This window comes from Cavia porcellus, unplaced genomic scaffold (assembly GCF_034190915.1).
Source record: "Cavia porcellus strain 051 isolate PalLab524CR breed Dunkin Hartley unplaced genomic scaffold, mCavPor4.1 scaffold_18, whole genome shotgun sequence".
Lineage (NCBI taxonomy): Eukaryota > Metazoa > Chordata > Mammalia > Rodentia > Caviidae > Cavia > Cavia porcellus.
The window spans coordinates 8,086,544-8,158,632 of NW_026947501.1; the positions used below are offsets into that span (position 1 = coordinate 8,086,544).

Genomic DNA, 72,089 nt, shown 5'->3' on the forward strand with positions numbered 1-72,089 from the left:
TGTCATCTGTGGGCCTCTACAGTCCCTTCTGTCCACACCTGCACCAGAGCAGGCACTTATTGTGGGTCCCAGAGTCTGGTGCAGTGAAATGGCCCACAGGGCCCAGGGATTAACATCACAAAGATAGATATCCTTTGTGTAGCTCTGTTGGAGTGGAGCCCAGCAACTGGCAGGAAACCTGAGGCTCTGAGACACCACAGGTTTCACTTTGTGAACCCAGATAACATTATGTTCCTCAAGACAGTGCTGTCCCAGAATCCTACCTCAGAAGACAGGAGCTGATTGGACATTGTGGATAAACATGGGCACTGCCCTTACCCTCCTGCTAGTCCTGTCCTGGTTGGGATCCTGACATTAGCCCAGTCTCAAAGCTTCCCAGTGCCTGTTCCTGCCCAGAAGGATCTGCCCTCAGTACCTGTCCTCAGACCCCCTCATACTGATGACCAAAGGTGGGAGTTGTATACAGGGACACACAGTGGTGGCCAGGCCTTAATGTACCTGTGCTTGACTTGATTGGCTGGTGGCTGGTGGCTGAGTCTAGTGAAACCTGTCCTAGGCTCCCTTTGTCTCTGGGTACAAGGGTTCTGGTGCCAGTGAGCACTGGCCTTTGCTGCCCTTGTTGATTGGGTGGTTCCTAGTAAGCTTCTTGAAGCATCTGGGGTGATCAGTTGTTCCCAATGGATTCCCTCATGCAGGGTCCTCGACGCTAGGCCCTTGAGGCCTGGGAAAGCAGCACAGCATGTTCCCTGTTCCCTCTACTGAGCCAACTGTCTGTAAAGGCCTACTGTCACCAGACTAAGGTGCCTGGTTACCAGAGCCTTCAGAGTTCTGTTTGTACCTGTTGCCAAGGAAGTGAGGTCATGCACTGGGGTCCACAGGAGGGGCTTCCCCTATGATGCCCCTTTTCTTTGTACTATGGAACAAATCTGTGTTCTCCCTAAAAATAGCAAGTTAAAAAACTAGAAAATTGTGGGTTCTTAGACTTTCCTGTACTTTGACGATTTTAATGCATCAAACATGTAGATGCTTCAGACGTGGTAGGCTGGGTGCCAAGCACACATTTCCATGCAAAAGGGCCATTTCCCTTCGTGATGAGATGCTCAATGTCTTCTCTTAGGGATCTGTCAAATTTTAGGATGACTTTCTTTTCAGGGCTTATATTAGTCTCATTTCAATTCCAACAGGCAGTAAGGAGCTGTTCCCAGAATGCCCATAATAAATTTCCTAAAGGATATGAGTGTTTCTTATTATGACGCCCATATGTCCAGAGGAGGAGGATTCTTAGCATGTTTTACTCTCACCTGCCTATGAATGATTACTTATTCATCCTTAGATGTTTAACTCAGCCACACACTGTAGTGCTCAGCACTCTGATCACCAGTGGTGGGGGACAGCAGTTGGTGAGTGCAAGGGGTGGCTTTGAAAGGCCATGGACATCATCACTCTGTGCTTATGAGGGACACATGCACATCTCTCCTCAGAAACTTATCTCTTAGCCACTGCTATCACTTCCTGTCCTCCCATTACCATCAGACCATGGGCTTTGTGTCCCTGCTGGGGAGGGTTGCCTTTCCTAGAGGTGATGGTGCTCTGAGCCTGTTCAGTCTCAATGCTCTTTGTTTGGTCTCCTTCATGTGGCATCTCTGTGCTGGGCTCCCCCTGTGCTGCTTCTGATTGGTGGCAGAGCCACCACCCACTCTTATGGGGCTGAGTCACCCAACCATGACTTGTTCATGCAGCTGTTACCCATCTGCTGGTGGTCATTTGCTCTGATTCTGGGTTCAGCCCTTGAAAGGCAGCTGTCCACATCAGTTTTATACACAGCCTTGAGTGGATATAGAGTTTATTACAAAGAAAAAGTGCTTAGGTGTGAAATTACTGGATCGTATTGCTGCTGTAGGCCTAACTAAAACTTGTTAAAGTATCTTTGGAATCAGTTATTTAAAGTAGAGTTATGTACTTATTTTTTGTTTTGTTATTCTATGCTATGCTGTGTTACATTATGTTTATGTGTTGGTGAGGATTTAGAGTCTCCTTCGTGTATTTTCTGTGTTTTCTGATTTCATTTTTTAATATCAACCTGACAAAATATAAGAATATTACATAACCCTGAGTAGTTTTGCTTTGTAGAATATTTATAAAGAGACGGACAGTCATGTTGGTGCACCCCTATAATCCCAGTACTCAGGAAGCTGAAGCAGGAGGATTGATGTAATGGAGAGCATCTTAGGCACAGTTTGTGTTCCAGTCTAGCTAGATGTGCATAGAACAACCCTGACCAAACAAAGAGATAAAAATAAAAGACAGACATTACCTATATAATCAAATATCAAATCTTTGTGTGTTTGTCTTGTTGTGTACTTTAGTCAGCACACTTATCATGAGGTTTACCATCATGGACACATTGATCTACTGTCAAGTATTTTCATAGTCTGAATGTTTTTTAACCTTTTCACTGAGATCTGTGCAGACTGCTACTGAATATATCCTCATAGGATTTGGAGAGCTCACTAATGAAGAGAAGTTGATCATTCTTTTTCTTTGCTGTTGTCCTAAATTTATATTTTAAATGAGGATTTGAACAATGGATTTCTATTTTATTTGAGACACCTTCTTGTTTTATTTTGTTTTGGTGCTTTTTTTTTCATGTTTTATTTTAATGTAACTCAAGTGCATGTTAATAAGGAAAATAAAAAGATTCTCTTTTTAAGTCTATAAAAGATAAAGAAATTCCACAAAATTTACAGAATAACAGTGATTAATATGCTGTGCACAGTGATTTATATGATTTCTTAAGGATCTATAATTTCATATATTTGTAAAATTTGCTGTTTTTAAAGAATTTTAAGACATGGTCTCACTAATTTTCTGAGGTTTCCAGGCCAGATTTCAAACTTTCATCATTCTTCCTTACCCTACAAGGGTCCCAGAATTACAGTTACGCATTATCCTTAGGTAATCATTGGCAGTAATTTTGTGCATTCATAGAAAACTTTGATCTATAGACACTTTATAGAAAGAGTCAAACTAGGTAAGCTGTCTATCACCTTATTAACCTGTAGTTTCTCTCACAGAGTGTAGGACTCAAAATCCCTAAAACAAATTTGATAGAACCATTGTTTTTTATTTATTTTTATTTCATTATTTTTAAAAAGCAAAACAAAAGAATAGAAGTGACTCAGAATTTCAAAAAAGAAAAAAATGGAGGGAATTAACCCCAGTTAATATATTGCAGTGTCATCTCAGAACTAGTTGTTCAGGTGACAGAGTCTGGAAACAAAAGTGATGAATCCAACTTTGACAGCACACACTGTTCTTTTTGATGAACAAAGGGAGATTAGTAGTATAGTTATTTATTTAGTGAACATATATATGCATAAATTGATAGATCTTCACTAACATACACATAATCTTTTCCTTTCTTCCTTTCTGCTATTCTGGTAGTTCTATTGTTTTGAGCACATTCTCTTTCATTATTGCAATATCTATTTTACATTTCAGATCTTATTACTCTTTCAGTTTGCTTTTTAACTGTGGTCAGCACACACTTCAGAAGATGACTCCAAATTCCTCGTGCACTCCGACTGAGGCTTGTAGTCCTTGAAACACATTCTCTTTTTCTCTGATCCCTCATGGAATCTGATGATTGTTTGAAATCAAATCCCAAGAAAGATGTGAAGGTGAAAGCTACTGGTGGCACACTGCCCTCCAGAAGGCCAGGCTGATGTAAAACCCTCTTGTCCTGCTTTCTAAGGATTTGTTTTTGTTTTTCATTCAATTTCAAGGGACTGAACAGAACTTTGCACTTAGTTATATGATCTTTCACTTTTAAAATTCTTTTATTTTGATCCAGGTTCTTGATTAGTGGCTAAACTGCTGAGTCTATCCTTGAATTTGTGATATTCCTGTGTCAGCCTTCCAGACTGCTGGCATTACAAGCCACAACACCAAACCTGGTCTTATGACAATGTTATTAAAAACTCATTGGTTTAGCAAGGAATTGTGAAAATTCCAGCAATGTCTACATTCAGGCCTCTGAGCCTGAAGACAACCTGGTATTATAGACAAGCCTGCAACATATTCTGAGTTCTGTTAAGGTCAGAATGACACAAGGAGACCACGACGAGAAAAAGCAAAAGAAAAAGGAAAAGGAATAGAAAAAGGAAAAGGAATAGAAAAAGAAAAAGGAAAGAAAAGATCAAAGAAAACAAAATTCCTAGTCTCTCTATGAGATGGTTTGTGTCTGAGCTATCTGTCTTAATTTGCAATCCTGTTCTTGAAGTATGAGACCCTTTTGACTGCTGTCAATTTATAATATACCAGATAATCAGGTATTTTGATACCTCTACATTTAATGTTCTTTCCATGGCTATAGAATGGCTCTTTGTACTTCCCTCTTAATTTTCTAACTGTTTTTTTATATTTCTAGGAGAATGGCGCTGATATTTTGACAGGAATGGCATTGAAACACCTTGTTGCTCTGGGTAGCACATACATTATAACAACATGAGTACTTCACATCCCTCATCACTGTCTTTGTTTTCTTCCGTTAGTATTGTTCCACTTATTGCACTAATTTCTACAACTTTCAAAAAACAAGTGAGTTTGATTAAACTTTAACTAAGCATTAACTATTTCTGTGAAGTTATGAATTGAACTGTATTCCTTGCATTTGGGGCTGCAGTTTGTTTGAAACACATAGAAATGAATTGATTAGGACATGTGGTTTTGTACCCTGAAACTTAACTGATTTGTTAATTTGTTCTAAAATGTTTCTAATGGAGTTTTAAGTTTCTTACATGCAAGGATGTGTCCTCAGGAAATGGAGATAATCTAATTCTTCCTTTCTGATTTAGAAACCTTTAATTTCTTATTGTTGACTAAATTCTAGGGATAGAACTTAAAGAACTGTGTTGAAGAGAGTTGCAAAACTTGTCTTTTTCCTGATCCCAGAAGCAAAGCTTACAGCTTGTCAGCCTCTGAGCATGATGTAAAGGATGGGCTTCTCATGCATGGTCTTTGCTATGCTGAGGTTTGTTCCTCCAACACATGGTAGGAGATTGGTTTTTATCCTGAAAGAATTGTGAACTTTAGGAATTTCTCAATGTGATTTTTCCAAATGTATTGTGGGGTTAGCTGTGCCTCTCTGTAAATGTACCAAGTGACACTGAGTGGTTTGTGTAAGTTGAACTATTCTTACACCAATGAGATTGGGCCCAGTGTTGATCACAGTGCTTATCTTTTGCATGTACTGGTGAATTTAGCTGGTGAACATTTAGCTGAAAATTTTTGTGTATTTTTTTTAGGACTACTGGACCAAAGGTTGTCACTATTCTTAAAACTTTTATTTAATTTTTCTACTACCTTATTGTGTGGCCTTATTCTCAGGGTAACTTTTATATCTAAAAGAATTTGATGGGGTTTCGTGCCCTTCAATTTCTTGAAAGAACTGAAAAATGATCAAATGATCTTTATTATTCACTTGATGCAATTCACCAGGGCATTTATCTTCTCCTGACATTCATTGCTGTTATTAAGCAGTTTTGATTGTTGATCCATTGCCTGTGTTCATTATTGCTCTGTGGCTCATTGTGTTTGCTCTTGATGCATGTGAGTCAGTGACACCAAAGCACACCACATATCTATTAAAAGGCATATCTCATTTTAATTAGGGATGACACCATTTATTTTATATCTTCAAATTATCCCTAAATAATGTATTTTTGAGAGTAACTCATTTCAGTTACTCAAGCTTTTAATGCACTCTTTTGTGGGGTGTGGATACTACTGGGGCCTGTCAGGAGCCCATATCTTATTTCAGGCTTTGCACCCTGGCCTGCCTGCAGTGTCCCCATCTCCTGACATGCTCCTTGTAAACACCTGTCCAGCTTCACAGCTGTGCTGAGTCCACATGCAGCAGTTGAGATCTTCACCTGAATGGAAGACATTTAGCCAAGATGGGCTCTGTAACAGGCTGACCTTCTCAAGCAGAGCTCCTCTGAGTGAGACAGGGGGCCTCAGACCTACAAGGAGGAGCTCTGGCAGGAGGGCCATCAGAGTCCTCTCCTGTCCAGCGTGCAGTGTGTGCTGCTTTGCTGAGAAACTGTCTTGTGGAACAGGAGCCCTGGACCTGAGCCTTTCTTGCCCATGTTTCCATATTAGCTGGCATGCTGTCATCCACCTCTGCATGGTCAGTCTTCCTCTGTCCTCAGATCTCCACAGATATCTGAGCAGCTTTGGGTTTCTCCTTCCAGCCTCCAAATCTTTTTGCAGACTTCAGCTGTGAAATCTGTGACCATAAAATATAATTTGTACACATTTACCTGGAAATTCCACTTCTAAGGCTTCATTATAAAAAATGAGATTGACAAACACCCATATTCTCTTCTTACTCAGTTAAGGTGTGAAAAGTTAGAAAACATGAATGTGTCATGGAAGAGATGCTAAGTAAATTGTAAAATTACAGCCACTGAAAATGCTGATAGAAGGCCATGTCCTGGATCCTAGCTGACAGGACAGAAAAGCTTGCAGCCTGACTCTCTGTCCACCCAGCAGTGAAGAGACACCAGAACATATAGCATGGGAGCCAGGAAAGAGGAGCTGGTCAAGGGCAGACCACTGATCCTGGGAGGTAAGCTTTTGTGTGTTTTTCCATTTTCCAATTCCATTCTATAATTTACAGTGCTGCATTCAATATTACTTCTTTTCTATTCAATTCAGTTAAGAATAAATAGTGGCTAATTTCTTAAATAGGTGATTAAAATGGATGATTTAATTTTGAGTTATATATAATGAATGATATGCACAGGATAGAAAGTTCAGACACCACTTTATAAATATATGAAATAAGAAGTGTTGGTATTCAGAAAGATAACACATCATTTCTGACTAACTTTTAAAAATCCCAGTATATAAATCCATGTGGAGCCTCTCTGTTATCGATGGAACTGTCTTGTCTGCCTTGTACTCTCAGAGGACAGCAACAGTTTTCTGCAGAGTGTTTTTCCAGTGCAGAAGTCCTGAATCTTCCTGCTGCTAGGCACTTCAGGGAAGGTGCAACGTGCAGAGGTTCCCAGCACTGCCTGCCTTACACCTCTTTCCGCTTTAACCCTTTCCCATCCCTGCATCCTTGTTGCAGCCCTGCAGGAACAGGAAAGCAGAGCCTCTGGGATGTGGCAAAGACTCTGTCACTTCAGCCCCAGGGTCCTCAGCTCCTGGGTCCTGGCCTCAGCCTCCACAAAGCATGAGATTCTGCCCTGTGTGAGTCACACATGGGACCAGGCATACACTCAGCCCCTTGGTGGCCAAATCCATTGTTTCCAGTGCAAATTTATCCCTCTACTTTCTGTCTGAGGCTGTGGCATTGAAACAAAACACAGCAGTATCATTACTTTTTCTTCTTCTTTTTTCTTTTTGATTTCTTTAAGCATATGTTTAGAGCTGCACTTTGCCAAAAAACTTTTCTTCTTTTTTAATCCCAGTTAACTGAGGTTGTTATAGTTTTCTACTGGAGTTTAAGTGCTTGGATGCTCAGAATCCACTTTGCAGCTTGGTAGAAGGAGGGAATCAAAGCAGAAACTAAACTTGGGGACATTTCTGTGCCTTCTAGTATGTTGTACAGCAAATTCTGACTTATGTCTTTTCCCCCCGAAAAATGGGCAGGGCGCCCAGGTTCTTTGTGCTTCTAATAGTACATGAGTAACATTCTTTGTCTTAGTTATATTTTACTAGTCCCTGAGACATAAGACCTGATGCCCAAAGTAGGGAAAGGAAAGGTTTATTTCTTGCATTTTTTGGAGGTTTCCATCCATACTCAGTTGGCTCCAAGGCAGGGTGGCATGGCTGGACCACAGTTCATGGCTGTAAACAGCAAAGCAGAAACAGGCACGAGAGAGACACACACACACCTTCTTCATGCTATTACATTGTATGCTAGCTCCACCCCTAGGCTGATTTAGCACTCACACCCCCAATCCAAGCCCTAGACAATGAACCAATAACTAATGCAAAGGCATGACACTTGGAGGCCACTGGCATAAACCATGACATTCCACCCCTGGCCCCCAAAGACTCACGCACATCCTTTATATAAAAGACATTTAGTCCATCTCCAACTGTTGCCAAAGTCCTAACATTTTGAGCATTGCTGCGAAGTCCAATTCCCAAGCATTCTCATATCTATGGCAAACTCTTTATTGTAACCCCCATACAAAGGAAACATGGTTAAACATTTCTGAAATGCAAAGGCATAAGATAAACGTTATCATTCCAAAAGTTACAAACAGGGGAAATATAAAGCACTGGAAACAAAGGAAAAAAATCATACAGCAAGGAAAACATTAAGTTCTAGGGTTTCATGCTCAGCATTTGAAGCTTCAAAAGGTTTGGATGATTCCACCCCCATGACATTTCCAGGGATTTAAGATCCCCCAGCTTTTCTCTTAAATCATCTCTGCTCATTTCTTGCAGCTTTCCTTGGATGATCCACTTTCCTGGATTTTCCTAACTTCTGGAATCTCCATTGCACCTTTGGATTCACCTTTACATCTTTACAAATTGGCCTCTCAGGGACACACTGCTTGCTCTCCCACACACTTTGCAATTGAGGAGGAAGCAGTCTTACCCTCAGAATTTGTGCGTTTTCCTTGCACCTAAAATCAGTGTCATCTGAATGTCACCAAGGTTTGCTGCCAACTGGAGTAGTTGCCAGGTTTTTATCTTTCTTGGCTGTAAGCGTTGATTGTCTGGATCACTGGGCTCTGTGAACTTGATTGTGAAGAAAAGCTTCATTACCATTCTGGAACCTCATGTGGCCTCTGTCACCATTGTGGAGCATGAGGTTCTGCAGCTTTCTCCTCTGAGCAAATTCTTTCACTTTTGCAGGTTTGAGGCTGCAAAGGGTGGAGGCTGTTAATTCTGGGATGCCCTGAAGCCATCTTTCTTACCACTCTGTTTCTTCTCACCAATCAAAGTTTCAGTTCTATCTTTCCAATCCACAGCTTTACTGGAGTTTTCCTTTTGGTCAAACTCACAGCATTTAAAATTATCCTGCTTGGCTCTTTGCTCTTGATTTGCAACAAATATCTGGCTAAAAGCCCCCAACAATAGCCATGCCACAGACTCAACTTCCACTGCCTTGTAATTTTTGCCAGATTAATCAGTCCATTGTCCTAACCTCAGTCTCAGGCAAAGTCTCTGGGCATGAGCAAAATGCAAACAAACTTTCTTCCAAGCCATAACACACATCATTGGGAGTCCAAAAATGATTACAGTCCTTCTCAGCAGAAACCTCTGAAGCCTGGTCTTTACCAGAAGGCTTTCTATCAGCCTTCTGGTCTCCTAAATTCTGACCAGAATCTCCTATACAGTACAGCCTAAGATACTCCAGCTATACGCATTCAGGTGACATGTCTGGAACTATCCAACATCTGCCCAGGAGCAATATCCAAAGACTCGCAAAAAACATGATCAGACATAGTCACAGCAAATGACCCTACTCCTCGGTACCAAAATCTGTGTTAGTCAGGGTTTTACTAGAGACAACAGATATGACACAAGATATACAGATGTAAAAGAAACAACAACATTGGCTTATGATTTTCAGCCACAGTAAGATGATGAACGCTGAAGAAGGTGTCTACACACTGGAGGCTGAAGGGTTTAATCCAATGTCTGAAGTTCACCCCAGTGTTTTGGACAAGTCCACACATGCAGGGTGATGGATCTGTGACAGAAGAACAAGTCTCTAAGTTGAAAGGCTGAAGAGTCTAGGCTGGAAAGCTGAAGAGTCTACACCTGAAGTTAGGAGACAACCTCGAACCAAAGGTGAAGATGAGAGCTTCTCCCAAGAATGGAATGCATTTGTCCTTCCTCCTTCCCTTTAATACCTCCAGGTGATGAGCCACACCAGGGTGGCTTCTAAATGTCTCAAGTTGACACAATCTTCTAAAATGTCTCAGAAGCTTCTAAATGTATCAAGTTGACACAATCAACCAACCACTACAGTCTTGAAAAGAAATCTTGAAAAGCTATGCAGCTCTCTGTTGTGGGATAAACCTCTATTCTTAGTTCTACTAGGTCCAGGGACCCCTGTTTAGAGATCTGATGGGAGCTGAGGGACAAGGCTCTGCTCTCCCACCTTGCTCTCTGCAGTGCTGTTCAGCATCTGCTTTAAACCTGCCATGGGGTGGTAACTAGAATGCCCATGTGTTGTGTGCCTGCATAAATCAGCATTAGAAAGCTGAGTGTTTTTGCATTTGTTGGTCATGTGTGGTGATTCCCTTCTGAATTACATGAATGTGTCATAAGTCTCCCAAAATGGACACATGAGATCTCTTTTATACCTGTAATACAAACCATCCATCTGAATATTTCTTGTAGGGAATGATTTCCTGTTGTGGTTTCTACATTATTCTTGTTTCTGTTTTTAAAACATGAAGAATTAGCCTCTCCTATCTCCCTTCTATCACTGAAATCATGGAAAAGCTTTTCCAACATGGAAGGATGAGTAGATACACAATGATCTCTAAATTTTCCCTGTAGACTTGTCTATCTGGGATTTTCTCTTCTAACAAGGGGTAATAGCAGCCTGTCTCCTTCAGTAAAGTTTGGTCAAACAGAATCTGATGAACAGATATGAAAGACTCATAGTATCAATTCACAGAGAGAGAAATGTCAGAGGTGGGTGGGGACTAGCAGGAGAGTACAGGGGTATGGATGGATTTAACATGAGCAGAAAGCTGGAACTCAACAGATGTGAAGGTTGCACAAATTGATGATGTGCTTAGGTGATACTGAATTGAACATGTTGAAATATGGAAATCTTAAATTTTAATTAATATTATCTTAGAATTTTGTGTTAGAGTTGGAGCACAGAATATCTCCTGTGAAACCAGCAGCAGCCCCAGCTCTAGAATTCCTGAAGACATGGTATCTGGCCATAGTTTTCACATTGATCCTAGAGCTGATGAGGTCACTGGAGGTGGAGCTCACACAAGTTTTACAAGTGGGACTTGAGCTCAGCCAGGAACCATCCCTGCATCAGCAGAAGGAGAAAAAAAATATCACCAGGTTGCTTGCAGGCCCTAGAAATTCACAGGGCCTGTCAGAGACAACTGTGTGCACAAATTCACCCCAGCAAAGCTTCCCATTTTGTCTCACCTTACTAACTTCTGCATGCTTCAGTGTTGCAGGAGGCCCCAAGTATGCAAATCTTTCTCTGTGTAAAGTCTCCTGAGCCCTCCTCAGAGACACATGAACCCAGGGCAGGGCACTGTAGTTCTCAGCTTCAGTAAGCTAAAGTTGGTCTGACACAGCCAGGTTAGGTTGAGCTGGGTGTCCCATCTCTCTCAACAGCACCTGCCAGGAGCTGATAAGAGAGGGACTTGTCTGGGGAGGACAGCAGTAAGCAGCAGTGGAGGTCTGGCCTCCCTCCCAACTGCCCACCAGGGGCATCATGTGGAGTTGGACACCAGCCTCCTACTCCAACTGCAGAGAGCCCCGCTGCAGCCTTTTCTTTGCCTTCTTTAATACAGTCTTGGTCCAGGCAGCCCTCACCTGTTGTCAGAAGTCTCTGGATAGTCCTCCACTCTTCGAGGAAGCCTGAAACACATCTGCCTTTTTCACCCTCATGGAATGTTGCCTGTGAGAAACACAGTGATGTCTGCAGGGTTACTCTACTCATGGGTGCTCTACAGGGTGCTGTTTTATAACTGTCTGAAAAGTGAGTAGATAGAGGGAGTGCATCCTGCCTGCCTTTCCTCCAATTTCAGTTCATATACTGATGTGTCACTCCATGCTGTGTGCCTTCTGGGGACTCCCCTTTCCCTATTATGTATAGAGGCCAGGAAGTTAGGCACATTCACTGTAATGTGGATAGTACTGTTCTGCTCTCCAGGGTGACTGTGTGGCATAAATAACATGAAATCACAAGAGAGCAGTGGTCATTTCTGCACTGATCATTGCATCATGGTCAGTGCCTGCAACATTTATGATTAAAGGCCACAATCAGCTCCGTCCATGATGTCTGTGTGGACCTGGGTCCTTTGGTATCCCCCAGAGGTTCCTTCTCTGAATATCATGGAAGACCATGGAATGACTCTCCAGTGTCCTTCAAAATAAACAGGAAAGCTTCATCCAAGTGAGGGGTTCTTTGCAGGAGGCAGAACTTCACCATGAGGAAGAAAAACATCAGTGCATCCAGGGTCCATCTCTGAAGAGAAAGACCTGGCTTTAGACCTCACTTTTCACTCTGACTTCGTATATAAGCCTAGACAAAATACTGTGCTTCTCAGCAAATTCTGAGGCTGTCCCTGCACTACACAAGTCATCTTGGCATCCGTTTGCTGAGGACATCATCAGTGATGTGAGATGATCAAAAAGCCTGTGGGCTGTTATCACGTGAACATAGTGTACAGAATTAGAGGTGAAATCCAGGAAGAGGTGGGATGGAGGTGAATACAGTGCACACAGGCCTGGCTCCTATGTGTGGTGATGGAAATGACACTCACCTCCTGGACATGTCTTCCTGGAGGCATCATGAGGGGGCGGAAGTTCATAATTTCAGTCATCCTATGTTCCCTAAGCATTGCAATTTCTTTTCTGTATTCTTGCTTTGGCCTTGAGTCATGACCTCACACAGGCTAAGCAAGCAAGGTATATGGAATTGCACCCCCAAATCTACTGGCTTTGTTTCTAGATCCATACTTGTATTAGTCATGACCTGAGCTGCTGCTCAGTACCTAATAATTCACCTTCTGATGGCCACATCTTGAATAACATGTTTCTCTGAGTATGGATCTCAGTTAATTACTTATTGTAATTACTATTATTGTTTTGCATTAGCAGTGGTGAAACTGAGCCCAGGGCCTCATGCATGATAGGCAAGTGCTGTACCTCAAACTCTCTCCCCAACCCTTCACTCAGGCTTCACTGACAGAATATGGCAGACATCATGTGATGTGACTACTAAGGTCCACACATAAAATAACTCTCACCAAGGTCCTAATTTTCCCTCTAATGTTCTGTCCTGCATTCTGGCTTTTTGTTTTATTTGATTTTGTTTGTTTGTTTTTTTGTCAATCTCTGGATTTCTGGCATTGGGAATGTCACTGCTATCTCTGCAGGTTTCCTGATGAGAGACTGAAGAGCCTTGAGGGAGAAAAAAAAAAAACAGAGAGAGGAGACATCAGACTTTTGTCCTAATTCTTGCCTATAAGCAAGGGACAGAGCCTAAGAGCACATTCTGCCACAGTGATGTCTCCACTAAGTCTGTAGCTGAGTTTACTAAGATGTTAAGGTAGCAGCCCCAGCAAAGCCTCCTGGATTCCTGTTACACAGCAGATCTTTACTTTGTTCTTTCAGCTGATATTTGATATTTACATTCCAATTTTCAGTTATTGGGAACAAGGTTGAAGTGACTTTTTGTAAAACTCTACGTACTAAGTAGAGAGGATTGGAAGCACAGAATCCTAAGCTATTCAGATTTGTTAGTCTTAAATTAACTGCCAAAATGATTTCTGAAGTGAATGTACCACTAGCGAGGCAGACGAAGTCTCCTTCCTGCACTTCCTCACCAATACCAGTGTGTTTTAACCTAAAAGATAAAGTCTGCTCTTCAATGCTCTTCAAAGATAGTCACTGGTATCTCTTTGTGGGATGAATATGCACTTACCTGGTAACTGAGAGTGACAAGAAACATGTTTGAGTTTATTTTCAGTCTAGTTGTCCTCCTGGCTGAAATATTTTCTCCAATTCTCTTGCCTGTGTTTCCTACATTTTGAAATTGATCACTGTTATGTTTTGTATTTCTTTTATGGCATAGAAAGAAGTGTTTCTCAGATACAAGACTTACAAATATTTTATGTCTATGTATCACTTGCCCTTTTATTTTATTTTATTCTGGTAACAGGAATCAAACTGAAGGTTAGGGTTAGGGTTAGGGTTAGGGTTAGGCACTTGTCAGGCAAGTGCTTCTGCCACTGAGCTATATCTCTGGCTATCCTTTTATTCTTGTAACAAGTCTTTATAAGACAGTTCATAATTTCAATGAAACTGAGTTTATTATTTTAGTTTTGTTGTGGATCATGTTTACAATGTTGTTCACTGGAATTTTCTACCTAACCCTGGAGAAGCCCATTGTGTCCCAGAGAGTGTATACTTGTTACGTACACATTGCTGGGATACAATACTCAATTCTACAACTAAAATGTGGGAAGGCTTGTACTGGCTTTCAGTGGTGTTATTCCAGGGTCAATTCCAGTGCAGGCACCATGTAGTAGAAGTGGTAGAGACTGAGAGCTGTTGACCTAATGGAACAGAGGCAAGGTAGGAAATGAGACACCAAGAGGAAGAATGATACTCATTTTCCCTCCTCAGCCCATGACCCACCTCCCACAAGAGCCCACCTTGTGTTAACATCTCCAGCTTTGGAAATCATTAGTGGATAAACCCATGGAGAACCATGGTATCCTTATGAGAAATTCACCCTCCAAACACAAGAACCTTTGAGTGAAAATTTACATCTAAACCATAAACATTACCATGGATTTATGTTTTGATTCTGTTCCTTGATCCTTTCTGATTTTTCAGTTAATCCTGATAAGGTGAGACGTAAGGGCTAAGATCTTCCTTTTTATGTGGCTCTCTGTGGACTATACACACATTTGAGACATGTACAGATACACTTATCATGGAAGTTGCTCTTCTTCCACTGAAATGCTGTGGAATTTTTTGGAAAGTCAATTTCCATGTATGTATAGTTCTATGGAATCTCTATTCTTGTTTTGTCACCTAACAGAACTGTTTCCTTTTAAAAATATTTAAATTTTTTATTGTGAAGAGAATGAAACCAAGCAAGATAAAACAGAATAAAGCCAATCAAAACAAACTAGTGTAAGTGACACTGGACTTTAAAACAATAGGAAACCAATAGTTTTTGTATAATGCCTCTTGTCTTCCAAATATCCACAGATACCTTCAGGCATGGTAAAAATCAAACAAAACAGAATAGAACAAATAAAAACAAAGAATGCAATAAAGGACTTCAAAACAAGACAGGAGTAAATCCAAAATGGCTACCATAATATATCTTGTTATCTTTGAAATAGCTGCCCATGCCTTCGAATATAAGAAAATCAAACAAAACTAAACAAAACAAATAAAACCCAACCCAACAAAACAATGGAAATGATACAGAGATTCAAAACAAGAGAATAGGGACGTTAACAATGGCTACCTCTTTCACAAGGAGAGCATCATAGATGCCACACTGCGTACTATTATCCTCTGAGTAGATAACCATAACACCGGTCCTACACCTACAAAGTCAGTAAAACACCAAACACCATAGACATCCAATCGCATTTCACCTTAATAACTCTCATCACAGCCTGTGTTTCTGAAGATGGGACAGTCGCTTAGTGGTGGTAGTGGTGATGGTGGTGGTGGTGGTGGTGGTGGTGGTGGTGGTGGTGCTGGTGGTGGTAGTGGTAGTGGTGGAAGGGCTGGCTCTTCTTGTTTCCCAGCCCACATGCCAGAAGGGATTGGGGTTTGGCTGTCTACTCATTGGTGGCAAAAACCTGCACAAGGAGAGGTTTGTCTGGAGGGCTTGCTTCTTGGTAAATTCTTGTTCTCTTCTCCCACAGTCCATGAATGGCACTGACTCATGGGAAAGCCCTCGGATCTGAATGTTCCCTACCTTACCTTCACTGGTGGCAGTGGCCTGTGCATGGCAATGGTTCACAGGGAAGGTTTACTTCCTGGTGAGTTCTTGTTCTCTTCCCCCACCATCTGCAAATGGTGCTGACTCATGGTCTGGCTGTCCCCCTAGTGGTGGTGTCCCACACATAGTGCTGGTTCACCAGAAGGGCTTGCTTCCTGGACTGGAACATGGTTCTCCAGGCAGCATATGTGTGGTTTCCCAGCTTGCTCCTCTGATCACCATCTGAGGGGAGTCATTCCCAGGCTGAAAGCCCAGGAAAATAGCATCTCCTGGCCACACTTTCACACATGGCATCCCATTAAATGGAAATGTGGACTCCCTTACTCCCTGAGCCTGAGGGAGGTCCCTTGAACTGGTACCATGGCCCACAGCCAGCTGAAGCACAGGATCAGTGCTGGACAGCATGGAAAAATCTAGTTCCCCATGTGTGGTGCCATGTGGTAGCTGAGCACCTTGAGCAGTGATTTGGAGACTTCTATGTAGCATCCCAGAGGTGACATAAGGTGTGGTCCTTGTGTGATGCATGTGAATGTGGATACATAGGGAGACAAATGCAGATGCTCTTGTCTGGAAGAATCGAGGTAGAAACAGTACTTTTGAAATGACTCAGCGCATGGACAGAATGGAATCTGGCCAAGGACAAACCTCAGGTGTACCAGATCATGAAGCGGGCTCTCAGATCTGGACCACACATTGGAAAGAAGGCAAGTAAGGGTACCCCAGCCCAATTGTGTCTGGGGACAAATTCCTCCTCACTGGGGCCATGCATCCATTTCCTGTCCCAAGAGCAGCTGACTGTGTTATAAGGCCTGGCAGTATAGTCAGACTGTTAGTGGCATGTCTTTGTACCCCTGAGGAGCTGGACAGCCCCTGGGATGGAGAGGGGCTCAAGGCCCACCTGTATAAAATGCACACATGGACTGCCTCTGTCCCATTGGCTGTCCTGTAGGTGTGTGCTGGTCAAGAACAAAGCGATCAGTTCCTTTGGGCTGGCCAGCTTTTAGCCAGACTGCTGCTGTGTTCTCATCTTCCTTCCCTCTGGCTGCAGAGTCATAGCACCTAGGACCTCGCTCCTGGTGTCCAGTGAGGCTTAAGATGAGTGTGGTGTGTAAGGAAGCATCCATGCAATCAGCAATGAGCCTGCTGAGTTTTGAGAGGCTGCAGAGTGTGGAGAGAACCCTACCACATTGATTCTGGGGTCATAAAGTAGAGATCAGGGTTGCTTCCAGTTGGCTGTCACTTTTTACTACTTCTTTCAATCCCATGACCACTAACTGGGAGGATGGGTAGATGTGACACTGCCATTGAAGGCCTTGTTAAGTATCTCCACCCAGACCTCCTGGTAGCAACTCAAGCATGAAAGCTCAATGGGAGAGAACTGGGGAGGGAAGTGTAGGAAGACCAAGGGCTTTCTCCTGGACACAGCAGTTACAGAGGGGCAGTGGTCTCCTTTGGATGTCTCTGTCAGAGCCACTTTTGAGGCTGTATCCTGAGACCAGACTGGAGTCAGCAGTTTTGATCACTTTGTTAGAAATCAGGGGTATGAACAGAGCTACAAAGTTAGAGCTTGGGGGCCAGACTGAGGGCTCCTCCAGAAGATTTGGCTGCATTTGGTTTTCGCTTTCTGTTTCATGATTGTGTCATCACCATCTATTGTCAGTGTGGGTTCACTTGTCTCCTCAAGAATGAGCTGCTTCTGGGGAACTCAGGCAGTCAGCACACAGTGAAATATCTATGTGTCTCTTTTAGGTTGTGCATAGAGCAAAGTATAAAAGTGTGTGTTCCTGGGATATGAAGATGGGCCCCAGAAACTCCATTGGTGAGGGCTTAGCTTGAGGAGAGCTGGTGCTTGTTCTCATTCTTGCTTTTGCCTGAAAGACTCCTTGCCAGCTAAGTAGAAGGTCTCTTTCCTGTATGAGATTTTTCATTAGTTGCTCTTTTTCTCCCAACATGTCAGAAGTTGATTTCTTTTCTGTGTATTTTGTTCATAGTTTATTATATATATTTTAGTACCTATATATAGTACAAACTGATTACATTGATGATGGACACATGGTACATTTAATGTGCCAAATGAAAATGAAGTCCTTCCTGGTGCATTATGGTACAACCCATGAACCAGTGACTGTTCTTAAATTTGCTTGCATTGAGCACCCATTTTCCGCCACCAGCCATTGCCAGCACAAGCCCCTGCTCCATCTGGATTGTCCTTCTTTATGGCCAATGCAGTGGGTAGTGATGCACAATTTGTGATCTTAGCAGCATTTGGCATGTTGCGAGGTTTGTGCAGGGTGATGTAAGGAACCCAGGACAGACTGGGGGAGGTCATGAGTTCAGACTGTCATGGACACTGATCAGATGGTTCCTGAAGTTTTGATGGGCACAGACTCAGCACAGGGAGCAGTCTGCAACTCCTACCCATCGTGTATGCTATTTGGGAATGAACAGGGACAAGGCTCACTGTGACGGGTTTATTATGCCTCAGTTTTCCTGCTCACATTGATGAAAGGTGGCAGAGTGTGTGTAGTGTCTGACTCTTATGGTACAGTGTGTCAGGGAGCTCAGTGCTTACACCCAGTTTGGGTGGCCCTGAAAGAAATTCACTCAATTGACAGAAGTGCAAAAAGTTACTGACATCTCATAAAATGATCCCTGGGTACAGCCTGGAGACAGAGATCAATCAACTATGTTCTAAAGGTGGTCAGCCAAATGATAATTATAGATTTGGAGTTGGTTTTTTAAAAGTTCCTAGTGAAATTGGTTGAGGTTTGGAGTCTCTGTAATCCCCATACTCTATCAGACTAGGACAAGAGGGTCACAAACCGGAGCTCAGACTCAGCAATTTAGCTGCAGGGGGAGACCTAGTGTCAAATTTAAAAATCAAAAAGTAAAAAAGACTGGGGATGTAGGTCTGTGAGAAGACTCTAGATGCACCCTTCTGTAAAAATATGAAATTTACACAATTGTAAAGAAGCTGAGTCAAAAGGATTCTACAACTTCCATTAGGCAATATTGAACCAATTTTCCCCCAGTGTCCAGAATGTTAGGAGGCCTAGTATTTGTAAAAGAAACTCAATAAAGATGTAGAGAATGTTCATCCATTTTCAAGAAGCAGAGATTGGGCACTGCCATGCTTTTCAGTTGTCTGCTGGGATGTCATGGGAATGCACTGTCCCCATGGCAACACAGGAGCTTGTAGAGCTACATTTGCCAGAGTTCACCATGGAGCTCTGTGCCCTGACACTGTATCTTCAGATCCCATGGACACAAAAAGGTCTTACCGCAGCTCCTATGACTGTGATGGAACTACTCCACTGCCAGGAAGCTAACTCAAAAAATGACATTTAAAAAGTTGACTCTTATGGGATAGAGGATAACAATACTGTATCCCCAGGTCCTACATGCAATCCCTGAGGAGATGTTCCCTGACACACACTCCCCACCTACTGGCTTAAATCCCCATGCTGACCCTAAAATGAGACAGGAGGAAGAGCACCTGGGGGGGGGGACACTGTTCCTGGATGGAACAACAGTCACTATGTCGTTTCTTTTATTATTCACTCATCGTATTCTATATTTAATTGTAAGATGTATTTCTGGACCAAGTAAATCCTGATTAATTAAATGAATATGTGAAAGAGTGATCAAGGGCATTTATCTAACATTATGCTTTTCAACAAAAAAATACTAAACAGTCACATCCAGCATCTTCTGATTGAAGAGAAACTGGATTGCATTAATGTGGAAAATGTAGCAGAGGTAAATTAAGAGGACGTACAACCAGTTGTGGCTTGGATGAAGCAGGAGGGGAAACAAAACACAACTTCTTTGTGTACAAAATAGAGGAAAATGTGGTGGAATTGGACAGTGTTTACCTTTGCTCAACACTGAGCATGCACTGAATGCCACCAAGATGATTATTTGAAACAAGACTAAAATCTTAAACTTTATTTATATTGGTTCCATCACTGGCATATCTCTGGAAATATGTGTAGCAGTGAATACAATGATAAGCAAATCTGGAGGAGAGAGGGGATGGCCGGTATGGGTCAAGAGCTGCCTTTAGGTACAGCTCAAGAGATGAATTCTTCTGTGGAGCCACCAGAAGGTCCAGTTCTGCAGCTGGTGGGCAACGGAATTCGGGTGTTTGCTCTTACTGTGGGGTCAGAGCAGGTGTGGGAGCTTCAGGTGGAGCTGCCACGAGCTATGTATCTGCAACTTCTGCATGGGCTGAGACTGGCCCTGTAATTGCAGGAGGAGAAAATTTCACCAACTGTCCATGGACTTCTCGGGGCAAAACCTTTCCACTGCCTGTCATTGGCAGCCCTGTGCATCAATACAGCCCCACCATGGCCTCCCAGACTACATACCCACATTGAGGTGCTGAGAGTCTCATGATCCTGGGTTACCCAGCATCTGAGTGCTTTGCTGAGTTCTAAGGTTCATCCCCTCCCCAGAAGCTGACAGGCCACACCACAGTGCCCCTTACACATGGACTCAGGCTTGGTGGCCTAAGCAGGCTCCAGCTGGTCCAGGAGAAGCTCATCCTGGTGATCCCCATGAGAATATATCTGCAATGCAGTGTCAAGCACAGAAGAGGTAAACCTGGCACAGATAGGGAGGGTGCAGAGTGAGAGGCCTGGCCTTTCCTCTCATACTACATGTGCAGCTCACCTGTAGGGAGAGTTGCAGGGCCTTGTGTGCAGTCTATACAGCGTCCACACCATCCTCTCCCACCCACAATATGGCAGCGTGGGCCCAAGGAGACATGAGAGGCTGAAAAAGTCTCCATGGGAGGCAGACAGTGCTTAATTGTATCAAACCCCTGCTTTCTTCAAAGTAGAGTGACACAGTGTCTCTCTGATTCTCCCCATTACAGGTCAGCTTGGTGAAGGCAGAGACTGGTATGTGCCATGCCTTTGCATACGAGGGCTCAGGGCTGCTGCTTCCTTTACATCTGAGAAGCAAGCCATCAGTTGGTGTCTGTCCTGCCTCTCTGCAGTCTCTAGCTCAGGCAGCGTTGTGTTGCCCAGTTCTCTTTATGTCTATAGACCTTCTAGTCATGGTCTGTACCCACATCTAGGGAAGCTAGAACCTGAAACAGTTCCTTTGAGGTGATTCATATCTGTTCCACTGCCAATCGCACCTTTGTGGCCTACAAAGAACATGGGGACTTCCGGGAGAACATGGCGGACAGACAGCAGATACTGTGGAGGCTCTCTGAAAGGCTTGGTTCAGAAGTCAGGAATGGTGCAGACTAAGGAGACATAAGCCGGTAGAGATATGCTCTGCTGACTCAGGAACGAACTGGGCTGAGAGAAACCAACTTGGAATGCAGTCCTGGTGCTAAAACAGGAACAGAAAAGTCTCGGTGTGGAGGCTGGACCCCGCGCCATTGGAAGCCGCGATTTGGATTTCCCACCGCGCGGCAGCTGGCTGCCTCTACATCGGTTCGGCAAGGAGAGAGACGCGCAGAAGCTCTGAGAATGGGAGTCTGCAAACGGAGTCAAAAACAGGACGGGCAGAGAGGCGTACACCGAATTGTGGTGAGGTGAGTGAGAGAAACTGACACTCTACCACAGTTTGACTCCAGTGGAGGACTTTCTGGGCTCGGGCAGTCCTGCGGGAGCAGGGCATGGTGGCGACTCCAGCCACACATTCCCCTCTATGACGGGATTGGTGAAAAGTGCCTGGCCTGCGTGATGCTGCTGGCGGACTCGGTAGGCTGGCCCAACCCAGATCCCAGAGCCTGACGGTGGCCTGGAGGGGTGACTCCCACATAGGCTGACTAGTCTGCAACTCCCTGGTGCACTGTGGTGGGCGGGAACACCTAGCCAGGGCAATTCGATCAGGCTCTGGCTGACAGGGAGGGAAGCTGGGCCTCCTATGTAAGCTTGCATATATAAGGAACAGAGAATATGGGAAAAGGCAGCAACAAGAAAGGCTCCTCGGCCCCCAATTCTGAGAAACAGGCAATAGCGGACACTGCACCAACAGACATAAAGCACCATATAGAGAGCCTCATAGACCAATTCAGGAATGAAGTTATCAACGACCTGAAGCTAGAAGTATGCAGAATAGTTAGAGAAATGGTAAGCACCACCAAGGAAAAAACAGATGGTGGAATGGAAGAACAGAAAAAGAAGGGAGAATTGTTTGATGGAGAAAACAGTGAAAGCATAGAGTACGTGAAGCAGGTGCAAAAAGACTACCAAGAAATTAAGAAGTCTATCCAAGACTGGCATAACAGCTTGAAAGAAACTAAGGACAGACTATATGAACTGGAGGGAAGACTTGTAATATGGGAGAATGAAATGAAAACCTTCTTAAAAATAACAAAGAAACAAACAGCAATAATACAAAGACAAGAAGATGATAAAAGGAGCCATAACTTAAGGATTAAGAACATAAAAGAAGAAGTAGGGACACAAACAAGTGAACTACAAAAGCTACTCACAGAAATAATCCAGGAGAATTTTCCTAATTTAGTAAAAGGTAAAGATACTCAGATCTATGAGGCATACAGGACCCCAGCTACCTACAACCCAAACAGAGCGACACCCAGGCATATAATAATAAAAATTCCAGAAATTCAATACAAGAACAGAATATTAAAAGCTGTCAGAGACAAGAAACAGACCACCTACAAGGGAATACCCATCAGAATTACAGCAGATTTCTCTGCACAAACCATCAAATCACAAACAGCATGGGGGGAAATAATTCAAGCTTTGAAAGATAATAATCTCCAGCCAAGATTGAGATATCCTGCACAACTGTCCCTGGAAATTGATGGAAAAACGAGGTGCTTCCAGGATAAAGAGGAACTGGGGGAATTTGCAACCACCAATTCAACCCTACAGAAAGTATTGCAGGATATTCTAAAAAAAGAAAAATACAAAGAACCCAGAAATAGTGGCAGGGAGGCCACAATGAATGGAGCAGAGAACAAAATGAAGAAGACAAACTGACAGCTACTGACAGAAAAAGAGCTCAACAGAAATGAGACAGAGAAGATTGGATGATAGGAACAGCCATTTTGGAGAAAATGACATCTTAATAGGTAATACTGATTTAGTATCATCTTGTTTTGAAGTCTCATCTAGCTTTTGTTCTTCTGTCTCCAATGGTCTAAATAGGTTGTATCTCATTGGATTTTATTATGTACGATAGTATAAGCAAAAACCTTTTAAAGACAAGGAGATTATACAGAAACCATTGTTCATTTTCTGTTAGTCGATTCTAAATACTCTGTAATGCTGTCATTCTCTTAAAAGGTTTTACATTGTTTTGATATAATTAATGCTACAGTATACAAAGTTGTACTCAAGGACTTCAAGGAAAGGGTCAATATGGTAACTACTTTTGGGTCAGAATTATCTGGTGGTGAAACACTATTCTGCTTAAATGGTTATGTTTTGATCTGTGCTGTTTCGCTGTTATGCCCTCTTTTATCTCAATCTCCACTCCATTATTTACTTTTTTATTTTTATCCATTTGAATTAAAGGGAAAAAATAGCAGGATATATTATAGTAACCCACTTTGACTTTCTATTATCTCGATTTGAAACCCTGTATTACTCTCACCATCTTGTTTTTGACTGATGTTCCCCTATTCTGTTTTGCTGGATAGTATCAGTTTTGAAAGTTTAGGCATCAGCTGTTAAGATAATGAGATGCATTATAACGCCCATTCTTGTTGACTTTTATCTACTTTTTTTTTATTTCAGTGGAAAAAGAGAAAAACACAAAACAAAACAAAGCAGTGTAAGGTTACTTGAACACCTACAATGTCTCCAATGGTTTGGTTTTGTCGGTTTTGTTCTTTACTGTTTTGTTCAATTGTATGATAACTAATGATATAGGCAATTCTATTAGAGATAGCGGGAGGCATTATGGTAACCATTGTTGATCACCTTGTATTATATTTTTACATTATCTATTATGTCCACCCTTTTGACTTGACCGATTCTGGTCTGTTATGTCACACTTGGTTTTACTCTCTTCTAAAAAAGCAATAAGAACCGTGGGAGCAATGAAACCCAAAATGTGTAATAGTCATTGTACAAAAGAGAGGAAAAGAAAGTGTTCTAAACTATATAACTGCATGTATATTTAAGTGTATAAGATAGAAAATGATATCACAGAGTTTTATTGGATCATTGAACAGAACTGTTTGCAGTATCATTGTTGGAAGGTCCACTCTACAAGCTTTAATTTTGTGACTTGAACAACTATTTCTAAGATGGCAATATGTAATCCATTAACTAGTGATTTCCTACTGTTCATTTTTTTCTTCTGTAAATCTGTATAACTTGTACTGTTTCACTGTTTTTTTTTCTTTTCTCCTTAAATAAAATTTAAAAAAAAAGAACATGGAAACTCAAAAGTGCAGTGGTTGCACTGGCTCTTCTTACATGATCATGGTTAACACCCAGAAAAGTGTCTGCAAACAGTGTGTCTTCATGTACATTTGAGTGTTGATGACACCTATCTCCTCTTCCATGACATCTGACAGCCATGGACGCTTTGCCATACCCAAGATTTCCTGCCTTGAACACACCCTGAACCTGTAGAGTAACTCTCCAATCTCCTTTCCAATGAACAGAGCAGCTTCCTCCAAGTGGGGTCAGTGAGAGGTTTGAAAGTCATCCTCGGGCATCAGCACTGCCTCTGAAGCAGGTCTTTACAGGGCCAAGGCCACAGGTAACCACTTGCTGTTAAGCTCCATTTCACCTTCATTGACCCTGCAGTCTTGATCCAATTAGCACTCCAATGTTCTGCAGTGTATGCTGGCGCTGAGAGAGGCACTTGCACATGGCCAGGACCTGAATCTGCAGGTGGCCAAGTCTCACAGGATTGCTAAGGTAAGAACTCACCTTCCCAGCACCTGGGCCTGTGAGGTGGAGATGTTGGCCTTGAAAGAATCCAGGGAGGAGGGTCCAGTCTTGGGATAGCTGCCCAGGAAAGCCTATTCCAGAGGGTTTTCAGGCAGTGAGGCCCATCTGCCTGCATTGTTCTTGGTGTAATGACATCTGCCAGGTTCTCTTCTTGCTGACTTCTGATCTGTGATGAGACAGTGGGGAGACATGGAATTGGTGTCTTGCACATGGCTTCTCAGAAGGGTTTGGGGCTGAAGAAAAGCCCACAATCAAAATGGTTCACTGCACCTCGTGGTATGGGGGTCACAGGGGGCCAAGCAGAAAAGGGATTCTCATATTAAAAGTTACATTTCACAGAGGACTCTTAAAATACTAGCATGGTAAGAAGAGCTCAAACTAGGAGAGGCGGAATAAAACTCTAGTTGGAATAACAACTATGAGTCCTAAGATAGCCACCCATTTTGGAGATGAGAATAGGAGGCTCATTCCAGATATTCAGGTCCATTAATGGGGCCCCACAAAATGTTGCCCAGGTTTCTGATGAAAAGTCCCCAGGAAGGAATTAAGTTCCTCTTCCATAGCCATGGAAGGCTGAGCAGCTGTGTTCACTGCCCTCTTCTGGAATTCATTTAGCCCATAGAGTCCTGCAATAGGAACTGAGACACATGGAAAATTTCTGTGAGTCAAGTGCCAGAGAATGGACAGAATAGCATGGGCCTGACACTTGAGGTGAGAACATCTCTGGTGAGGTCACAATGTGTAATAGTGGAAAGATACAAGCTAATGGTCCATGGAAACCAGCCCCAGAATTGACAATGAAGTGCAGTGGCATAATTAAATCATGACAGGAAATGAAGTCACCTTGTGTCTATGTCCCCATTCTCCTCCTCTCAGCGATTTGTGAACAGTGACTTTGCCTGTAACAAGGTAGAGGCTGAGTAGAGAAAATATTGCGGTTCAGGACTACAGTCCAGGTACCTTGAGAGCAGGATCATGGGCCCAGTGTTTGCCCACCCTGGAAGGAGGTGCTGAAAGGGTAATCTGACCTGAAGATCCTCTCTGTCATCTATGAATCTCTGCAGTTCTTTGTTCCCACATGCCTTGCACCTGAGCCAGCACCTTCCATGGATCACAGAGTCTGGAACATGGACGTGGCACACTGGGCTCAGCAACCTGCTCCAGATCTGTGTCCTCTATGGCAGGAAGCCAGAGGCTCTGAGACACCACAAATTTCACTTTGTGAACCCAAGTAACCTTATATTCCTCTAAGACACAAAGCTTTGTTCCCTATTTCTACCAAGGAGGACAGGAGATGACTCTGGAGGCTGTAGGTAAATGTGGGCACTGCCCTTTTCCTCCTGTCAGCTTTGTCCTAGGTGGGACTATGACGGTGCCCCTGGCTCACAGCTTCCCAGCACCTACTCCTGCCCAGGAGGATCTGCCCTCAGTGCCTGTTCTCAGACACCCTCACACTCATGACCTAGGGCAGGTGTTGTGTAGGGGGACTGACAGTGGTGGCCAGGCCTTAATGTACCTGTCCTAGACTCGATGTCTCTGAGAGGATGGTAGCTGAGCTAGTGACATCTGTCCTGTGGTCTCTCTTGTCTCTGGGCACCTGAGGGCTTGGGACAGTGAGCCCTGTCCTTTGCTGCCCTTGTAATTTGGATGTTTGCCAGCATTCATCCTGAAGCATCTGGGATGAGTGAACCATCTCTTTAGCAATTCTCACTTGGTTCCCCAATGTGGGGTCCTGAGGCTGGGGCCTTGAGTCCTGCAAAAGCAGCATGACATCTTCTTACCTGTTCACTCACTCAGGCCAACTGTCTGTGAGGGCCAACTGTAGCCAGAACAAGGTTTCTGGTGACCTCAGCCTTCAGAGTTCTGTTTGGACCTATTTCCAAGAAAGAGAGGTCATGTGCTGGGGTCCACAATTGGGCTGCCCTCTCTGATTCCCCCTTTCTTTTTATTGTGGAACTAATACATGTCCTCATTAATAACAGCAAGTTAAAAAAAACTAGAAATCTCAATATGGTTTTAGACTTTGCTGAACTTTGAAGATTTTAATTGAACAAACATGTAGATGCTTCAGACGTGGCAGGATTTGTGCCAAGCATACATTTCTATTCAAAGGGTCCATTGTCACTGAGGATGAGGGACTCAGTGTATTCATTTAGAGATCTGTCACATTTTATGGTGGCTTTGTTTCCTGGTCTCATGTTAGTTTCATTTCAATTCCATTAGGGAGGAGAATAGAGAAGTTCCCAAATATCCATAATAATATTCCTTGAATGTTTCATGTTATAACACCCCTATGTCCAGGGGATCAGGATTCCTAGAAAGTTTTACTCTCACGTGCCTATGAATGATTACTTATAGATCCTTAGGTGTTTAACTCAGCCATACACTCTAGAGCTCCATACTGTGACATTCTGTAAGGGGGGACATCAAGTGGTGAGTGCAAGGAGAGACTTTGCAAGGCCTTGGAAATCATCACCCTGTGCTGAAGGAGGATATGTGCATCACCCTCGCAAACATCTCTACTAGCCACAGCTATCACTTCCTGTGCTCCCATCCCAAACAGGCCATGGGCTTTGTGTCCCTGATAAGTTGTTTGTCTTTCCTAGAGCTGATGATGCTGAACCTGTTCTGTAGTGATGCTCTTTGGTCTCCTTCAAGCAGTGTCTCCATGCTGGGCTCTTTATGTGCTGCCAATACAGGCTATCATGGGGCTGATCCAATCAGGCATGACTTGTTCATGCACCTGTCACTCATCTGCTTATGGCCATTTGTTCTGTTTCCGGGGTTGACCTTTGAAAGCAAGCTGTCACAGCCATTCTTATGCATGTGTATGAAGGTATAATGTATTTTATTTCAAAGAAATAGTACTTAGATGTGAAATTCCTGGATCAAATTTCTGGTTTATGGCTAACATAGAAATTCTTAAATTTTATTTGGAAGCAGTTGCTTTTTATTATTATTATGCTATACTATGCTATGCTATGTTTGTTACCTTATGTTATGTGTCAGTGAGGGTTTTGAAGCTCCTTCAATGTGTTCTCAGTGATTTCTGATTTGATTTTGTATAATCTGCCTGAGAAAATATAAGAATATCACGCAACTCTGAGTAGTTTTGTTTTGGAGAAAATTTAAAAAGGAAAACACAGTCAGGCATGTTGGTGCACACATGTCATTCCAGTACTCAGAAGGGTGAGGCAGGAGGATTGTTGTGAGTTTGAGGTCATCCTGGATACAAGGTAAGATCAAAGCCAGCTTGAATTGCATAGCAGAACCCTGTCTGAAAAGAAGAACAAAAGAAAGAAAAAGAAAAGGAATAAGATAAAAATGAAAAGTCAGAAATCGCCTGTCAATTGTGAAATAGAATGTTCATGAGGTTTTGTTGCACATATACTTAAGTCAACACAACTAATCTAAGGTTTACAATCATGTAGACATTGATCTACTGCCAGGTTTGCATTGTTTCAATTTTTTAAATGTTTTACTGAAATGACTGCAGATATGCTACTGAGAATACCCTCTTAGGATCTGAGTAGCTCAGTATGAGAATAATTTGATCATTGTGGTTTTTTTCTGTCCTCAATATTTAGAACAGAACTTAATTAAGGAATTACTACTTTTGAAATAAACCACATAAACGTACTATTTTTAAATCTATAAAAAGGTGAAAATAATTATAAATTAATAGTAGTTAATATATCTTGCATAGTGATTTCTGGGATCTCTTACTGATCAATATTTTCATTCATTTGTAGAATTTTTTTTTACAAATTTTAACACATGGTATCACCAATTTTCTGAGTTTCCCAGGCAAGACTTGAAACTTTCCTCATTCATCCTCACCCTCATAGAGTGCTGGGATTGCAGGGGTACATTTTCCTTAGATGGCAATTGGTCACAATGTTGTGTGTTCATGGAATAAAATGTTCAAGATTAGACACTTTATAGAAGAGTCAATCGAGTTAAGCAATCTACCACCTTCCTAGCCTGTAGGTTCTTTCACCATGAGTAGGACGAAAATCCTATTAATACTGTTCTGCTTTTTAACTGTGGTCAGCATGCACTTCATAAGATCACTCCAAATTTCTTCTGCACTGGGACTGAGGCTTGGTGTTCTTGAAGCACATTCTGTTATTCTCTGATTTGATGATTGTTGACGTCAAATCCGAAGAAAGATGTGAAGGTTAAAGCTACTTCCCTCTGAAAGGCCGGGACATTGCAAAACATTTAAACTCGTGGTCTCCTTGCAAGGTTTTGTTTTTGTTTTTTTGTTTGTTTGTTTGTTTGTTTTTTTTTGGTTCAATTTCTAGGAATTTGAATACACAGCTTTGCATTGGCTCCTTTGTCTTCCCCCTTTAAAATTCTTCTTGTTTTGAGCCAGGGTTCTTTTTAAAAAAATTTTATTTAAAAGGGAAAAGAGAAAAAACAAAACAAAACAAGTGTAAGGTTACAAGTAATACAGAACTACAAAAAAAAAACAGTAAGAAATCACCAGTTAATAGATTACATATTATCATCTTAGAGATAGTTGCTCAAATCACAGTATCAAAGCATACAAAGTGGACACTCAAACAGTGAGACCTCAAATAGTTGTGTTCAATGATCCAACCAAAAACATTAATATGGTCAGCTATTTAACACCCCTAAACACTTGCTGTTGTATCATTTAGAACTCTTTTTTTCCCTCTCTTTTTTACAACAAAATTTAAACATTTTGGGTTTTATTACTCCTTAGTTCTTATTACTTTTTTGGGGGGGGAGAGAATAAAGTCAAATATGGCAAAACAAAGCTGTCAGTCAAACCAAGAATAAACATAACACATGATGTAAAACAGAGTACAAGGTTATCAACAATAGTTATCAACAATGTCTCTTGTTTCCTTAAAAAGAATTGTCTATCTAATTATATATTATAAAGTTGAACAAAACAGTAGAGAACAAGACCAATAAAACTTAAGCATTGTAAACATTACAGGACTTCCAAAGGAGACAATAGTGAAACCAGAATGGGCATCTTAGTGAATCTTATTGCCTTCAAAGTAGTTGCCTATACCCTCAAACTTGATACTATCATACAGAATGGAACAGACTCTAATCAGTCAAAACAAGATAGTGAGAGTTTTACAGGACTTCAAAACAAGTTAATAGGAAATCAAAAAAGTTACTATTATATACCCTGCTAATTTTTTTAATTTTTCCCCTTAATTAAAAAACATAAAAAATAACTAAATAATTTTTTAATGAATAAGGCAGAGATTGAGATAAAACAGGACATAACAATATAACAATACAGGTCAAAGCATGACTACTTCAGCAACCTAGTGGTTCACCACCAAATAACCCGACTTAATAGTAGTTACCATAGTGTCTGTCTTTTTCCTTGAAATATTTGAATAAAACTTCATATACTATAGCTTCAAGTATTTCCATATCAAGAAGCCCAGAATGAAGCCTTTCCAATTAATAAGTGAAAACTTTATAAGGCTTCAAGGCCACATAATGAGGAATCATGATTACCACATATTTTTATATATTTGAATCATTACTTACATTAGGGAAACTATTCGGTATTCATACATGCGAGATTGATTTATTTCACTTATGAGTATGGTCTCAAGCTGTGTACATTTATTTAGAAATATCTCAATGTGATACTTCTTTATAGCTGAATAATACTCCATTGTATAGAAATACCACAACTTTTTTATCCATTCCTCAGCTGATGGACACTTGGGTCGTTTCCAAGATCTGGTGATTACAAATTGTGCTGCTATAAACATAGGTGCACATATATCACTGTGGTATGATGCTTTCAGTTCTTCTGGGAATATGCCTAGAAGTGGAATAGCTGGAATAAATGGGACTTCCAATCCCAGCTTTTTGAGAAATCTCCAGACTGACCTCCACAAAGGCTGCACCAGTCTACACTCCCACCAACAGTGTAGGAGAGTTCCTTTTTCCCCACAGCCTCTCCAGCATTTGTTGTTGTTGGTTTTCTTGATCCTGGCCATTCTTTCAGGAGTGAGATGGTATCTCAGTGTGGTTTTAATTTGCATTTCTCTAATGACTAATGATGATGAACATTTTTTCATGTATTTATTTGCCATTTGCATTTCTTCATCAGAGAAGTGCATATTCATCTCAGATGCCCATTTTTGGATTGGATCTTTGAGTTTTGAGGGTCTGATTTTTTTTAATTCTTTATATGTTTTAGACAAGGGTCCCTTGTCTGAGAGAGAGTTCACTAAAATCTTTTCCCAGTTTGTGGGTTTTCTTTTTACCATGCTGGAGATTTGTTTTGACATGCAGAAACTTTTTAATAAGAAGTGGTCCCAGCTATTGATTCTGGGAAGTATTTCCCATGCGGTTTGAGTCCTGTTCATGAATTCTCTAGGTTTCTACCCAATTTGTCTTCAAATAGATTTAGTGTTTCTGTTTTAATATTCAGATCTCTGACCCATTTAGATTTTAATTTAATACATGGTGATAGGCTTGGGTCGAGTTTTAACTTTTGGCAAATGTAGAGCCAGTTTTTCCAACACCATTTATTAAAAAGACTGTCGTTCTTCCAGTGAACCTGCTTGGCTCCTTTATTGAAGATAAGGTGGTTGAGTGTGTTTGTAGTTGTGGTTGTATCTTCTAATCTATTCTATTGATCCTCTGCTCTGTTTTGATTCCAGTACCATGTTGATTTTACTACTGTTGCTTTGTAGTATAACTTCAAGTCAGGGATTGTGATGCCTCCTGCCTTGCCTTTGTTGCTTAAAATTGCCTTAGATATTCTAGGTCTCTTCTGGTTCCAGATGAACCTTAGGAGTGATTTCTCTAGACCTATAAGGTATCTTGATGGTATTTTTATTGGGATTGCATTGAATCTGTATAACAATTTTGGGAGAATGGCCATTTTCACAATGTTTATTCTTCCTATCCATGAACATGGGATGTCTTTACATTTTCTGAGATCATCTTCAATTTCTTCCTTCAGTGTATTATAATTTTCCCTATATAGGTCCTTCACTTCTTTCGTAAGAGTAATTCCTAAAAGTTTCATTTTTTTGGTTGCTAGTGTGAAGAGTGTGGCTTCTCTTGTTTCTCTCTCTGTGATTTTGTTGTTAGTGTATAAGAATGCTATTGATTTCTGAGTATTGATTTGTACCCAGCTACATTACTGAATTTATTTATTATATCTAAGAATCTTTCAATGGAGTTTAGGGGGTCTTCTATGTAGAGTATCATGTCATCTGCAAATAATGACAATTTCTTTTCCTATCTTTACCCCTTTTATTTTTCTCTCTTGTCTAATTGCTCTGGCTAGTACTTCCAGTATTATATTAAATAGGAGAGGTGATAAAGGACATCCTTCTCTTGTGCCTGATTTTAAAGTAAAGGCTTTCAATTTTTGGCCATTTAGTATGATACTGGCTGTTGGTTTGTCATAGACAGCCTGTATTATATTGACATAAAGACCATCTATTCCAATTTTCTGTAGAGTTCTTATCATGAATGAATGTTGGACCTCATCGAAGGCTTTTTCTGTATCTATGGAAATGATCATGTGATTCTTACTTTTGGCTTTATTGATATGGTGGATTACATTTATTGATTTACGTATGTTGAGCCATCCCTGCATGCCTGGGATGAATCCCACTTGGTCATGGTTTATAATCTTCTTGTTGATTTTCTGCATCCTATTTGCCAATATTTTGTTGAGGATTTTTGCATCTGTGTTCATTAGGGAGATTGGTCTGTAGTTCTCTTTTTCGGTTGGGTCTTTCCCAGGTTTTGGTACTAGAGTAATATTTGCTTCCAGGAATGACTTGGGAAGAATTGCTTCCCTTTCAATTTCATTGAAGATTTTGAGGAGTGTCGGTATTAGGTCTTGTTTGTATTTCTTGTAGAATTCTACAGTAAATCCGTCTGGGCCTGGGCTCTTCTTTGTAGGTAAGGAATTAACTACATGTTCAATTTCATTGATAGAGATTGGGTTATTCAGCAGTTTTACATCCTCTTGATCTAGCTTTGGTACTTCATATGTTTCTAAGAATCTGTCTATTTCTTCTGTGTTATCAAACCTTTGAGAGTAGAGGTTTTCGAAATAGGTGTTGATGATCTTCTGTATTTCTATTGAGTCTCTAGTGACTTCACCTTTTTCATTTCTTATTGCATGGTTTTGAGCTCTTTCTTCCCTTCTTTTAATAAGGTTGGATAGAGGCTTATCAATTTTATTTATTGTTTCAAAGAACCAACTTTTTGATTCGTTGATTCTTTGGATTGTTTTCTTAGTCTCTATTGCGTTGATTTCTGCTCTGATTTTTATAATTTCCTCTCTTCTTTTGGCTTTGGGCTTGACTTGCTCTTCTTTTTCTAGCTCTTTGATGTGTAGCATCATGTTAGTTATTTGTATTCATTCTGTTTTCCTGATGTGAGAGCTCAGCGCAATAAATTTTCCTCTGAGGACGGTTTTCATTGCATCCCATAGATTCCGGTAAGTTGTATCTGTATTTTCATTTGTTTGTAGGTATTGCTTAATTTCTTTTTAAATTTCCTCTGTGACCCACTGATTACTCAGAAGAGTGTTATTCAGTTTCCATGTTTTTGTGGGATTTTTGCAGTATCTTTTATCATTGATTACTTATTTCATGGCGCTATGGTCTGATAGCATGCAAGGGATAATTTCAACCCTTTTGAATTTATTTAAATATGTTCTGTGAACGAACGAATATATGTTCTATTTTAGAGAATGACCCATGTACTGCTGAGAAAAATGTGTATTCTGTTGTTGTTTGGTGGAGTACTCTTTATATATCTATTAAGTCCATTTGTTCACAGGTGCAATTCAGTTCTTTTATATCTTTGTTGATTTTCTTTTTGGTTGATCTGTCCATTGGTGTCAATGGTGTGTTAAGATCTCCTGTCAGAATTGTGTTACTACTGATTTGGTTTTTCATTTCTGTTAATACTTGTTTTATATAACTGGGTGCTCTGGAGATTGGTGCATATATATTTAAGATAGTTATATCTTCCTCTTGGAGTTTTCCCCTAACCAGTATATAGTGACCTTCTTTATCCTTTCTAATCATTATTGGCTTGAAGTTGACTTTGCTACCCCAGGTTTTTTTGGGGTTCCTGTTGCATGGAATGTTGTTTTCTATCCTTTGACTTTGAATCTGTGAGTATCCTTTTGAGTTAAGTGGGTTTCTTGTAAACAGCATATGGTTGGATTTTGTTTCTTGATCCATTCTGCTAGTCTGTTTCTTTTAATTGGTGTATTGAGATGATTAACATTAGTAGTAAGAACTGTTATAAATTGGTTTATTGTTGACATATTATCTTTCTGGCGTTGCATGTTTATCTTTCTGCTCTGTTCAACTGTCTGCTTTGTTTAGTGTTTTTTTTTCCTAAATGTATCTAGGCTGTCTTTCAGTATTCTTTGCAGGGTTGGCTTGGTGATCATGAAGTTTTTCAGCTGATCTTTGTCATGGAAGTATCATTTTTCTCCATCAAATTTGAAGGACAGTTTTGCAGGGTACATCAGCCTAGGCTGAAAATCATTTTCCTTAGGATCTGAAATACATCACTCCATGCTCTTCTTGACTTTATTGTTTGTGCTGAGAAGTCTGCTGTAATTCTGATAGGTTTTCCTTTATAGGTGATCTGTTTTTTCTCTCTGACAGCCTTTCATATTCTATTCTTTTGTTCAATTTCTGAGATGGTCATTACTATATGTCTGGGTGTATATTTATTTTGGTTGTGACTATTGGAGATCTATATGCTTCACTGATCTTGATATCAGTTTCCAATCTCATGTTTGGGAAATTTTCAGCTATTACTTCTGTAAATATCCTCTTGACATCCTTTATGTTGTCCCCTTCTTTTTATTTATCCCTATCAATCTTATGTTGTTTCTCTTTGCGTCGTCCTGTAGGTGTTGAATTGTTATTTCCTGATTTCTTGTTATTTTTAAAAGATCTTTTCTTTCCTGTTCACTTGTTGCAATCTTGTCTTCGAGGTCTGAGATTCTATCTTCACATTCATTGAGGCGGTTTTTACAACTTTCAATGGAGTTTTTGATTTCCTGTATATCTCTTTGCATCTGTTTTATGTATTCTGTTTGCTTCCTATACTGTTCATCCAGGGATTCTATCCTTCCATTTAGTTCCTCTAATTTTTTAACTGCCTCTTCTTTAGCTATGTTTAGCATTCTGCTTCATTTCTTTTATCAATTCTTCTTTCATCTGAGAGAATATTTCTAGTTTGAATTCCTTCAAGGCTTCCCATACTTGCCTCTTTATTTCAGTTACCATTATTTCAGGTATTTCAGTCATGTGGCATGTATTTTCTTCTATGCACATGGCTCCTGGACTTTCTTGGGATGGGCTGGATGTTTGAGATTGCATTTTAGACTTTCGTTTTGTCATTTTCCTGTATTTGGAAGCTTCAAGCGTTGTTCCAGGTGTGGGGGGGGAGATCCACCAGCCTGGGATGGGGTACCCTTCAATGGCCCCACTCACTGGACCCAGCAAGGAAATATGGCCTGCTCCTCAGGCCAGGAAGAGTGTCTCCCCAGGCTGGGAGGAGCTCCCAGCCACCACTGTTACTTTTACCCTTCTGGCCTAGTCTCTGGTCCGGTGGGGAGCCAGTCTGGTCCCCCAAGTCAGGGAGAAAGTTCTCGCAGGCAGTGGTGCAAGCGCCTCTGTCACTGCTTTCGTTCATGGCCCGGATCTCACTGGAGTTTTATTCTCTCCCCCATGTAACACACTGTGTCAAACTACACCTCTGCCGCATCACTCGCCAACACTCCGCTTCTCCCAGCTGCCCCGGCCACAGGTAGCAGCAGCCACCGCTGACTAAGGAGCCACAGGCCTGTTTTATTGTTAAATGTACTCGGTCTTCAGTTCGGAACTCTTCCTTTTTGTCTTCATTTCAATTTTCTACTCCCTGATTCTCTTGGGCAACACTGTCATCATCGCTCTTGCCCAACTGGACCCTTGATTTCACACATCCATGTACTTCTTCCTCTCTCACGTCTCCTTCCTGGATCTCTGCTACACCACCAGCACTGTGCCCCAGCTCCTGATCAACCATTGGAGACATGATAGAAAGATCAGCTGTGAAGGGTGTGTGGCCCAACTCTTCACTGTCCTGGCCCTGGTTTCCACTGACTGTGTGCTCTAGGGAGTGATGGCCTTTGATCACTATCCTGCTGTCTCTCGTTCACTCCACTATACAAGTATTATGCATCAACATCACTGCCAGGCACTGGCTGTTACCATGTGGGTGGGAGGCATCATAAACTCTCTGATCCAGACAGGCCTCAGGATGGCCATGCTTCTCTGTGGTCACCATCTGAACCACTTCTTCTGTGAGATGCCTGTGCTCTTGAAGTTGAATTGTAAGGACCCATGAGGAACAGAGGCCAAGATGTTTGTGGCTTGACCCATAATCTTGGTCATTCCTGGAGCACTAATTCTTGCTCCACATCCATTGCACAATCAGTGGTAAAGGTCAGATCAATGGCAGGATGCAGAAAAGCTTTTGAGACATGAATCTCACCTCCTTGTGGTTTCTCTTTTTTATGGCATATGCATCTACACATACCTCCAGTCCAAAGACAGTTATTCTGACAGTGGAGGAAAATTTGCTGGCCTATTTTATACTATAATCATCCCCATGCTCAATCCTCTCATTTATTTTCTAAAGATGTAAAGGGGGCTCTATGGAAGGTTCTAGGGAAGGGGAGAGACTCAGGGTAGTAGAGGAATGGAAAACCAATATAAATTTTTCAGTTTATGTAAAACATGCGGTCCTTGAAAGGCAGTTGATCAGTAGAAAATTACCCTCACAAGGTCTCCAGATTTTAGAGCTTTTCTTGAGAGGAAGTTTAGAGTGAAGATCTGCTGAAGCATTTCTTGTTTATGAAGACTTCTATCATGCTTTGTATGTACTTGTTTTATTCTTTATTCTGTGAAATGCTGTTAATTTTCTTTTGTTTGCAGGTATCCACTCAAGTAGTTAACCTTTGCTCTCAGATCTTTCAAATATTTGAGGAACATAGGAAATGTTGGTGTTCTCTCAGAGAAAAACTGCATGAGGAATTTTGAAAGAAGGGTCCTGGCATGTATGGTCTTAATCTACAACCAGTGAATTAAGGCTGGAGAGTAGTTGCCAACAACAGGTGAACCTAATGTATCCATAGCCAGCCATGACTGTGTAAAGTATTTCTTTAAATTATGGAAGGTTGTTTCATTAGATTCATCTTGGAAAATAGTTACTAGAGAAAATGTCATTGACTTGAGTGTTTTCTCTCAATTTTGTCACTTGACCCTGTTTTAGTGGAGTATGACAGGAATGACTCTGTTTTGCATATTGATTTTCACAACTAGTTAGAAGAGATTGGGGTGCAGATTAAATACAGATCTAGGAGTCAACTATAAAGACATAATAAGAAATTGCTATCTGTAAGCCAGGGAGAAAGAGCTTAGAGGAAATAAACCTGATAAAACCTTGATCATAGACTTCTAGAATCCAGTATTGTGAAAACAATTATTGTACTTTAAGCCACTTAGTGTGCTAATACATTATTTATGAATCAATACCACAGACATTCAGAAAATATTTGTCCACAGTAACATTTTTAAATGTAAGAAAAAAATTTAAATGTATGGCCTGACTGTAAAATGAGAAGAATCTCTTTCTTTACCTCTCCAGGGCTCATACTGGAATTTTCATTTCACTTGGTCATCGTTTTCACCTGCATATTTTCAAATGGCTTTTCACCATGGAATTTTTGATTATTTTGTCATGACTAGCTTAAAGTCAGTAAAGAGGAGAAGATTTATGTCTTATGTCTCTCTGAGCAAGGAAGATATAGCTTATGGTCCACAGCCAAGTTATGTTCTAATTTGAGTTTTCTCTGAGTTCTGTAAATTCCTCCTTTAAGAACCAAAACTTGCAATATAGAACCTTTAGAAAATATCTGTCAGGTCTCCAAACTAGACCCCCACTCATTTAGGAGAGAACCCCCCCCCAAACAGATCAGTTATTCATACCTTTGGAAGCGTAGCATTCAACAGGAAGCCAGCAGCTTCCCCACAGCCCAACCTGAAGAAAGCTGATTCTGCAAAAAACCATAAGAGATTCTACCAACATCCCCTGTACCTAACACTGCCTTGTCTATCACTTAGACCCCTATTCAGAGACCTAAAATTTTGCACCTTCCTTGGCGATGATCCCTTCCCCTATCTAAACTGCCTTGTAAAACATGTTGTTATTCCTTGCTCAAGGCCAAGAGTCTTTTCACCCATGACTCAACTGCACCTGATTTGCAATAAAGTTTTTGTCAATTGTTTCAAATTTGCCTGCTTCAATGGTCTCAGTTGTTCTTCAGTTTACCACAATGATATCTTATTTGATTTTTCTTATTTTACCAATGAAAAAGAACAATGATAAAGCTGCATTTGAAGATATGGATGATCCTTGATGACTTGTAATGGTTAAATTTATGATTTTGTGACTTTCCAATGGTAAGAATGTATACCCAGACAACTATTCTGGTTTTTACTTTCAATACAGTCTCCATAAATTATGTGAGATATTCAATATTTTATTATAATTATGTTTTACTCTGTATTTTCACCGTAGGCAAATATATTTATGCATGTTCCTGTTTAAGACAGGCTAGGCTAAGCCATGATGCTCAGTATATTAGGTGTACAAAACACATGTTTAACTTTCAGGATTTTGACCTTACATTGGTTTGCTGGGTGTTATGGCTTAAAAATACACTGTGTCAACTAGAAAAGTTTAAAAGTTTAACTAAATGACTCAGCAAGGGGCCAATATGCTCACTTTGTAAACATCCTTACCTTTTGGAAGAATATGATACAGAGATGGTTTCAGGGCTTCATGCACCCTGATGGGTGGGAGCCTGCTTACAATATAAGGGAGGAAAAGAGGCTGGATCCCCACTTCTTCCTTTGCTGATTTTGCTGGCTGCTGCCACCTTAAAGTGTTGCCCTTTACCATGGCAGCCTGCCTAAGAGCTAGCCAATAATGGATTGAAATCTCCACAAACTGTGATCTAAATAAACTTTTCATTCCTTGATTTTGGTCCTCAGGTATTTTGTTCTAGCAATGAGAAAAGAGTAACCAAGACACTGGGATTCAGTCTGAACTCAAGAAGAATCTGGTTAATGGCTGAAAACTTTCTGAGAGTCGCTAAAGAATAAACTTCCAATTTCAAGAAAATCCTTTATCCTCAAAAAAGGTAAAGTCCTGAAAGTTTAAACTTTTTTAAGAGTAGGAAATATTTATTGGGGGGAAAGAAAGTTTATAAGAAAGATAGAAGAGGCCCCCAAAAGTGAATTACACAGGAGTGCACTTCTCAGGGAAAGCTTTATGGAGTCAATTCATGAGCTGGATATAGGTGGCACAAAACTATGGTCAATCAATAAGGTTAAAAGTATAGTCACTTAGGTAATACTGATCCAATGGAGGAATCACGTCAAGTAGCAAGTGTATATGGATGAACAAGGACTCTTTCTGAAAAAGGTGGGGCTGGGAAGTTTTAGTTCCAAACAAAAGTTGGTTGATGCCTATTTAGAATATCAATCAATCATTGCTCTTCAGCCCTGGGGAAGTATGTGAGTGTAATAATTCTAACTTTTGTCTTTAGGTCTGGTCTTCAAGGAATATGTCTCCACCAGCTGTACTGTATTCTAAATTAGTTGTCTATAATTCTCTCTCTCTCTCTCTCTCCCAATTTTATTTTATTTTTGTCTTTTTGAGACAGAGTTTCAGTATGCAGTTCAGGCTGGCCATGAATTTGTAGCTGAGCTTGAACTTGCAGCAATCCTTTTGCTTCAGACTCCCAAGTGCTGAGATTACAGGTGTGAGCCACCATACTTGGGCTAAAACCATGCCTTTCTTTTTCATTTTTTTTTCCATTTGAAAGGGGAATGTTGACTTTGCCTTTATGTGTTGGAACTGTTGAACTTTCTTTTGATTTTTCCAAGGGCTTATAACTAAGTGTTTGTTTTAAACTTCAGAGGAGACTTTGTAGTCTTACTTTTCAGCAGTGCTGAAACTGTTAGGACATTGGCAACTTTTAAAATAATTGAATCTTTGCACGAAGAGATATGCCTCAGTCTATTGGGAGGCCAGGGGCAGAATTTTATGAATAGGTATCTAGATGTTTTCCCAAAGCCCCACGTGTTCACTGGTAGGGCACTGGGGACATGACTGTACCTTGTGGGCATGATACTCATCAGTGAATAAGTCCAGGGTAGATTTCAGAGCTAAATGTGATATAAAGTCCTGGATTGAGTAGGTGGGCCACTTGAGGTGTGGTCTGGAAAGTGTATCATCCTCTTTCTCTGTCTCTGAAGGTTTTCAAAACATAATAATCATTTACTGAAAATAAGTGAAAAAATTTCTAAACAATTAGCCATTCACTATAGAAGAGCAATGATTATAATGAGTAGATTTCCTGTTATAATTCATGGGAGCAAGAAAAGAATGCAGCAACATTTGGAAAGTATTGACACACACAGTCAACTCAGAGACTCTATCTGGTAAACATACACTTCAAAAATGAAAGTAAAACCCAGATGTGTTGGCATACATCTAGCCCAAGCATATTAGTAGGCAAAAGGAGGAGGATAAAATTTTCAATCCCAGCCTGGGAACTTCAGTAACTTAGTGAGAACAAGTTCCAAAAAAAGAATGAGAATATAATAAAGACATCCTCACTTAAAGAAAATCTAAAGAGGTTATTTTCAGTAGATAGAGGGTAGAAAAACTGTTTAAAGGTTTCTCCAGACAGCAGTGAAATAAGAATAGAAAGAAACTGGTACTATCAGGGAGAAAGAAGTGCAATAAAAAGAGAACATATCTGGGTAAATACAGTATATTGTGCTGAACACATCAATAAAGGGACACATATTTTCAGTACCAATAATGATAAATGTGTCAAATGTATTTGAATATGCTCATTTTGAATATAATTATATACTTAGGTTAAAATACAAATGTGACCAGTTTTTTTACCATCAAAATACTAATCTGAAGCCTAGAGTAACTATATTTATATCTTACAAAACAGACATAAGGGCAAAGAAAATAACCAGCTTGAATAAAAATGTTATGTAGTAATAGTATTCATTCATCAAGAATATATAACAATCCCAAAACACCTCATAAGAACCTAAAAAAACTTCGAATTTTGTGCTTACTTATAGAAAAAATGTATAGGAATATTTTGCAACATATTGTATGAGGCCCCAAATATACTACTACAATAACTAGATGACTTAATTCAGAAAAATAGACCACGATATTTCAGGATTACAGACATGAAAATTTTCAAGAAAAATGTTAAGTTGAATTTAAATATATGTTAAAATAATAATAAAGTACAATCAAGGATCATCTGTAGAATGCAGGGCGCTGTGTAAATATTTTAAAATCGACAAATGTAATTAACTACTAAAATCAAAGAAAAATATGATCATGTCAATTCATGCAGCTAAAGTTCAAAAATTAAAAAATATATTCATGATGAAAATTCTCAGCATGCTAATAGAAAAGAACTCTCTCAGTCTGATAAACATATCAACAAAAGCAAAAGAAAACCATAGAGCCTAATCCATATGTAATGATAAAATCAAACATCTTGTGATATGATCAGAAAAAAGCAAAACTATCCACTCTCATAATTTTTATTCAAAATCTTATAATAAGTTATAATCAGTATAATAAAAGCATGGGAAATAATATTTCTATAGATTAGAAGCAAAATTGTCCTATTCTTAGACAACATGATTATCAATGGAGACATACAAAGAATCTAAACAGACACATGGTGAGTTTGAGTAATGCTCCACGATACAGAATCAGCAGATATAAATAATTTATATTTCTATCAACTCACAATATAAATATAGAAATAGAAATAAAAGGAAAAATATTTGGCATAATAGCTGAAAAAGAAAATATTTTTATTAAAATCTATCAAAATATTTTAACATTCTATGTGTTAAAATTACAAAATATTCAAGAAAAATCAAACACCACAATAAATGGAGGATAGCAACATGTGCATTTATTGGACAACCCAATGTTAAAGTGATTATTCTCCACAAGCTGATGGATATATTTAATAAAATCCTGATACAAACTCAGAAAATTTTATAAATACAAACAAGTTGACTAAAATTTATATGAAAAGGCATGGAAATTAGAATAGCTAAATGGACTCCTGGAAAGAAGGAAATTGTAAGACACAACTGTTTGACTTTGATGTTTGTTAAAAATGATAGAAACATTGATGATTAAAACAAAATAGAGCTTCCAGAAACAGGCCCATGCTTGATGAGTTGATTTTGGGAAAGCTGGAAAAAAAACAGCTTAATAAAAAAGATCATCTATTAAACAAATGGTATTAAAACAGTTGTGTATGACATGAAAAATACAAATCTCATTCTACACCTAATACCTAAACACAAACTGAAGATGTGGCATAGATATAAAAATATACATAAAAACATAAAACTTAAAGAAAAAATAAGGCAAAAAAATGCCTTGAACTAGAGATAGGCAAAGAATTCTAAGGACACTGCATCATGGCCAGCAAGATGCTGGAATCTAAGAGGGAAGCTCAGAGAAAGCTCAGGAAAGCTCTGAGAAGACACACACAAGTACTTAGAGACAAGGAAGGCAAACAAACACAAACATGGGAAGACAAAGTGGGAATAATCTACAAGATGAAGTACAGTATTAAGGGTGGTTAGAAAGAGAAATTGAGCCACCCCTGGATCATGGCACATGTTATATCCCATGACTGGGGAGCACAGCATCATGGGAAAGTCTCTAACGTCTTGAGGGAAAGATCCAGTGACAAAGTAGCAGCCAGAATTCTAGAATAGGCTCTTAACCTGTCCACTCTTCCCATTGGAAGAGGGGGTCCTGGAAGTCAAGGAGGTCACCAGAGAATCTAAAAAGAGGACAGTGACTGAGGTAGCACCAGCAGGCCCCTGAGAAAGTTGAAAACAAGGGTTCAGTACTGACTAGGGACCTGGAACAAGACACTGAGAACTCTGGCTCAAGAGGTTGTAGGTTTGGGCAGCAGTTGTGATTGGTGAGGTGCTAGGGAGAGAAGGAATTTGAGCAGTGCCAAAATAGACACTCTCCCACTATAACGCCAAGCATCATGGAATTCTGTGACTAGGTTACATGACCACCATTCACCATTTGGTGCTTACATGGGAATCCCCCATACCCTAACCAAGAGCTGAAAGGTGTCATCCCAAAGCACCACAGAATTTGAGGCCTAGATAGTGATACCTTGTGGAGTGTGGACATGGAGATGTGGATGGAAAGCTGGAAAGAAGCAGCTTAGCCCAAATGCATGGCATGTTGGGGTGATCTGGAGCTTTAAAGAAAAAAGAACATAATCTAAAAAACATGTAAGAAAAAATCGATTAATTTTAAAAAAGGGTGGGATTGAGGTAACAGAGGACATTGTATTAGAACAACACAGGTCAGAACCAAACAATTTAAGCATCATTGTGTTTCACCCCCAGATAATCTAACATAATAGTAGTCCCCATGGTGCCTCCTTCCTTGAATTATTTGAGTATAACTTCATATACCATAGCATCAAGCATATCAAGTCAGTCTGAAGCTATTCAAGAGAATGAAGAAATTACAAGGTATTTAGAACCAGTTAACAGAAAATGAACAATGGTTTCTATATTATCTCTTTGCCTATAAAAATTTTTCTTTATACTATCGCATATAGTAAAATATAGTAAGATACAACATGCTAAAACCAGTGGAAACAGGTGTACAACAGCTTGATGGGACTTTAAAACAAGATGATATTAAATCAGCACTAGCTTTTATGATGTATTGTTTTCTTCAGAATAGCTATTCATACTACCACCGATTCTAAAATCTAAGATTAAAAAATAGCAGGATATATTATAGTAACTTTTTTGTTTTCCTATTAACCTGTTTTAATCCCCAGTATTGCTCTCCCCATCTTGCTCTGTCAGATTTTACTATACTATATTTTGTTTGATAGTATCAAGTTTGAGGGTATAGGCAACCACTTTGAAGGCAATAAGATCCACTAAGATGCCCATTATGCTTTGACTATTATCTTCTTTTGACATCCTGTAAGGTCTCCAGTGTAGGTTTTATTGGTCCTGTTATGTACTGTTTTGATCAATTCTATTATACCTGACAATATAGGCAACATTTTTTAAAAAAATACCAAGAGGCACAATGGTAACCATTTTAGATCATCTGATATTCTATTATTACATCATGTACTATGCCCATCCTTTTGTTCTAACCGACTCTGTTTTGTTTAGCCACATTCGGTTTTATTCTCTCCAAAAAAAAATAATAAGAATTGTGGGAGTAAAAAACCCAAATGTGTTATTAAAAAGAGAGGAAAGGAAGGTGGTCTAAGGGATATAACTGCATGTATGTTTGAGTGTGTATGATGGAAATCCATATTACTGAACTTTTATTGGATCATTGATCAGCACTTTCTGCAATCTCATTGTATGAATGTTCACTTTACATGCTTTAATTTTATAATTTGGACAACTATCTCAAAGATGCAATATGTAACCTATTAACTAATGATATCTTACTATATTTTTTTCCTTGAAATTCTGTAATATTTGGACCCTTTTACTGCTTTGGTTTTTTTTTATTTTATTTCCTTTCCTTTTTTCTCTTTAAATAAAAAAAAACCATAGAGGTAGATATGGAGATTGTGGAAGAAAAGGAGCAGAAATAGAGAAGTCTTTCAGAAACCAGTGAGACTGGATACTACTCTGAATACATTGCACTGTCCCCATCTCTGAACAATTGAAAGTCTCTGATCATGTGACAAATGTAAAATCTCTGGTTAGTCATACTCTCAGAAGCACAACAGAAACCAAACAGAACATTTCCTGCAGAAGAAAGAAGTCAGGCCCAGTAGTACATACAGTCCACCCACTGCCTATGAGTCAAAGCTTTCCAGTTTGGGAACAGGGAAAGAGCACATTTGCAGAATTCAGTCTTTAATATTATTGGAACCAAAAGGATACTTTGCTTTTGTGTTTTTGTCTTTGTGTGCTATTTCCTTCTTATTCTTAGTGTTTCTCTTTCTTTTCTTTTCTTCATTCTAGTTGTGTCTATGGAAGGAATATGTATTGTAAAAGTTAAGATGAGAATTAACCATTTCTTCAATGTATGTAGTGTCCTTCTTGGGTATGTTAGAGTAACTCTCACCAAAAATTGTGCCTACAGGGGATTCAAAAACAAGGTACCAACATATTGACAGACAACATACTCTGTCCTTTTCACAACTTCCCTCAGTCTCAGATTATACTTAGCATTTCGTGTGTGGAATTGGTTCTTGTACATAACACTTCTCTCATACTCTTTTTCCCCTGTTCCCTCCACCTCCTTACTAATAAAAATGTTTTTAAATTAATGCCTGTTAATTCTGAATGATTGTTATATGTGAATTTATTATATTAGTCTAGACACATTTCCACATTATTTCAAAACATGGAAAACATATTTTTAATATCTATTATAAATATCTATTATGAAATATCTATTGCAATCAAATTTCATGTTTATTTTACTTGCGATAATTTACAGTGTTTTACTGTTGGCATTTATATAATCCACATATGTCAATATTACTGAAAATTGTTGAAATAGAAAAATCTTCAGTTTATTCCATTCAATATGATGCAATACTGTATATGCAATTATTTTTTAAGTTTAATTAAAAAGACATATTGGTTTTTAAAAAAACTTCAAGTTGTTTTAAATAAAAGAATCATTGCAAATAATATCAACAAAATGTGACTTTTCTTTCATTTACTGTTATTCCTATTTTCTATTTTCCAATCTATTCTAATTATTTTCCTCTTCCTTTTGTCTTCCTTCATCCTCAAAATCCCAGCCTGTCCATAGTAATATCACAGTCTTTTGGGTTATTAAAAAGAGAGTGACATTTCTAAGTCCTGATTGTAATGTACATGATTGTAATGTATACCACTGGTACATTATTGATTCTATAAATGCTAGTATAACTGGCAGTGTTCCTATCCTTGCAACTCAGAGACTGGGACTAATTCTATTAGGCTGAGTAGGCCAAAATCAAGATCACATCAGAAGGAAACATCCAGTAACTAAAATGATTGCCACACTAACAACAAAGCTTCTGTGTTCCAATTGACCTTCAAGTCTCAGCATATGCACACACACATGCATATATAAACATGAAAAAATAAGCTAACAAAATGCCTCCAGAAAGTTTTTTAATTTATAGGAGAAAAATGTAGATTAAGATGGTGGAACAGCTGGGCATGGTGGCTCACTCCTGAAATCCCAGCACTCAGGAGGCTGAGGCAGGAAGATCATCAAGAGTCTGAGACCAACCTGGGCTATAAAGTGAACTCTAGACCAGCCTGAACTTCATAAAGAGACCCTGTCTCAAAAAGACAAAAAAAAAAAAAAAAAAAAAAAAAAAAAAAAAAAAAAAAAGATGGTGGAACACTAAGTAGCAGAAGCAGCAGAGACAACAGCCTTTTTTGAAGTTGCTATCCAGACACTGAAATATAGCATTATGAGGAAGATGAAAATAGGGAAGTGTATCCACTGGATCCAGGAATAATCTGAAATGTGAATTGAAGCCCATGGAGAGAGAGAAACTCCCATGAAGAAGAGGTAACTGGTGTTACCTTCTCCCTGAGATGGGACTCACTGCATAAGAGCAGTGGTTCAAACTTATGGACCCAGAATGATGGTGAAAGCTGGTGACCTCCAAGGCCTATGAAGAAAGATATGGTAGTGGAGGGGAACAGCAAATATGAGGGACTACACTCACTGGTGGTAAGCACAGAGAATTTACCCCTCCCACAGGAGAGAGCTATTAGCCAGGAGCTAAATTTGAGATAGGCTGGCTGAGCTCAAAACCCAGTACTGCTGCTGGCTTCATCCAGGAGATTCTGGATGGCAAGAAGGTCAGTTTAGTTTAGTCTCAGGGCAGGCCCACTAAGATTATCCACTACACCACCAAAAAACTACTGCTGGCTCACTATAATAGATATGCACAAATTGTGACTCTGTTGTTTACTAGTGAAACCAGAGAGAAACCTGGAAGTGGCTTACTCTTTTTTTCTCTCTCTCCTTCATTATTTGATCCTGTTTTTGTATGAGTGTGACTGTGTTTTTAACTTCTTTGTGGTTGTGGTTTTATTCTGTTTCTCCTTTTATCTCTTCCTTCACTTTTCCTTCAGTCATTTGACCAGTTTCTCAAAGTTAGGGTGATCCCTCTTTGTCTTTCAGTTGGTTTTACTGTTTTGTTTTATTTGACTTTATTATATGTAATGATATGAACAACTACTTTAAAGAAAACAAGATATTATAGTAACCATTACTGATTTGTATCTTCTTGTTTTGAAATCCTATAATGAATTTATTTTTTGTTTTGACTGGTTCTATTCTATTGTTATATATTTGATTTTATTATGTGAAGGGAAAGACAGCTATTTTGAAGAAAACAAGAGACATTGTTTATTTCCTATGATCTTATTTTGAAGAACTATAATGCTTTCAGTCTTTTGTTTTGATTGATTTTATATGATTTTATTGTTTCATTTTATTGTGTGTGAAGATGTGGACATCTTTTTCAAAGAAAACAAGAGACATTATGGTAAAATGAAAAAAGTAATATAATTGAAAAAGCAGATTCAAGCACATATTTAGGAGAATAAAAATTTCACTGAAATTACTGAAAGATTGAAGTAGTATGAGGACAGGATCTCAGATATTGAATACAGGCTTGCAGTTAATGATCAGAAAACAAACAATTCTCAAAAATAGCAAGGGACCATGAGAAATTAATCTAGCAGCTGCTAGATGAGACAAAGAAGATTGATTTAAGATTAATTGTAGTCAATGAAAAAGCAAGAGATGCCACAAATGATGTTAAAAATGTGCAGAAATGTCATGGCAGAAAACTTTCCTTACAATTTGACATAGAGATAAGTGAGGCATATAACCTGCAATGAGCCAGTCAAATTCTACAGCCAGTCATGTCATAGTCAAGGTTCCAGAAATTTAACACTAGAAACTGTTAGGGAAAAGAAGTAAATCATCTATAAAGGAACATCCATCAGGATCACAGCTGACTTCTCAACACAAACTATAAAATCAAGAGCTTGGAGTGAAGTAATCCAAGCTCTAAAGTAAAACAACTTTCAACCCAGATTTATGTACTGTGCAAAAAGATCTTTCAAAACTCATGGAGAAATAACATCAGTTTGACAAAACTGATGACAAAAAAAAATCTGAGGAAATTTATAACCACCAAAATGGCACTCTAAAATACTCTTGAAAGACATTCAAGAAAGAGACAGTAAGGACTACAGCTCCATTAACTCCAACAGAAGGCATCCACCACGCAAGGCAAACACTTAGAGGGAGGGAGGAAATGGGGGAGATAACTACAGGAAAATAACATGACAAGGATAAATCAATACATATCAGTCATAACTAACAATGTTAATGGTCACAATTCACCAATCAAAAGACAGACTGTCAGAATGGATTCAGAACCAAGATCTAACAATATGCTGCTTACAGGAAACACGTTTAATTCAAAAAGAAATTTGCAGATTGAAAATCAAAAGATGGAAAAATAACATTCCATGCAGTGAGAACCTAGCAAAAGGACAAAGTGAATTTCAAACCATGATTAAGAGAGATAAATAAGGTCACTACATTCTCATAAATGGAAAAATCCAAGAGGAAACTATAACAACTATAAATATATATGGTACAAATACCAAAGCACCCAACTATATAAAACAACTAATAACACACATGAAAAATCAAACAAGTCTTAATATAATTGTATTGGGAAGTCTCAATATCCAATATCTGTTGATTATATATATATATATATATATATATATATATATATATACTGATTTGTATATGTTGAACCACCCATGCATTCCTAAGATGAATCCTATATGATCACGGTTTGTAATCTTCTTGATGATTTGCTGCATTCTATTTGCCAGTATTTTGTTGAGGATTTTTAAATCTATGTTCATTAGGGAAATTGGTCTATAATTCAGTTTTTTGTTGGGTTTTTCTCTGGTTTTGGTATTAGCACAATACTTGTTTCCAGAAATGAGTTAGGGAGACCTGCTTCCTTTTCACTTTCACTAAACAGTTTGAGGTAGGTTGGTGTTTGGTCTTACCTAAATTTTTTTTTTGTATTAGGTATCAAACTCATGACCTCTTGCTTGTCAGGTAGGCATCTATGCCACTGAGATAAATCCCCTGTCTCTTAACTAAATTTCATGTAGAATTCAGCAGTAAATCCATTAGGACCTGGGCTTTTCTTTGTTGGTTAAGGTTCTAATTACATTTTCAATTTCATTAATTGAAATCGGGCCATTCAGCATTTTTAAATATTCTTGATTCAGCTTTCATAATTCATATATTTCTAGTAACCTGTCCACTTCTTCTGTGTTATCGAACTTATGAGAGTAAAGGTTTTCAAAGAAGGTTTGATAGTTGTCTGTATTTCCACAGGCTCTATAGTGATTTCAACTTTTTAATTGCTTGTTGCATGGATTTGAGGTTTTTCTTTCCTCTTTTTCATAAGGCTGGCTAGGGATTTATCAACTTTATTTATACTTCAAAGAACCAACTCTTTGATTCTTTTATTCTTTGTATTGTTTTCTTAGTTTCAATTGTATTGATTTTTGCTCTGATCTTTATAATTGCCCCCCCCCCTTCTTAGGGCTTTGGGCTTGACTTGCTCTTCTTTTTCCAGATTTTTGAGGTGCAGCACTAGGTTGTTTGTCTATGTTCATTCCATTTTCCTGATATGGGAATTTACCACTAAAAATTTCCCTCTGGGGACAGCTTTTTGTGTCCCACAGGTTCCAGTAAGTTCAATTTGTATTTTTGTTCCATTGTACATATTAATTTCTTCTTTATTTCTTCTGTGACCTTTTAGCTGTTAATGAAAGTGTTACTTAATTTCCATGTGTTTGTACGATTTCTGTGGGTTTTTTGCTATTAATTTCAAATTTTTTTGATCCATGGTCATATAATATGCATGGGATTATGTCAGTTCTTTTGCATTTACTTAAGCATGTTTTGTGGGCTAATACAGCCTATTTTAAAGAGTGACTCATGCACAGCTGAGAGGAATATATATTCTGATGTTTTTGGATGGAACACTGTACAAGGTCCATTTGTTTACAAGTTTGATTCAGCTTTATTATTTCTTTGATGATTTTTCTTTTGATTTATCTGTCTCTTTGTCACAACTAGGTGTTAAGGTACATCATTATAATTGTATTTTTGCTTTTTTTGATTTTTCATGTCTAATAAGATATATCTTACATAGTTGGGTGCTCCCATAGTTGGTGCACATATATTTATGATTGTTATCTCTTCTTCTTCAAGTATTCCCCTAACAAGTATGTAGTGACCTTCTTTATCTCCTTTGATAATTCTTGGTTTGAAGTTTACACTGTGTATAAACAGAATAGCTGCTCTCATTTTTTTCTGGGTTCTTGTTGCATGGAGTATTGTTTTTCGTCCTTTTACTTTTAATCTCTGAATTTCCTTTAGAGTTAAATGTGTTTCTTGTACATATCATATTGTTTGATTTTGTTTCTTAGTATACTCTGCCAGTGTATTTCATTTGATGAACTGAGCCACTTACATTGCCAGATATAACTGATCAGTACTGATTTATCTTTGCCATGTTATCTTCCTGTTGTTGGTTCTCTACTTTATCCCTGTTTAACTGTTTGTCCTGCTTAGTGATTTCCTTCTGCTGTTGTTCTTAGAATTGTAGTCATCTTTATCTATTTCTATAATATCTTTCAGTACTCCATGTAGTGTTGCTTTAGTTGTCACAAATTTTCTAAATTATTTTTGTCATGGGTATATCTTATTTCTCCAACAATTTTCAAAGATAGTTTTGTAGGATATGTCAAACTGGGTTGCAAATTGTTTTCTTTGGGACTAGAAATATTTCACTCCAACCTCTCCTTGGCTTGAAGGCTTGTGTTGAGAAGTCTTCCATGATTCTGATAAGTTTTCCCTCATAGATGATCTGTTCCTTTTCTCTCACAGCTTTCACTATTCTTTTCTTCTGCTGAATATCTGGGATCTTAATTATATGCCTGTGAAGATTTGTTTTGGTTATGATTAATTAGGGTACTATATGTCTCACTAATCTGTGTATCAGATCCTTTTCCTGTGCTTGGAAATTTTTCTGTTATTATTTCTCTCAATAGTCTTCTTGTGTCATTTGTGTTGCCCCCCTGCTTTTTCATTGACACCTATCATTCTTATATTATTTCTCTTTGCATCATTTCACTGCTGTAGAATCATCATTTCCTAGTTACTTGTTATTTTTAAGAGATCTTCTCTTTATTGATCATAAGATCCCATCCTGTCTTCAAGGTCTGAGAGTCTATTTTCAGTTTGATTCAAGCAATTTTGCCCACTTTCAATGGAAATTTAATTAATTCAGGAAATTTAATTTCCTGACTATCACTTTGAATGTATTTCATGTATCCTAATTCTATTTTATATTGATCATTCAAGGTTTCCATCATTTTCTTATGTTCCTCTATTTTTCTATCTACATCTTCTTCAGATACACTCAACATTCCTTTCAGAATATTAATCAATTTTTTTTGCCTAGAAGATGATTTTTGATTTGATTTTCTCTATAGCTTCATGGTGTTTTTCTTTATGTCAGTTGCTATCACTTCATAGATCCTTTGTTCTATTTCCAGTGTCTTCCATTTCATTGTCTCCTGGGTGTGTTCTCAGTTGGCTCAAGGATTGAAACTCCACCTTGCCATTTCATTTTGTCATTTTCCTCTGGGACCTGTGTCCCAGCTGGCCAGGCACCCTCCTGATGAATTGCACTGGGATACTGGACTGGACAGAGGTTTGATTTTGCAATATTCAAGTGTCTAGCCAGTATGTGGAGCCTTGTGCTATGATGGACAGAACTCAAAATCTTCAGGGCACATCAACTAGGCTGGTGACTCCCTGCTGGATGGCTCTGGGGATCTGGACTATGCAGGGCTCAGTACATCTGGTACCTGTGAGGCTGATTAGGCATTCCTCAAATGAATTGCTCTGGGACACTGGCTGGGGCAGAGCTCATTTCCTCATGGACCTGTGTAGCTAGCAAGAATTCACCTCCAGGGTTTGATGCTGGGGCTTGCATAACTGGGTGAAGTTCAGAACCTCCAGAACCTAGGAAGCTAGCAAAGATGCACCCCTGGAGTGTGTCACCAGAGCCTTGCATGTGGCTGGCTGGAGTTCAAAACCCCTGGGATCCACATAGGTGGCTAAGGTACACCCCTAAAGTATGGTGCCATGGTCTTGTGCCTGGCTGGGTGAAGGTCAGAACCTCCAGGACTGGGCAGCTAGCCAGAATACACTCCCAAACTATGGTGCTAGGACCGTGCACCTGGCTGGATGGACTGAATGATGATGTTGAGCCTTTTTCATGTGTTTACTGCTCAGTTTTGTATCTTCTCTGGAGAAAGATCTAGAGAAGTTATTAGCCATTTATAAACTGAGTCATTTTGGTTGAGTTATATGAAATCTAGATATTGTGAATATTCCATTAGATATATGATTTAATTTTTAAAAATATTCTTTTCTCAGTCTGTGGGTTTTTTACTGGCCTGACTATATCATTTGATGTACAAAGGTTTTTAATTTTTTTTCTTTTTTTCTTTTTTTTTTAATTTTAATTTTTATTTTTATTTAAGGAGAAAAGAAAAGAAAGAAAAAAAACAGTGAAGGGGTACAAGTTATACAGATTTACAGAAGAAAAAAATGCGCAGTAGGAAATCACTAGTTAATGGATTACATATTGCCATCTTAGAAATAATTGTTCACGTCACAAAATTAAAGCTTGTAGAGTGGACATTCCAACAATGATACTGCAAACAGTTCTGTTCAATGATCCAATAAAACTCTGTGATATCATTTTCTATCTTATACATTTAAATATACATGCAGTTATATAGTTTAGAGCACTTTGTTTTCCTCTCTTTTGTACAGTGACTATTACACATTTTGGGTTTCATTGCTCCCACGGTTCTTATTGCTTTTTTGGAACAGAGTAAAACCAAATGTGACATAACAGAACAGAATCAGTCAAGTCAAAAGGGTGGATATAATAGATAATATAAAAACATAATACAAGGTGATCAACAATGGTTACCATAATGCCTCCCGCTATTTCTAATAGAATTGCCTATATCATTAGTTGTAATACAATTGAACAAAACAGTAAAGAATAAAACCGACAAAACCAAAACATTAGAGATATTGTAGGTCTTCAAAAGTAGATAAAAGTCAACGAGAATGGCCATTATAATGAATCTCATTATCTTCTCAGCTGATGCCTAAACTTTCAAACCTGATACTATCCAGCAAAACAGAATAGAGGAACCTCAGTCAAAAACAAGATGATGAGAGTAATACAGGGCTTCAAATCGAGATAACAGAAAGTCAAAGTGGGTTACTATATTATATCCTGCTATATTTTTCCCTTTAATTAAATGGATAAAAATAAAAAAGTAAATAATGGAGTGGAGATTGAGAAAAAAGAGGGCATAACAGTGAAACAGGGCAGATCAAAACATAACCATTTAAGCAGAATAGTGTTTCACCACCAGATATTTCCGACTCAAAAGTAGTTACCATATTGACTCCCTCCCTGAAGTCCTTGAGTACAACTTCATATACTGTAGCATTAAGTATATCAAAACAATGTAAAACCATTTAAGAGAATGACAGCATTACAGAGTATTTAGAATCGACTAACAGAAAATGAACAATGGTCTCTGTATAATCTCCTTGTCTTTAAAAGGTTTTTGCTTATACTATCGTACATAACAAAATCCAATAAGATACAACCTGTTTAGATCATTGGAGACAGAAGAACAAAAGCTAGATGAGACTTCAAAACAAGATGGTACTAAAACAGCATTACCTATTAAGATGTCATTTTCTCCAAAATAGCTGTTCCTATCATCCAATCTTCTCTGTCTCATTTCTGTTGAGCTCTTTTTCTGTCAGTAGCTGTCAGTTTGTCTTCTTCATTTTGTTCTCTGCTCCATTCGTTGTGGCCTCCCCACCACTATTTCTGGGTTCTTTGTATTTTTCTTTTTTTAGAATATCCTGCAATACTTTCTGTAGGGTTGAATTGGTGGTTGCAAATTCCCCCAGTTCCTCTTTATCCTGGAAGCACCTCGTTTTTCCATCAATTTCCAGGGACAGTTGTGCAGGATATCTCAATCTTGGCTGGAGATTATTATCTTTCAAAGCTTGAATTATTTCCCCCCATGCTCTTCATGATTTGATGGTTTGTGAAGAGAAATCTGCTGTAATTCTGATGGGTGTTCCCTTGTAAGTGATCTGTTTCTTGTCTCTTACAGCTTTTAATATTCTGTTCTTGTATTGAACTTCTAGAATTTTTATTATTATATGCCTGGGTGTTTCTCTGTTAGGGTTGTAGGTAGCTGGGGTCCTGTATGCCACATACATCTGAGTTTCTTTACCTTTTGCTAAATTAGGAAAATTCTCCTGGATTATTTCTGTGAGTAGCTTTTGTAGTTCACTTGTTTGTGTCCCTACTTCTTCTTTTATGTTCTTAATCCTTAAGTTATGGCTCCTCTTATCATCTTCTTGTCTTTGTATTATTGCTGTTTGTTTCTTTGTTATTTTTAAGAAGTTTTTCATTTCATTCTCCCATATTACAAGTCTGTCCTCCAGTTCAGATAGTCTGTCCTTAGTTTCTTTCAAGCTGTTATGCCAGTCTTGGATAGACTTCTTAATTTCTTGATAGTCCCTTTGAACCTGCTTCACATACTCAATGCTTTCTCTGTTTTCTCCATCAAGCAATTCTCCCCTCTTTTTCTGTTCTTCCATTCCACCATCTGTTTTTTCCTGGGTGGTGCTTAGCATTTCTCTAACTATTCTGCATACTTCTAGCTTCAGGTCATTGATAACTTCATTCCTGAATTGGTCTATGAGGCTCTCTATGTGGCGCTTAATGTATATTGGTGTGGCGTCCACTATTCTCTGTTTCTCAGGATTGGGGGCCGAGGAGCCTTTTTTGTTGCTTCCCTTCCCCATATTTTCTGTTCCTTATAAAATGCAAGCTTACATAGGAGGCCCGGCTTCCCTGTCTGTCAGCTGCAGCCTGATCAGATTGCGCTGGCTAGTTGTTCCCGCCCACCGCTGCACACCAGGGAGTTGCAGAGGAGGCAGCCTACGCGGGAGTTAGTTGCTCCTCTGGGCCACCGTCAGGCTCTGGGATCTGGGTTAGGCCAGCCTAGGGAGTCCGCCAGCAGCGTCACTCAGGCCAGGCACTTTTCACCAATCCCGTCTGAGAGGGGAATGTGTGGCTGGAGTTGCCACCACGCCCTGCTCTTACAGGACTGCCTGAGCCCAGAAAGTCCTCCGCTGGAGTCAAACTGTGGTAGGGGGTCAGTTTCTCGCTCACCTCGCCACCAGTCAGTTTTCGTGTACGCCTCCTTGTCTGTCCTATTTTCGACTCCATTCGCAGACTCCCGTTCCCAGAGCTCTGTGCATCTCTCCTTGCCGAGCCGCAGTGGAGGCAGCCAGCCGCCAGGTGGCGGGAAACCCAAATCGCGGTTTCCAATGGCGTGGGGTCGAGCCTCTACACCGAGTCTTTTCTGTTCCTATTTTAGTGCCAGGACTGTATTCTAAGTTGGTTTCTCTCAGCCCAGTTCGTTCCTGAGTTAGCAGAGCATATCTCTACTGGTTCGTGTCTCCTTAGTCCGCATCATTCCTGGCCTCTGAGCCGAGCCTTTCAGAGAGCCTCCGGTAGTTGCTGTTGTCTGTCCGCCATGTTCTCCCCGAGCCGCCCCAAAGGTTTTTAATTTTGAAGCCAAATTTATCCATTCTTTGTTTTGTTCTCTGTATTTCTGATGTCATAGGTAAATAATCATTGCTAAATCAAACAGCGTGAAGAATTTTCCATTTACTTCTATGAGTAATACAGTTTTATCTCTAAAGTTTGACTTTTGATAAATTATTAGTTGACCTTTGTGTAAGGTGCAAGGTAAGGATGCATCTACAATCTTTTTCATGTGGATAACCAATTTTTCCCAGAGATTTTTTTATTTGTGACAGGAATCAAACTCAGGAACTTGTGCTTGCCATGCAGGCATTGTGCCACTGAGCTATATCCCTGATCCCAGTCCATGGACATTTGTTGAAAAGACTTTTTCTTTCCCCATTAAATGGTGTTGGCAACCTTCTCAAAATCAATTTCCTATGTATTCAAGGTTTAATTTCTGAGTATATTCTATTCCATTTGTCTATATATCTATATTTATGCCAGGGCCATAATGTTGTTTTTGATGGATTCTGATAGATAGATAGATTGATTGATTGACACACAGTTCAGATATATAGATATACATAGTGTGTATGATATAGATAGATAGATAGATAGATAGATGGATAGATAGATAGATAGATAGATAGATAGATAGATAGATAGATAGATGATAATTCTATTCAAATATCTTACTTTCTCCCTGAAGAACTCCAATTTTATATTTTTCTTTCACAGATTTTCTAATTTCTTTAAATTCTACTTTTTCTTTTTCAATGTTCTAATTGCCTTGAGTACTTCAATTTTATAACATTTTTCTTTCTAATTTTTGTACTCTTTTTTTTCTTTTTCAGTGTTCTCATTAAGCCCTTTTGCATCTGTTACTAGGTAGTATTTATATCAATTCTTCTGCCTCATCTAATTTTGCTTTTCTTCCTCTGATGATTTGATATTTGTTTTTTTCTTTTCCTGAGTTTTCTGGTCTTTGCAAGGTTATGGTTCATGTACTGTTTTCTTACATTATATTCTCTAAACTTTAGATCTCTTCACTATATTCACACTTGTCAGAAGTGATTGTGTTTTTTAAAATTATCACTTTGTCATAATTAGTAATTTTCCTAATACTCCTTAGCAATCTTTACTTTATGTTTAAGCTATCTATAGTTTATAATTTCTCATTTTAGATCATTTTTTCTCTAATATGTGTGAAGGTCTTCTGTTGCTTCTGTTATGGAACCTCATTATAAATCTATTTATAATTTATAATTTCTCATTTTAGATCATTTTTTCTCTAATATGTGTGAAGGTCTTCTGTTGCTTCTGTTGTGGAAGCATTATTAAAGGAGATTGTTTTTCTCTAATAACAACTTGTGTGAATTTTGTGGGAGGGACATTCAGACATACCTAACCAGATAACTGTATTAGTTTTTGGTCTAGGATTTTGTTTCTTTATCTGTTACTTTTTCCTAGAAAAACAGATAAAAATTGTAAAGTTCTTTCAAAATAAATATTCTTTACCCCCAACCTGTAAAACAGATACTCTATATAAATATGACATAGCTATATGATGCTGTATTGGGCCTATTTGTTGACCTCCCAGAATCCAATTTTGCCACTACCTTGTACATACCCTTACTTCTACTGAAATAAAGGTTTTGAACTTATGAGTATTCTACTCAACTTTGAAAAGTAGCTTTTGCTGCCTCTTTCTAATTATGTAGATATAAAATAATGTCTTCAAATTTCAATTCATTATCAGCATTCATTTCCACCACATTTGGCAGTCCTTTTCAAGAAACCTTTCATAACCATAGTTTTAGCTAATTCTGCTTCTCAAAATAGTCATTCAACTTAATTTTCCCCTGCAGCCTTTGACTGATTTATTCTATAAAAAGGCAAAAATGTTGATTTTATGTTGCAGTGTTAAATCTTTATGTTTATTGTGGTAAACTTCTTGTACTCAATTTTCTTTAGCTTCTAGTTCTTCTGAATTTCTACTTAATCCTGTGAAATGACAAGCTAGAGCTGAAAGTATCCTTCATGGCAGAAACAAATTTGAGTCATTTTATTTTTTCATTGTAAACACTATTGCCCTAAAATTACATTTCAGTCTTTGATATTGCTTTTATAGAACCATCTCTAAACATCTAGAAAACAATTGATGATTAAAAATTTCTTTATATGTAGAGATGGGAAATTTTTGTACACTTTAATAGATTAATATGTTAAGCTCATAAATTACATTCATTTACATTTGATATCTTTCTAGTCAATAGTTATAAACACTCCTATGCAAATATTGGAATACATACACACTGTGCATGTGTATAAATGTGTGACTGTGTATTGAAATGATCTTGTTTATAAGTATCTGTGAGTTGTTTAGCTCATTTAGGCTACTGACAATTTACACTGTGAGATGAAGGAGGAGACATTGAAAGCATAAGGCTGATAAGTAGTGGAAATTAGTGATTGTTTAGCTCCTAGCATCCAAGGTTTGCATTATCTGCTTCATGACTTTCTACTTAACATATTAAGATCATAATCATAATCCTTTATCAATCTTCTAGTTAAGTATTTTACTAACCAAATACTTTCATATTCCTTAATTGATTGCCTACTCTGTAAAAGAAAGTTTAATGAGTACTATGGAATACTAACTAAAAGGTGAGAGTGATTCTCAGAGTGTCCACAGAGAGAACAGTGTCTCACGAGTCCCAATCCAGCAGCAGCAGCATCCCCTGGGAACTTGATAAGAGCAAATTCTTAAGCCTCAATGAAACCTGTTATGCAGAGAGTGTGAGGTAAAGAGTTGCAACCTGTGCTATAACAAGGCCTAGTGGTGATTTTAACATACCTCTGTGAGAATCACTGATATCAGGCATGTGTCTTCCTAAATGATTTTCTCATAAGAAAGTAGGTCACTATGAGTATGAAGTGAGCTTATTATGTAAAGATTACAAAGCACAACTTAATTTAAACTTTTAGGTATTTTGTCCACCATAAAAGGAAGTAAACTAAAATGAGAATCTCTGAGAGTACAATCTTCTTTCACACAGTTTGGTAGGGCACCATGATTTATCCTTAATTAACCTGAAAGCCACCAGTCAAGGACTGGGGCATTGTTGTTACTAATCTGGAACAGCATTTTCCTTTTTCCATGTAGATTAAGAGAAAATACTGAAATAGCATTGGATTCTCATACAAAAGAGAGGAGGGATTCTTGGGATTTAACCCATTACCTCTTCCTCACTAAAACAGTAGACACGTTACTTTCCCTATTCTCTTTTACTCACAGTGTATGGAGTGAGCTCTTCCTGTATCTCTGGGAAGGGTAGATACCATGTCCTATTATGTAGTAGGAGAAAAATTCTCTAAAACCCGAGGAAAATGTCTTTAAATCATCATATTCATGACCCTATGAAAAACTGCCAGACACCAGCATGTCAAATTGAGATTTTTAAAAGTGAGTCCCATTCTTTGCTAAACAGCCAGGCTGATTTTCTCTGTGAGAGCTATGGTCCTTCAGCCTTTCCTCTCAAACTCAAATCCCTTCCTCCTATTTCAAGGAAAGAGACACTATGGTAGCTACTGTTATGTCAGGTTGTCTTGTGGTGAAACACTATGTTGCTTAAATTGTTCTGTTCTGATCTGTTGTGTTGTGTCCTCTTTTATCTTAATCTTTTTAAAATAAAAAAATATATAAAATAAATAAATAAATCCCTTCCTCATTTTTCTTCCTTCTCAATTCAAATTTCTTCCTGTGAGGTCACACTGGTTTTTTTTTTCAGTTTTAATTTCCAATTGATGACAGAGTTAATAATCCTGTATCATAATGACAATCATCTAACATATTATCCAGATAGAATGAGAGTACAAGAGACATTAGTACAGCCATGAGGAGGAAAAGAAGCCTCAAAATAAACCATGAGTAGGACAGGGCAGGGAGGGGTTTCTCTACATTTCTTTACCAAGTCAGCAGAAGGAATACTTGTCAATACACATCATGTCACTTCTTTCCCCCTGAATGGAGTCATATCATCTGTCAGGAGACAAGATTTCTCCAAATCTGAGACCCAGACACAACTACTCTCTTCAGTTTATCTGAGGTGATGCTTCTAGTGTAATTGTAATGCTTTTCACCTCACTAGAAGATTTGAACGATGTTTAATTGATGATTAGATAAAAGTTCATGGACACAGAACAGAAAAGTAGGGTGATTAGAAATAATTTTCAGAAGATAATGTAATAATGTACTTAGGTACAGAAATCCAGAGTAAATGTTTTAGAGAAAAGCATGAAGGTAGAAATCGGCTGTGAGGCTGAGGGGATTCATATGAGCATGTTAACCTTTTCCCTACACGTTTCACTTTTTATGGCTACCTCCAGGAATATGGACATCACAATCCTAGGCCAATCCAAAGCCTAGAGACCACTCTAGGTGACTCCACCCAGCACAAATGGACCCAGAGATTCATATCATTATCAGCCCTGATACTGAAAGCTATCACTGCTCCCTGTGCTTTGCCAAACCTCATCCTTGGATAAACATTATCCTTGTGTTCTCTCAAGCCTTGTTCTTGGCAGGGAGCCACAACCCCCTTTTGGTAGCAAAAATTTATTTATGATTTGGTGAATGTGGAGAAGCAACTACAATGCAGTGAGGACATGCTTTGAGGTAGGTTGGCCTGAGCAGGTCAGGCAATGTCTGTACTCATACTTAACAGAGGTAAGTTGGTTCCTAAAAATTACTTTTGTTGATTGGTGTAATCTAGGACACTCAGGGTTTTAGCCTTTGTTTCTAGCAATGGGGCAGCAGGTCTAGGAGCACACAAGAAATGCAAGCAAAGATTTCACAAAAGGCAACTTCCTCAAGTACAGAGGAGAAAAGCAAACATCTGATTTCTGTAACCATCATGCATGGAATTCAGAACCTACATCCCTGCCTACATCCCCCTCTAAATGTCCATGCAATATAATGCTGTGTTCAGTGTTACCAATGAAATAAACAGAACCACAATAGTGGGAGATGGAGGTTGGAGTGGGTAAAGAATATTTTTAATAAGTTACCTTTATGAGGTAACATTTAATAGAAATCATACAATAAGAAAAAAACCAAAAAGAGATATGCTAGATACAAAAGCATTTCCTAAGGCTTTGAGGTAAAGATGGTCCCAGGTAAGTAGCATGACAATACAGTCTCCAGAATCAGTGTCTCTAAAGGAGTGGCAACACAGAAATGGGCATGGAGGTGTCAAGAGCAGCAGGAAGCAACACTGATGACACTGGGCTCAAATGAGCTGAGTGCACCAGGGACAGCAGGAGGCCTAGGTGGGCAGAAGAGGCAGAAAGAGGAAAATCCAATGCAAGAACATCAACATGGCTTATCACAAAATGTTTACCTATGGCACTTTCTGTCCTGCTCTTCATGGTAGCTGCTGCCACACTCACCTTCAAGGCTGGAGGCTTCAGCAATCCCATTGCTCCTGAAATCACAACAGCTCAGTGCACTGAGAGGTGTGCCTCCTGTCTGCACATTTAATGAGCCAGAGTTAAAGAACTTCTCTTTATTCTTGATGTCTTTTTTTTTTTTTTTTTTGAGACTGAGCCTCACTTACACAGTTCAGGTTGGCCTTGAAATCACTATGAAACCTAGGCTCAACTTGAATTCACAGTGGTCCTCTTGCCTCTGCCTCCCAAGTACTGGGATTACCTGTGAACACCACTATGCCAAAATCAGATTTTGGATATGCTGTTTTTTTCATGGGGAATTGAACTCAGTACTTTGTGCTTACCAGGCAGGCACCATGCCACTGAGCTATGCCTTTGGACCTGATTTCACTAAAATGTTGGACTGAAAGTCGAGCTAATTAAATACCATTTTATGTTGATTTATGGATGGAGCAGGGTCCGGCAGGCTAACAGGGTTAGTTAGCCTGCCAGACCCCATACACACACACACACACACACACACACCACTTGGAGCCTTAAATGCTTATCTTCAGAATTCTATTAGTGATTCTACCCAAGTTTCTAATATAAATTCTGGGACTTTTACTGAGTTGTCAGAATCCACATGCTCAGTCTTTGCAACTGTAAACATCATGAGTAGTCTGCCTTTATGATCTAGACCTGATGAAAGCCAAAAGAAGTGCTTACGAGATAAATCTCCCTTGCTGCCCAGCAAAGTCTAGTTACCCTTAAATTCCAGGCCAGGTATGCAAAGTTCACATTGTAGAAACTTAGCTCCATGAACAGAGACAAGTACTTTCCTTCCCCGTCTTCTCAGGCTAGAACCTTCCTGAAATACAGGTGGCTGAGGCAGGGTGGACTGAAAAGCTACCGATAGCACTATGATAGATCAGGCTCCAACACAGGACAGTGGAGTTCTTTGAAAAACTAGGGATCCCTTTATTTCACAAAGTACACATTTACCTAAACCACATTTAATTAGTACATCCCACAATACTTATTTCTATGTATTTGTACTCTCTTGGTATTTTGTTTATTTGGTTTTCCAGTACACGGGATTAATGCTAGGGCCTTGTGCATGTTAGGCAAGCCTTCTATAATTCAACTACACTGTCAATTTTGTATTTCTATTGCCACTTAAAAAATGGAAAAGGAGAAATAAAGGGATGACTCTACAAACTGTAATGTGTGAGATTTATTTGGATCTTGATTCAAGTAAACTTTCAAAAGATATAATAATAATTGAAACTGGAATGATAACAAAAATTTATCAGTTATTCAAATGTAATGACACTTCCATTGATTTTCAAAATGACCTTTTTCTTTTTCTTATTTTATTTAAAGAGAAAAAGAAAAAAATAGTAAAAGAGTAAAGTAATACAGAATTTAAAAAAAAAACCAGTAAGAAATCACTAGTTAACAGATTACATATTGTCATCTTAGAAAATAGTTGTTCAAGTTACAAAAACAAAATACACAAAGTGGACATCCAAACAGTGATACTGCAAATAGTTCTGTTCAATGATCCAACAACAACTCAGTAATATGGTTATCTATCTTATACACTTAAATATACATGCAGTTATATCATTTAGAGAAATTTCTTTTCCTCTCTTTTTTACAATAACAATTACACATTTTGGGTTTTATTCTTCCCAAGGTTCTTATTAATTTTTTGAAGAGAATGACACCAAATGTGACATAATAAAACAGAGTCAAATCAAAAGGATGGACATAGTACATGATGTAAAAAAAAAAAAAAAAAGAATACAAGGTGATCAACAGTGGTTACCATAATGCCTCTTGCTATCTTAAAAAGAATTGTCTACATCATCAGTTATAATAAAATTGAACAAAATAGGGCAGAATAAAATTGAAACATTGGAGACATTACAGGACTTCAAAAGAAGATAACAGTCAAACCGGAATTGGCATCATAGTGAATCTTATTGTCTTCATAAGACCCTCAAACTTGGCTATACCCTAAAACTTGATACTATCAAGCAAAACAGAATAGAGTAAAATCAGTCAAAACAAGATGGTGAGAGAAATACAGTGCTTCAAATCAAGTTAATTGGAAATCAAAGTGGTTGTTATAATATATCCTGCTATTTTTTAAATTTATTTTTCCCTTAATTAAAAATGGTTGCACCAGTCTACACTCCCACCAACAGTGCAGGAGAGTTCCACTTTCCCCACAGCCTCTCCAGCATTTGTCTTAGGTGGTTTTCTTGATCCTGGCCATTCTTTCTGGAATGAGATGGAATCTCAGTCTAGTTTTAATTTGCATTTCTCTAATGAGTAATGATGATGAAAATCTTTTCATGTATTTATTTGCCATTTGTTTTTCTTTATCTGAGAACTGTGTATTCATCTCAGATACCCATTTTTGGATTGGATCTTTGAATTTTCATGGTCTGATTTTTTTTAATTCTTTATATGTTTTAGACAGAGGTTCTTTTTCTGAGAGACAGTTCACTAGGATTGTTTTCTCAGTGTGTGGGTTTTCTTTTCACTATGCTGGAGATTTCATTTGACATGCAGAAACTTTTTAATAAGACGTGATCCCAGTTACTGATTCTGTTGAAGTCAGTCTGAAGAGTTCTCAAAAAGCTGGGATTGGAAGTCCCATTTGTTCCAGCTATTCCACTTGTAGGCATATTCCCAGAAGAACTGAAAGCATCATACCACAGTGATAAATGTACACCCATGTTTATAGCAGCACAATTTGTAATAGCCAGATATTGGAAACAACCTAAGTGTTCATCAGCTGAGGAATGGATAAAAAAGTTGTGGTATTTTTATAAAATGGAGTATTACTGAGCTGTAAAGAATGATCACATTGAGATATTTATAAATTAATGTACACAGCTTGAGACCATACTCATAAGTGAAATAAATCAAACCCACATGTAGAAATACCTAATGACTTTTTTCTTTAGCGACACATGCTGGTATTGTCAGTTGATTCAGGGCTGGTGGTAATGGCTGGGAAACTCTGGTAATGCTGCTGCCCAGGACACATGGATGCACACAGAAGCACCTTGCAGAGGCATTTGGAGCTTCTGAAGCATGGGAATGGGGACACAGAAGGCCTTGGTGCAGACCTGGTCCTGACACTTTCACTGAAGAGAGAGTCACAGGACCCAGGCTAGCTACCTGGCCCCTCTGAACCTGTTTTCTTCTTTCAAAAATGAGTCACATCCACTCAATGGGAGGACACTTAAGATGCCACACACAGCCTTTAAGGTCCTGGTACATGAACAGAGGTCAAGCAGTGGAAGCCAAGGTTACAACTGAGAGCCAATGAGACAACACAGAGGGGTCCACTCCTCAGAACCACTGCAAGCACAATGCTTCTGTTCTTTACATTGCCTGGCTCTGACTTTGAAAGGCAGCACCACTCTCACCACAGAGATAGAAATTTGTGACTAGGGCAGAATACTGGGAATAAATAGGAAAGGTTTGGGGCATTAAACATAGAGGTTTGTATAGCTCTGGACAGAAATTGGTGAATATTTTCCATGAAATATCAGACAGATTCATCCAGCTTTCCAGACTAAAACTACCTAAAACTGCTCCACTTCAACTCTGCCACTGAAACATGAAAGCACAAGTGACAATCTGTAAATGCACAAGAAATTTAAGTAAAATTGTATTTCAAAAACCTGGCTTGATTTGGCCCACTCTTGCATGAATACTATGGGCAAAAAGTGGCAGTGAATACAACTATTAATCTATAGTTTATTAGTTTATGTATAGTTTAATACAACTATTAAACTATTAATTAATGTAGAAGACAAACAGGAAAATCTAATGGATCTGAGTGTACTAAGAGCTAGCTTCATGATAGACTGAAGTCAAACTTCAGCTCAATCAGCATATTAAAGCCATGTTACTAATCAATTAAAAGGTACAAATTATCACCAGGGTTAAAAACATGCCCAGGTATCCAATTATAGTGCCTACACAAAAAACTTTACATATTAGTCTAATCTTAAACTTTGCATGTTAGTTTTATTGTAATTTGAAATAATTTTAGACTTAGGCAAATCCTGCAAAACTTCTAAATTTCCTGTAAACCATACGCCTGGCTTCTAACTATACTTATGACAAAACAATTAAAGGCATGAAAATAATGTTTATACAATACCACTACATGGACAGATTCATTTGAATTTAATCTCTTTGCTCATCAATGATGCTTTTGTATCTCATAATTGAATACATTATCTTTACTTGCCATGCTGCTAAGCCTCCTCCAGTCTAAATATTTTGGTCTTTCTTTACCTTTTAGTAGAGTATCTCCTTTGGTTACCCAGTTTCCTCTTATCACAATAGGTTATACACTTTGCCAAGGACAACACAGAGATAAAATGTCCTCCCTCACATCCTGTATGAAGACGTACACAATGTCATTGCATTCTATTTCTGGTGCTATCATTATTGAAATATGATTTATTGGTGGTGTTTAATAGAGTGAACTGCAATACAGTTACTATTTTCTGCTTTTTTAAGGGAATAAAGCAAAATAATCAAATGGAACAAAACAGTGAGAACAATATTGAATGTCAAAAACAAAACAGAAGCAAATCCCCATAATTGCTATTGCATATTGTTATCCTCTAAACAGATGCTCATATTACCAGCTTCTGGCCTGCAAAGACAATCAACCAGTACAACCATTAAATTGCTTTTGTACCTCTGTTACTGTTATCCCAGCGTGTGTTCCTCTGAATTGGTTGGTTGCCTTGGTGAGGCAACTCTTGTTGTCCCAGCCCACACATTGACTGGCTCACAGGAACGGTAGGCTGACTTCTTGGCTCTCTTCCTGGTACATGATTGCCATTGGTTCACTGGAAGGGCACGTTGTATTTTCTACTTTGAAATTAATAAGTGTCATTGGGAATTCCCTGGAGAATATGTAAGGAACCCATTTCTCTTCAAACATCTACAAACTGTAGTGTCCACCACAGATATTCCTTAATGATCTAGTCATTTAATAATAATTCAGACCTATGACTGAGGCATGACATTCAGACTTATGACCTGCCACTTAGATTTATGGCTCTGTTTTTAAAAATACAGTTCAATATACCCTCTTTATAGAACTTCAGTCTATTTTTTTACAAAATGTATCATTTATGCAGTATGGTAATTTTTGCTGATTGTACTACAGTACAGTAGTGCAGTATAATAATTTTGTTTTATATTACATTTCTGGAGAGTTGTGTGCTAAGAGGAGAGCCAAGAAGCCATCCTGTGAGCCAGTGGCACCATGAGCTGAGTGGAGAACCAAGAAGTTAATTCATGTCCTCCTGAACTAGGAGCAACCATATGGCTGAGAGGGGAATATTAGCCATCCCACCCCCACTTGTGATCCAGTAAAAATTGTGGGCCAGGAGGAGAACCAAGAAGCTAATCTGCACCTCCCATGAGACGGCACCAGTTTTGGGTCAGAAGCAGAACCTTGGAGTCAAACCATGCCCTTGTGTGAGCCAGTGGCAAGTGTGGGCCAGGAGGATAACCAATAAATCAACCTGCTCCCTTCCATAAGCCAGCTGATACATGGGCTGGTAGGCAAGAAGAATGTCTCCCATTACCCGCCCCCCCGTAAGCAACTGACTGATTTGAAGGAACACAGATTGAGATGATGCCAACTGAATTTAGAAAACCAATTTAATGCTCATAATGTTTGAATGACTTTGTAGGCCAAAAGCCAGTAGTCTGAGCATCTATGTAGCGAATAGCGATATGCAATATTGCAACTATGAGGAATTTCTTTCTGTCTTATTTTTGAAATCCCATATTATTCTCATTGTTTTGTTCTTTTTGTTTTGATTTATTGTTCTAAAATAATTTTTTAAAAAATCAAAACCACTATATATTACAGTTCTTGATGTCACAATTATATAAATAAAAGCAAAGTCATTAAGTTGGGATTTCCTTTGACAATTTCTTTGTTCTGAATATAGAAATATGTACTGTACACACTTGTTTTAGTGAACAATTCAATTAATGGCCTAATCACAAGACAATAATTCAATTGTTAATTGAGGAAAACCTACTAGGTTTTCCATAATTGTTTTTGCTATAGTTTTTATTAGAGTATTTGCTTAATATCATTGTGTTTCATGATTCTTTCCATACTTAAGTAGACAGAGAATCCACTTGATTATGAAAGCACAAATTTAGCTAGAAGTGCAGATGCTAATATTGATTTCTTTTGTCTCATTGCTGGGACAAAATACCCAAACACCCATGTTATAGAGGGAAAAGTTTGTTTAGCTCACAATTTATGGAGATTTCAGTCCTTAATCAGTTGGCTCCAAGGCAGGGTAATGCGGCAGAGGGCCAACTGTTCATGGTGGTGGAAGGCAGCATAAGCAAAAAGAGCAAAAGAGAGACACTGTGTATAGTACCCACCCTAGGGTAGGTGTAGTGTTCACACCCCTAATACCAGCACCAGCCAATGAAACAATCATGAACTCTAGATTCAGTCACCTCTAAAAGCATTGCCTCACCGTGACTACATGAAACCTTGGGGGACATCTAAACACAAAATATTTTACGTAACTACGGATGATATAGGACACCTGCATAACTGATGGCTGTGTATTTACCATCAACTTAATGTATACTATGTACTTGAGGAAGCTAGCATTAGTGAAATTATTACATGTACTCACTATGTGCTCCTTAGCCCCTGACTATTCCTTAATCCAGAAATAAAAGTTAACACCCTGATTGACTTAGATTACATCAATCAGTAAATTGATTAGTTCTTGATTTTTCCCTAGGTTTCTCTTTCAGTGAAAAGTGATAGACAACATTAGGCTAGAAAAGGAATTTACCCAGTTCTCAACAAAGACACAATTTATCTTTTCAGACCAAAACAGGTTTCTGGGTCTTTGGACACTTAAAATCCAAAACAGTACCTAATATCCCTTCATATCTGACAGTTGCCATTTGATCAACCTCACAAAACAGTAGAGAAAAACTGAGGTTTATTAAGAGGAAACAATCAGGCACAGGTACCTTAAGAGAAAAGCACAGTCCTCACATACTCCTTGATAGCCTTTCTGATTAGGCAGAATTATGTGGGATTTTTTTTCTTGCCTGTGTATCACACTTTCCTTTTCTATGAACATCATCATAAATGTGGAGACAGCTTTGTGCATTTGGACAGTAGCATTTGTTCTGTGCCTGGTTTTCACGTTGTAGCATATTCAGGATGGAAACACATTAAGGAAGGAAATGTGGTGAACCAAGAACTGGAGCACCACTGTCTACTCAAAGGTCTGAAATGTGTAAGTACCAAGGAGGGGGGAGGAGATGGAGTAACCTGTGCATGGGAGAGGGAGAGAAGAATACTGGAGGATTGAGAAGACTGTGGAAATGTGGTGGCTTGAGGCAGCAGTCAAGCCCCGCTCAGTGTCTGAAACACTCCAATTAGAAGCAAGTTTTCATTTGCTTCTTGTTCCCTGAAAGTTTACCACATCCTCTCCTTCAAACACCTCAGAGTCACCAAGTTGACCCCAGGCTTCCCCTCTTTCACTCCTCTTCTTGCTTGGCCTCAGGATGCAGGAAAGTGGCTCTCCTGCTCCCTCCTGCAGGAAAGACAATTGATGAGCCTGAATCAGAAGTTCTGGGAGTAAATACCACCTACCAGAGGCACTATTGTGTCTACACACAGGGGCAGCATTTAATAAATTCTACCCAAAGAAGACACCAGCAACACAGGAAGTAAGTGAGCTGTGAAATACTTCCACACAAGCAATGTGATGGTGCACACACACTTCTGGTCTCCAATGTTATTTACCCCTACTGTCTCCAATATATCCAAAAGAAGATTCAGGTACCTAAGGTCACCTAATAGTGTCACAGTAACATAGTACAGGAGTACTGTTATATGGTAGCAGATGTGGATCAGCAAGCTATGGCCCTACAATTACAGCATACTTATAGCACAGAGTGATGGGTCAGGAAATATCCTTTCCCAGAGCTGAGGTTATAAATTCAAAATTACTGACCTCCATTAAAGCTACAAGTTAAAATAAAAAACAAAATAAAAGTAGAGGAACACCAAAGCTCTACTGAAAGCCAATATTTTTGCTTCTCACAGGAGGGCTCTCCCATTAGGGTCTGATGTGAGGTCTACAAAAGTGAGTCTATGATGGGGAATGAGATGGCTTTCCACAATCTCCCTTCTCTAGACTCCATCTGAAATCAAAATCCATAACCCCACTTTAATTACACTGCCCATCTTAGTAACAACCTCAGATATCAAGTAATACTACACCTTCTTGCATCTTAACCACCCTATCAAACCTGCTTTGCCTATATAACCTTCCTTAAAACACCTCTCTCTCACCTCCATTTCCTTACATCTTCACTATTTGGTAAATTTTTCTCTTAAAAATCGATATTTTTAGGTCCAAAAAGTGAAGTTCTCAAGAAGCCTAGGCACTGCCAAGCCAAGGGCTTGTGAAGGGTAACACAGGCATGGACAGCAGCACTGGCACAGTCAGCCCTGGGTTCCTCAAGTGAGGTCTCCTCCAGGTGGGAGATCGCTGTCTGTGGAGATGTCCTAGACATCCATGGCTCACTCCTAGCCAGCCTTCAGGCTGCTCAGCTCCACGTCTGGGCTCTTCCCAGGCCCTTGGGCATCACTAGCAAACACTCCATAGGCTCAGGGGATGTCCTCAAAAGTTCTGCCGTGGGTCTCTGGGACTTTGAAGAAGGTGAACAGCAGGCAGATAATAAGGAACATGGTGAAGGTGATAAAAATGTAGGTGTTTAGAGTCTTCAGCCAAAGTGTAAAGCATTCAACTACAAAGTTGGTGGTCCAATTAGAATAAACAGCCATGGCCACAGCTGTCAGATAGGGATCCCTGGCTGATGAGCTTGGCCACAGTGAACCAGAGGATGGGTCCCAGTCTGATCTCATAGAAGGCCATGTATATGAAGACTGCCATGATGCAGATGTAGCTCATGAAACTGTGTGTGTCCTTCAGTAACAGAGAGATTGTCATGATGATGGAACAAACAGCCATGGTGCTGAGGCTGATCATGTGCTGGTTCCCCCTTACCACTCTGTCTACCAGAAAAGCAGTTAAGATGGTGTTAACCATCCCCACTCCAATGTTAGCATAGATTGGCTCCTGGATGCCTGCATTGTTGAAGATTCTTGTTGAATAATAGAATGCAGCATTGATTCCCCAAGAGCTGCTGGGAAAGCTATAGCATTATGACACTGATGATGGGTTTCTGGTATCCCTGGGATCTGAAGAGTTCCTATATGGTGACTTCCTCCTCCTATCTCCTTTCTCATTCTTCATCTCCTGGATGTTCTAGGACACATCGTGGGAGCCCTATAGTCACTGCAAAATCTTTGTAACACCTTCTCTTCCTTTCTGTTAATGAGAAAGAATCTAGGACTTTCAGGCAGAAAAGAAGCACTACACTTTATAAGAAGGCTGGGATGATGGTGAAGGTTAGTAGCAGAGGCCAGTACTCTTCAGTCCCCAAGATTAATTGCAGGCCAAAGATCTGAGTCACCAGAATCTTGATGATGATGATGCCCAGCTGATGGAAGATGCTAAAGGTGCCCTGCGGGGTTTAGGAGATGCCTCACCAATGTACATGAGCACAGACCCTGTGCAGAGCTCACAAAAGATGCCTGTGATCAAGCATCCCAGAATCAGCAAAAGCCCATGAGGCAGCCACTGGCCATGACCAGGATGTTGACCATTAGCATGGAGTTTTGCCTGCCAAATCAACTGGCAAAGTCCAGGGTAAAAGGAGCCAAGCATTCCACCCACTGAGCATATGGCCAAGGACAAGTGTCAGAGGATTGTGAGCAATCCCCTTTCTACGAGGGTTATCTAACTTCTGGGACAAGGTGCTGTTGAGAAACTCTGTAATGATCATCCTGGGAGAATTGAGGATCCCAGTGTTGTATCTGAACTGGAAAGAATTGATTGCACCAGTAATGACCCAGGACCAGAGACCAGAGACAGGCAGTAAGATCCCCTTAGACACTTGGTACCAGTTAGTCCTCTACAGCTTCTTTTTTTATCTTTGGACTGAACCAAGTCGCTTGCCAGAGAGAAAGGAAAAAGTGGTTTAGTTGACTGTGTAGTCCTGTTACATATAAATTTCATCCTGATATTCATACTTTTCAATAACTTAATTATAACCATTCGTAAGTAACCTGGTATAGAAAAACAATTCATTTTTGGTGCAGAATGCCAAGTATATTGATATTTTCCATTTTATAAAGATACAAAGAAGAAACAAACCCTGCAACTGCCAGAGGAGAATAAGGCTAGGTGCCTAACTTGCTCTGATGGAAGATTCAGTCTTTCATACTGGTTGACAGAGATACTATTGTTAACTTCTCTGTGCCTGAAAGATCCACCACCCAAGACTTGCACACTCATGATGATGACTGTCCAATGCTGAGTCATAACAGTGTCTAGCTCCTTTTTCCCAAAAACGCTTATGGTTTCTTCTTCCCAGCCACATTTTCCAAAGCCCGCAAGTGCCAAAAATGACCCTATTCCCTTTAGCCTCATCATACTGAGCTATCTATGCCAGCTGCCCAATACCTTCCCCCATCAGAGTACATTTAAGCTCAAATCACACCATTTGTCCTCAGAGAGCCAGCACAGACTTTGTTGTGGTGACTCTCGCCACATTAAACTCTTCCTTAGCTAGTTGCCTCTTAATATTCTGCACTGCTCTAATTGAGTACCTAACTGCAACTCAGTCATTGACTAGCAAGGCACCAATTTCTTTTCTCAGGATTGCCTCATAATGGTGCTTGGAAATCCTACTACTGATCACTGAGATGTTAATTTTAGAGTTAACTAATAAATATATTTGCATGTTTAAAAAGTTGACTAGGGAAGCAGGTCTGGCTGGTATGTAGAGCCCTGCAAGCCTATAGCAGTCTCACATCGGTGGGCAGGCAGAGGTGGTGTCAGCACCATCTGAGTGGCAGAGTGTCACCATATTGGCAAGTCGC

At 39.2% G+C, this 72,089-nt stretch overlaps 3 pseudogenes; 2 read left to right on the forward strand and 1 right to left on the reverse strand.

Annotated features, from left to right (window-relative positions):
• Positions 1-35,496: 35,496 nt before the first annotated feature.
• Positions 35,497-36,371, forward strand: LOC134471537 (olfactory receptor 2Y1-like; annotated as a pseudogene).
• A 33,378-nt stretch (positions 36,372-69,749) lies between these two features.
• On the reverse strand, positions 69,750-71,637 carry LOC134471538 (solute carrier family 2, facilitated glucose transporter member 3-like; annotated as a pseudogene).
• A 311-nt stretch (positions 71,638-71,948) lies between these two features.
• Positions 71,949-72,089, forward strand: part of LOC100720752 (Golgi-associated PDZ and coiled-coil motif-containing protein-like) — a 1,515-nt pseudogene continuing 1,374 nt past the window's right edge.